The 72089-nt window shown below is 38.6% G+C and overlaps 4 protein-coding genes and 2 long non-coding RNA genes across 7 annotated transcripts; 5 read left to right on the top strand and 1 right to left on the bottom strand.

Annotated features, from left to right (window-relative positions):
* Nucleotides 1-27660: 27660 nt before the first annotated feature.
* On the top strand, nucleotides 27661-28749 carry LOC138882759 (uncharacterized). The gene has a single exon (XM_070163389.1). The coding sequence runs from the start codon at nucleotides 27661-27663 to the stop codon at nucleotides 28747-28749; it is 1089 nt and encodes a 362-aa protein (XP_070019490.1).
* A 3218-nt stretch (nucleotides 28750-31967) lies between these two features.
* Nucleotides 31968-33096, top strand: LOC138884311 (uncharacterized). The gene is made up of 2 exons (XR_011404477.1): nucleotides 31968-32639; nucleotides 32758-33096. It is a non-coding gene; the product is annotated as an uncharacterized lncRNA (long non-coding RNA).
* An 871-nt stretch (nucleotides 33097-33967) lies between these two features.
* Nucleotides 33968-39067, top strand: LOC138884229 (uncharacterized). The gene is made up of 2 exons (XR_011404408.1): nucleotides 33968-34864; nucleotides 38139-39067. It is a non-coding gene; the product is annotated as an uncharacterized lncRNA (long non-coding RNA).
* Nucleotides 39068-39691: 624 nt separating this feature from the next.
* On the top strand, nucleotides 39692-43164 carry LOC138882758 (uncharacterized). The gene is made up of 6 exons (XM_070163388.1): nucleotides 39692-39707; nucleotides 40039-40237; nucleotides 40359-40416; nucleotides 41251-41401; nucleotides 41798-42233; nucleotides 42447-43164. The coding sequence occupies exons 1-6, from the start codon at nucleotides 39692-39694 to the stop codon at nucleotides 43162-43164; spliced, it is 1578 nt and encodes a 525-aa protein (XP_070019489.1).
* Nucleotides 43165-54526: 11362 nt separating this feature from the next.
* LOC104239090 (putative late blight resistance protein homolog R1B-12) lies at nucleotides 54527-57865 on the bottom strand. Of its 2 annotated transcripts, XM_070165491.1 has the most exons (3): nucleotides 56659-57865; nucleotides 55077-55234; nucleotides 54527-54965 (listed from the first exon to the last, which is right to left on the bottom strand). In XM_070165491.1, the coding sequence occupies exons 1-3, from the start codon at nucleotides 57690-57692 to the stop codon at nucleotides 54949-54951; spliced, it is 1209 nt and encodes a 402-aa protein (XP_070021592.1). In that variant the 5' UTR covers nucleotides 57693-57865; the 3' UTR covers nucleotides 54527-54948. The 2 variants fall into 2 exon arrangements, with proteins under 2 accessions (XP_070021592.1, XP_009791923.1); XM_009793621.2 differs by having other exon boundaries at nucleotides 54528-56557.
* A 1870-nt stretch (nucleotides 57866-59735) lies between these two features.
* On the top strand, nucleotides 59736-60503 carry LOC138882757 (uncharacterized). Its single transcript, XM_070163387.1, has one exon. The coding sequence runs from the start codon at nucleotides 59736-59738 to the stop codon at nucleotides 60501-60503; it is 768 nt and encodes a 255-aa protein (XP_070019488.1).
* Nucleotides 60504-72089: the final 11586 nt, after the last annotated feature.

Genomic DNA, 72089 nt, shown 5'->3' with positions numbered 1-72089 from the left:
TCAAGTGAACTACACGGTGACCGAGAAAGAACTTTTGGCTATTTTGTTCGCAATGGAAAAATTTTGGTCGTATCTTATGGGTGCTAAGGTTATTATTCATACCAACTATACCGCACTCCGGTACTTGATGACGAAGAAGGATTCTAAAGCTAGACTGATGTGATGGGTCTTGTTACTTCAAGAGTTTGATTTGGAGATTGTGGACCGAAAGGGTAGTGAGAACCAAGTGGCAGACCACTTTTCCCGCTTGGAGGAGAAGGGGAGGCCTCGTGATTGCCTAGAGATCAATGATTCTTTTCCCGACGAACAACTCCTTTCGATGTCTATGAATGGTATGTCATAGTTTGCGGATGTTGCTAATTTCCTTATGGTTGGTATAATCTCGTGTGACCTCTCTTCTAATCAAAGAAAGAAGCTCAAGCGGGATAGTTTGGACTTCTATTGGGATGAGTCATACTTGTTCAATATTTGCACGGATGGTGTGATCCGAAGGTGTATCCCGGAGGAAGAGCTATTGAGTATCTTGGAGGCTTGTCATTCCTCTCCCAATGGTGGCCATCATGGCGGGGTGAGGACAGCTTCCAAAGTTCTTAGTTGTGGGTTTTATTGGCCAACTTTGTACAAAGATGCAAGCAAACTAGTGAAGAGGTGTGATGAATGTCAAAGAGCGGGTGAAATTTCGAAGAAATATGAGATACCTCTCAATACCATTCTTGAGGTTGATATTTTTGATGCATGGGGCATTTTATGGACCCGTTTGTTAGCTCGTGTGGGAATACATACATTCTTGTAGCGGTGGACTATCTTTCAAAGTAGGTCGAAGCCGTGGCTTTGCCCAACAATGAGGCCCAGAGTGCTGTTGCATTTCTCAAGAAGAGCATTTTTACAAGGTTTGGTACTCCTCATGCAATTATAAGTGATGGGGGGTCTCATTTTTGCAATAGAGCTTTTGACACTTTGCTTGCAAAGTATGGTGTCAATCACAAAGTTTCTACTCCCTATCATCCTCAAGTAAGCGGTCAATTTGAATTCTCCAACAGGGAAATCAAAAACATATTATCAAAGACGGTCAATGCAAATAGGACCGATTGGTCAAAGAAGGTAGATGATGCTTTATAGGCTTATAGGACTACTTACAAGACTCCAATTGGTATGTCTCCATATCGGTTGGTGTTTAGGAAAGCTTGCCATCTACTGGTTGAATTAGAGCACAAGTCCATGTAGGCTTTGAGGAAGCTAAATCTTGAATGGGATATTGCAGTAAATCTTCATGTGGAGTAGCTTAATGAACTTGATAAATTCTGATTCCATGCCTACTCCAGTTCGTCCTTGTACAAGGACAAGATGAAGTACCTTCATAATAAATATGCTCATAGCAAGGAGTTCAAGTTGGTGATTTTGTTCTCTTGTTCAACTCTCGATTACGTCTGTTTCCAGGAAAGCTTAAGTCAAAATGGAGTGGACCTTTTGAAGTGGTGTGTGTGACCCCGTTTGGTGCACTTGATTTAAAGAACAAAAATGGGGAAGTTTTCAGAGTGAATAGGCATATGGTCAAGCACTACTTGGGAAGAATTGATGACAGCCACATGGTGGCACTTCTTCACCTAAAATGATTTTATGGTAACCTGCGTCGTACCGCAACGTTAAATCAGGCGCTTCTTGGGAGGCAACCCATGTGTTTTTCTTCTTATTTTTCTTTGTTTTTCATTGTAGGATAGGATTTATTTTTAGACTGATAGGTTGTGAGATGTTACAGGTTTATGTTGATGCAGTACAAGACACAGTGAAAAAATTGTCAAGTCTCTGAAGTTTTCAATGTGGAACGCACTACATTGTGTGCGGCTGGAAAGAACTCAGTGTGGGGGCACAAAAATTAGTGCGGACCGCAATGATGGAGGTGAAAATATCAGCTCTCTGAAGTTTTCCACCGCGGCCGCATCACATTTTGTGCGGTCCGTGGTGGATCACTGCGGCTGTATTACATTTTGTGCGGACCGCAGTGGTTGCCTTCGCAAACTTTGAATTACACTAGGTGGTGCGGACCGCATTGCATTTTGTGCGGTCCGCATTGGGGTAGGTAAGCTGGGCCCCAGGTCCTTTTCTATAAATAGGGCCTGAAGCCCTCCATTTACACTTTTCGACCTTTACTCTCAAAACCGTAAAAAAAATCATTGTTCATCAAAACAATTGCACGATTTCATCTATAAAATCTCGATTAATCATCAGCATCTCACATCTGGTAAACTTTTACTTCTTGTTAGTTGTTTAAGTTTATTATTTTCATTTAATTTTGTCTTCTTAGCTTCCCTTATGTTATTCTCGTACTTCTTTTGATTTGGTAAAATTAGGTTAGTTAATTTCTTGATTAAAGTAGAATTAGGTAGTTAATAACACTGGGCAAACACATAGGGACCTTTCTTAGGTGTAAAATTGGACATAAAATCAAAATACATTAAACCCTAAGTTAGTGCTTCTTTTAGGCACTCAGTGTGGACCGCGGTCGATTCTGTGCGATTTGTGGTGCCCTTGTGCGGCCCGCAATGGAATTTTGTGCGGACCGCATTGCTGAAAGTCCCGAAACTTGATCTTCGAGGACCGCGGCCGCATTGCATTTTTGTGGTCTATGGTGCCTCAATGCGACCACGTTGCCATTTTGTGCGGTCCGCGGAGCAATTGTTCAGAGAGTGGGTAGTCTGAACCCCACCTCTGTGCGGACCTCATTGGCATTTTGTGCGGTCTGTACTGACCTTTGTGCGGCCGCACTACATTTTGTGCGGTCCGCACTGTGTAATATTTGCAACTGTTTGCAACCTTTTCTTTTCTGCAACTCTGATCTTAATTACTTCTACTGATAATAACAAGCCTAATGGATGTTATTTGCATACAATGTTGAAACAAAGAGGCAAGCGTTCTAAACAAGCTGGTCGAGGTGAATCCTCCCGGGAAGTGAAACAAAACATGATAAGACTGATTCCTCAAGCCTCGGAAAACATTTAAAACATGAGGAAAATGATTAAAGCTGCTGATAGGGCCATTGACCAGTCTGGGAGAGAATACGAGCCATCCCGGGATATATCTTTAGAATCAATCCCAGAGTATATCCCTGATTGGACGGAGAGAAAATGAATAAAGACACTCTTCCCACTTCCCTCGCTGCCCAAGCTTCAGTAAATGTATCTTCTGGGTCGTTTGAGGGCTCAGCTGAAGGCAGTGGGGGTGAATACTCCACCTCTCCCACATCTTCATTATTCGGAGAGGATGCAGTAGGAGAAGAAGAGGTAGTAGGAGAAGGGGGTGAGCCCCAGGTTGGCAGGGTAAAACGAACTAGAAACTCGGAGATGTGGCAAGACCGCTTTGTGAGCGAGGATCCTACCATAAATTCAGAGAATGGTGGCCTGTGAGGAAATTAATTCCGAAGAGAAGTTTTGTAGATACCTTTTGCCTCACAACCCCAATGTGAGAAGGCAGTTTAGAGAGAGTGGGCTGAGAGTATTTCTTAAACAATTGTAAGGATGCAAACGAGCACCTGCTCAAGGAATTCTACACCAACGTTGCCCATATCAAGAAGGGCACCAAAGTGACCAAGGTGCGCAATTTGAAAGTGTTGTTAAATGGGAAAACCATAAATGACTATTTGGGCTTTGATGAGGAGGATGAGTCGCTGTATTCGGCGCAGATGGAATTAGGTGAGGAGGTTTGTCCCTGGTCAGCACAATATCTGGCAATCCCATGTACCACCCCCGATTGGTTGAATGGGGGCGTAAAGATTTTGAGAAGAAGTTTGAACTTCGAGGCCAAGGGGTGGGAAAGATTTGTGTGCAACAGATTGGATTCCACTACTCATGACAACTCACTCTCCCTCTTCACTGGGCAGTATTGGTATCATCAACCATGGTGGGGTACCTGATTAACGTCGGGAAGGTGATGTCTCGGGTTATTACACAGGTAGGCAGTGAAGGTGACAGAAACTACCCCTTCCCTAGTTTCTTAACCATGTACTTCACAAACTTAAAGGTAGAAAATCGGCCGTTTGATGTCAAAGTGAAAGCAAAGGCCCCATTATTATGGTACAACATGCAGGGGGATGACAACCCAAAAAGCAAGAACTTCAAGGAACAGCTACTGCTCCAACTGGCCAGTCTGAAGAGCCAGTTATGGCAGTGGCTCCTACTCAGCTTGCCTCCACCTCAGCGGACATTCCCACTGGTCCATCCACTTCAGCAAATCTAGATATACCCTCTACCCGAGCCTACCCAGTAACAACATATCGACTAAGCAAGACTCTTCTTAGCATCAACAACTAGATGCAGTCAGCTTCATCCAAGTTGTCTGTCCTCACTACTACAGTGGAAGGTAAGTCAGCACCTCCACCTACACAAGTCCCATAGTCTATTGAGGACACCCTCAAGGATATTCTAGATAACTAGAAGAAAATCCTTGATAGGCGGAAGGTTCTTACGGACGTTGTGGAGTCCCATGTAAAAGTTGTCAAGGAGCTTGCGAAGGAGGCTAAGAAGATGAGAAAGATGCGAGCTTCCAAGGAGTCTGTAAAGGAGCTGAGGGTGGAGGTTGACAGGATGAAAGTAGATCATCTGCCTTTGGACTTATTGCTTAGGACCCGGTGCCAGCAGCTCATTCCCAGCCAGAGTAGTCCCAGAGGCCTCCCAAGAGGAAGAGGATGATTCCCCGAGCAGATGATGCAGTTATTTAGTTGGCAGACCCACCAGAGACCTCCTCCAATCAGCCACAGGATGCAGCCTAGGAGCCCGTCCAGGTCTAGGTCTGAGCAGCAGAGCAGCAGGCCATAGGGAACCAGTCTGAGGTTCCCAAGAATATTGAGGACCCAGGGACCACTCAAGATCCCATGCAGACAAACGGGCCATAGGAAGTCTCTATATCCTTTTCCCTTTTATTTTTGGTTCTTATTTGGTTTAGTTGGCATTGAAGACAATGCCAGCTTTCATTTGAGGGGGTAGGCCCTACAGTGATTTGTTGGATGATTGTATATATTTGACAGTTTTTATGCTTTCTTAATTTTTTTCATCTTTGGTATGTATATAATTTTAGTACTTCATTACATTTTTCGTACTTTTCATTTTGGGTCTATAAATAAAGTTTATGTTATATTGTATATATTCATCCCCTTTATTGTATATTCGATTAAATCCCCTCTTGAAAATATTCATTTCACTTTCTACATTTTCCTTTTCCGTAGCTTCTTAGTCATGTTCGTAGCTTCTTGTTTTGAACGTTTGCAATAAGCCTTTGGTGTTCTTAATGCCATGGTTCTTTACAAAGGCGGAGTTTGTATGAACCGAGTGGCTCTTCCCAATGATGGATGGCGTGACAACCTTCTTAAGGGTTTGAGTCCATTTTTATTTTTGTTTTTTAGTAGTTAGTGGTAAGGGTTCCTCAAGCAAAGCTTCACTTGTGCCTAGAACATTTGCCTTTGATCTCATGGTCAAAAACAAATTGATGTGTTTGGGATGGTGAAAGTCGTGACCTTGAGACTCTTGTGTTGACCGATAATCATCAAGTGGTTTTTCTGGACCATTGTGTGCTCAAATCTTATCTAAGGTCGTTGTGGGCCCCAGACTCTATGTCTTTAGTGATCCCATAGCTTGTGTGGTGAAAAATTGCATTGCAAGTCCAAGTCCCGAGCCATTGGTCTAGAACTTGCCCTGAATGTTTGTTGAGACAAAAGCCTAAGTGAGTTTTGACTTGAGACATGATTATATGCTCTGCTTGGTCCAAATGATAGCTTGAACACTTCCATAACCTACCAATGATAATATCCCTAGTCAACCCTTTTGAGCCTTAGACCGTTTTCCTTCAAAGAACTATGATACAAGCCTTTACCCGTTCTATAAGATACCCTCTCTTGGCACCCGATCTTTCCTTTAGCACTTGGCAAAAGTATAAGTTTGGGGGGAGAGACGAGGATGGAAACAAAGTGGTAAAAAGGTACAAAATGAAGAAAAGGAAAGGCAATGAAAAAGAAAGAAAAGCAAAAAACAAAAAGAATGTTCAAAGTAGAATTGAATAAAAAGGGATTCAAGAAAAATCAAAGAATGAAAGGTGTGGAAAGTTGAGAAAGGAGAAAATATTTGAAATGTATAAGAAAGAGTGACAATGTGTCTCTCTAACCCCTTAGAAAGAAATGAAAAGACTCAAAAAGTCAAATGAATTTGAGCCAAAATGAAATAAAAGAAGTGCTTAAGGGAAGATGGAACCTACTTAAACCAAACATTACCTACCCTAAACCAAAAGCCTTCACTATGTCTCCACAAAAGACCTATATGATCTTGAGTTGAATGAAACTTACATTAGTGGTGAATCACATAAGGGGCAAGCATATGGTACTTACAGCCGGACTTGTGACTTTTCCTTGAGATATGAGTGATTTTCTGTTAACCTCGCTCTGAGTGCTACTATTCTAAAGGTGAGGTTTGCTTAGGGAGAGCCGAGAATGTGTGAGTTTGGGTTTCACGATGACCAAAGTAATAGAAAGAGTTCTTTGACGTGTTGAGTCAACTCTTGATGCTCTTGTGTCGCACTTAATCCATGGTGTTTAAAAGAGTAAATGTTGTAAATGATTCATTTGTATTTAGGGCAACTGTTAGTCCCAATTGAGGCTAGATGAGGTCACTTTAGGACAGCTGAATTTTCTCTTAAGGGGTGGGTCTTATTTTGTTTGCTTGAGGACAAGCAAAAGCTTATGTTTGGGGGAGTTGATAACTAGGGATTTTGATACATTTTATACTCCTTCTTGCTTAAGTTTTGATTAGAAATGTGTACAAAATAGTCCCAAAGGCTCACAAATTGTGCTTGATTGCAGGTTTGATCAACAAGGTGACAAGATGTCAAAGATCAGCTCAAAGAGGAGTGAAACTTGCACAAGTATCAAGACAAGACAAAGCTAAGGAAAAACAGGTCCAGTACGGCCGCACACCATTCTGTGCAGTCCGCACAAGTGAGGTTCAGAGAGTATGCAACTCAGGCAAAACAGGCAATGCGGCTGCATGGGATTTACTGCGGTCCGCATTGGAGTCACTGCGGCTGCACTTGATTTAGTACGGTCCGCAGAGCCATGAATTATAGAAGTGCCAGTTTGGAGTTTGAAGCCCAATGCGGTCCGAGTTCCATTTCATGTGGACCGCACTAGAAGCCACCGCGACCGCACTCTATTCTGTGCGGTCCGTATTGCCGAGTTTAGAGAGCTGGATTTTTGTGTCAAGAGCCTTAGTGCAGCCGCACGTGATTTTGTGTGGTCCGCACTAGCCCGCAGGAGTATTTTTGTCTAGATTTTTCAGCTTAATATAAATAGCTTTTTTCCCATTTTTAGGTGATGAGATAGTTTCTGTGCTGAGCTGCGCTCGTGACTTCCGTTTCTTTAGTGATTTTGGGCAATTTTAGCTTCATTTCAACATTGAATCTTCTAGTTTATCTTAGCAATTAATTAATATGAGTTTTTCTTCATCTATTTCTTTGTTTTCTTCTCTAATTATGAGTATCTAGACCCATAAGCTACGGTTGTGGCTCAAGTAGTGTAGGGTTGGCTTCGATAAAGATGTTGAAAGGCACTTAGATAAAAAGATAGGATTGAAAGGCCCCCATTTATAGGGGATGATAATGTGTCCAACAACGCCATCAATGCCTCTGAAAGACGGATCGACAGGTGCAATCCATGCATTATTAGAAATCGAGTCGACGACGGTACTGTCACTATGAAGAATGGGAATCGACAGCGCATTGAATGATGCAGAAAAGACAAGTCCATGAGACGCGCCGGTTATCACAAAGGCTTACATCACAAGTTGATACATCAGTATGATGCCATCATAAGGAGCCCGAAGTGTCGGATGTAAAAATCGTTTCTTGTCGCTCCTCTCTAAGAAACGCGGGGACTATCTGTATACAGCAAAATAGTGGCCAATTTCTCATTGTTAAGGCATCTCGGAAGATCACCTCGAAGGCTCGAAACCACGGACCGAGTACCCTCCCTCGAGGGTCGTCGACACTCAGACTCAGGATAACAACAACCTTGGTAATAGTAGAAATGGGAAGCTCTCTAGGAACACGGCTAGGACTGACAGAGCCTAGTGGACTACTTTAAGACCCGCATCAAGGTGCCATATAGTTGTCACATCTCTGTATCTTTGTAATGAATTTTTTTTGTACTATATTGGGATTCCCCTCCTATATAAAAGGGATCCTTGTCATTTTGTAGAATCCTGTTGCTTCAGTTGCTCCACAAGAAATAGACAAGAACATTCTATTTGCACTCTAACATATTTTCTTGATATTATTGCTTTCATTTATTATCTTCATATTTGTTCATCATTTATTGCTTATTATTGGCCATAAAGAGCCTTCGTTAATTTTATTATAACTGTTAGCTACACTCCGACCCCTCCCCTCCCCCCCCTCAATAGCTCCTAGTCGAGCTCCGGAATCGATCTCGAGGGACTCGAATTGACAGTCTCGAGGCCCCGATAATCAGCCTAACGGTTTTTCTATCACTCTATTTCTTACTCTCATTTCATTTCTAAGTCTCACATACATAGCATCAACTGCATAACAACCAGCATAAAAATAGATCACGTATTTTTAGAGTCCCATAATTAAATTTAATTGTTATTACCATTTTCATGGTAACCAATTACATGATCTTTACAAATGATTGGGGTCCCCTTTATATAATAGGGGAACCCTAAATAAGTTACATTTCTATTTATAGTAAAGAACCTTATTGAGACAGCTATCTAACCGCCTAGTACGGATTCGTACAAATTTGTCCCAGGATTTATGCCATGATTTAAGGGACGTGGCAGGAATCTTGCTCATTTTGTTACAGACTCGTAATGGCATTATCTCAAGGCTGGTCACGTTCGGCCTTGATGCTCATTAGACACGTTGATCTTCAAAGACTCCCATCAGGCTCGCTCCTGATGTATTTTGATCTCGCTCTCGAAGTGACCCTCGAGCTCACGAAATCGGGTAGCCCCGATTTCTATTGTATACATATAGTCCCCATATTTCTTAGAGTATAATGACAAGAAACGAATTGAGTCCTTGATGTTTACCCCGATTTGCCATGACATCATCATTGTGATGCAAGCGACTGAGGAAACGAAAGCTTGGAAGCTGGCTTTTCCTGAGGAAAACTCCTAGAACTTTTAGCGAGTCTATCGGCGGGGAAGATTCTTAGGGCGAAGACACTTCTACCAATAAGGACGGTGCTGCTTAGGTTTCATGCTCTTAGTAATTTTTTGCTTTTGAGGTTGATCGGCACTTCGATCGTGACCTATAACTTCTTGTAAAAAGGTTTATACAAAGACCCTTTTCCCTCCATCGTTTTTTAATATGTTACCCTTTTGCGCGGGTTAAAGTGCCTTAGCATAAAATTCCTTTTGAATGTACAAATTTTGAGATGGTAATGACCGACAATAAGTTTTATCCTCGAACTTTTCTGATCAATGGTCCCCAAATGACTTTTCGAACTTTAATTTAAGTAGCTCTTAGGCTCAACAGTCGATAAGGTAAGTTAGCCCTTAGGCTTGATAGTTGAGTGAGTGTACACTTGAACATGAAATGAAAATGGCCCTTATGCCTTATGGCCAAGTGAGGATTTACTCAAACTCGAAGTAAAAGTTAGTCCATAGGCTTTATGGATAGTCTTCGAGTGAGGGTTTGCTCGAACTCGGGTTAAGATAGCCCATGGGCTTCTATAATCGAGTGAGGACTTCCTCGAACTCGAAATAGAGTTAGCCCTTAGGTTTCATAAATAGTCCGTGAGTGAGAATTTTCTCAAACTCGGGTAGCCCTTGGGCTTAGTAGTCGAGTGAGTACTTGCTCGACCTCTAAATAGCCTTTAGGCTTTATAGTCGTGTGAAGATTTGCTCGAACTCGAAGTAAAATTAGCCCTTAGGCTTTTTTTATATTGGCCCTTAGGCTCTTTTAGATTGGCCCTTAGGCTCTTTTTGATCCTCCCTTAGTCTCTTTAAGTTGGGCCGATTCGGCCTTTAAGACGGCTATAATTTTTCCTTCTTTTTGGCTAAAAGACTTAGTGAAAATTTATTTATGCCTTAGCATGTGTTTTTTGTACCCGTTAGGTTTTTTGAGGGATCAATCGATCAGAACTTGTTTGTGTTAATGCCTCTTGAGGCTTTTTCGAAGGCTGATGTTATTGAAGCCTTTAATTTATTTGAGGGCTGATTTTATCGAAGACCTTTTTGCTTTTTCCGAGGGTAGCCAAGTTTAACCGGTTTTTTGAAGTATATGAAGGCCCATAATTTATGGTGGAAGTCGGACGTCACCGATCCGCATTATTTCAGGCGTAGCCTTTTACATGACCGTAGTCTTTAATATGGTCGTAGCCTTTTAATATGGATGTAGCCTTCGAGTATGTCTCTTGGACTTGTTTCTCGATAGCCTCTCAAACTCGTCCGAAAGGTTAGCCCCCGAGTGTTCGAGCTATGCTCGCACTTGGGTTAAGATAGCCCTTGGGCTTTTATGATCGAGTGAGGATTTGCTCGAACTCGAAGTAAAGTTAGCCCTTAGGCTTCGTAGATAGTCCCTGAATGAGAGTTTGCTCGAACTCGGATTAAGATAGCCCTTGGGTATTTGTATTTGTTACGAATTTTGGTCGCCCCCGATCTGCGTTAACTTGGTCGTAGCCTTTTTAGTTCAAAACTTGCCTTTTGGGCTTATCTTCCATTTTACTTCGAGCTTGACCGAAGAGTCAGTCCCCAAGTGGGGTGACTGTGGCCCGTAAAATCGAGGATCGCCTTTAAGGTTTTATCGTCTCGAAATGTTAGTAGTTTCAACTTCTGTTATGATTGGCCCTTATGCTTCTCTCAATAGACGATTATACATGCATGCATGTTTGATGTTGAGGCCCGACTAACCTATATGGGCATGGCTCATCTGACCATTTGACCCTTACAACATTTTCCTATCAAGGCCTCGTTGTCATGAAGTAACTTTCTTGCAACAAAGTGGACATTCGAGGGTAATGCCTCCCAAATCTCAAGGCTTATCACAAGGAACCTCGGGTACTGTTGAACTGCCCTTTATTCGGATTTTGGATATTTAAAGTGATCTTCCTCGGCATCAGGCCCTCGTGCAATTTGACCTCGACCATTTCTCCTCATTTTGTGTGAAGGTTCGCCCAGACCCGTTGCCACTATGGTCTCCATTGTATGGTTGATATCAATCTCTATTCGACCTCGGCTCTCGATCGACGTCCCCTTTGATCCTTCCCATGGGCCTTCTAGGATAAATGGACCCCGAAGTATTCCCTAGTTGATCATCTTCGACTCTAATCTTCGATTGGTACTGATTATGTACATCGGCCCAAGTGACAGCCGGGTACTCGAGTAAATTTTGCATCAACTGATGTGAAGCTATAGAACTCTGAGTGTTGACACCTTGAGTGAAAGCTTGAACGGCCTAGTCATCGGTGACCGGAGGCAAATCCATTCTCTCTGCTTGGAGCCGAGATACGAATTCCCTAAGCATCTCGTTTTCTTTCTTCTTTACCTTAAAAAGATTCGGCTTCCTCGTTGCAATTTTAATGGCTCCGGCGTGTGCTTTTACAAAATAATCTGCAACTATAGCAAACGAATCAATAGAATTAGGGGGTAAGTTATGATACCATATCAAGGCACCCTTGGACAATTTCCTCGAACTTCTTTAGCAGTACGGATTCTATTTCGTCATCTTCCAAGTCATTTCCTTTGATGGCACATGTATACGAGGTGACGTGTTCATTCGGATAGGTCATCCCATTATAGTTGGGAATCTCGGGCATACAGAACTTCTTGGGAATTGGCTTTGGAGCCGCACTAAGGGGGAAGGGTCTTTGCATGAACTTTTAGAATCTAGTCCTTCTAAGATCGGGGTGCTCCCGGTATTCGATCAACACGGGAGTTATAAATCTCTACTTTTTTGTCAATATCCTCGATCTTCTTCTCCCCGGACTCGATTCTCTTGGTGAGTGCCTCGAGCATCCTTATAATTTTGGGGTCAGTCCCTGAGCCATTACCGTTTGATCCCTTCGGCACTGGCTTAGTACGTCGAGTGTTCCCTGGTTCGACCACACTTGCAGTTTTATTCTAACTTTGAGGTTAAGAGATGGCAATCTATTGAGCTTGTAGCATCTCGAATATTACTTGGAGGCTAATTCCCCCGTCTCTTATACCATGTGTTCCTTGGTCACCATATCTGACTTCCCTGAGTACACTTCTCCCGGGGTCTGCGACTAAATTCGCATTTACAGCAATGTGTGAACTAACATCGACTGGTTCCACATTTGGCATTTCCCCAGGGTTAATTGATGGTACATCGGCTCCTGGAGCAGTTATATTTCTGTTTTCCCCAAGAAATCCAAGACCGTCATCGCCGTGCATGGGAGCATTTTGCGAGTTTGACATGTTTTAACCTGAAAATCAAAGAATCTTTGACAAGAACAAGTGTAAAAATAATGTGTTTTATCAGAATCAGTACTGAAATAACCACTATTATCTTTAGCCCCACAATGGGAGCCAAACTGTTTACCTCAAAAATATGAGTAGCAAGTAAACTTGATTAGTGGTTTTAAAGATATGTGATTTAGTTCAATATCAATTGATAATCAAGTAATATGAAGTACAAATGAAAGAATTAAGTAAATCAAACCAATGTTTCTCAGCAGTAGTGACCTCGAGCTTAGTGACCTCGAGGTGGGCTTAGAACGATAAAAAAAATTAGGCAAGAAAAGTAAAGTAAGAACAATAGAGATAAAAGGACACTTTTGATGAACACTAGGTAAAAAGTAGAGAGTATATTCTTTGCTCAATGATTAGATGATCTTTACGAATGATTGGGGTCTCCTTTATATAATAGGGGAACTCTAAAATAAGGTACATTTCTATTTACAGTAAAGAATCTTATTGGGACAGTTGTCTAACCGCCTAGTACGGATTCGTACAAATTTGTCCTGAATTTATCCCATGATTAACGGGACATGGTAAGAATCTTGCTCATTCTGTTAAGAACTAGTAATGGCATTATCTCGAGGCCGGTAATGTTTGGCCTCGATGCTCATCGGACAATTTGATCTACGAAGCCTCCCATTGTGCTCTCTCCTGATGTATTTTGATCTCGCTCTCGAAGTGACCCTCGAGCTCACAAAATCGGGTAGCCTCAATTTCTACCGTATACACTAGTTTTATGGTTCTAAAATACTAAAAAAATGAAGAACGATCATGTCAAGACGATGACTAGTGTTCCTTAGGTCATTATTGATGGGCTGAAAATGTTTTAGGTGATACGGGTCTGAATTCCCGAACCATACAGATGGCGTAGGCTATCGCATATAGAAATCTAGGAATCGGGCGAAATTCCAATTTTATGGCCCTAAAACACCAAAGAGGTGGATTGTTCATGGCGAGGTGATCGCGATTGTTCTTTAGGTTGTTTTTTATGGTCCAAAAAAACTTTAGGCAATTCGGTCCCTAGACACCTGGACCCATACAGATGGCGTGGGCTAGCACACCAAAATCTTAGAATCGAGCGTAATTCTAGTTTTATCGCCCTATAATTTCAAAAAATGAGGAGCGATCATGGAGAGGCAATGAATAATGTTTCTTAGGTCATTTTTTATGGGCCGACAAAATTTTAGGCGATTCGGACCCAGTCACCATACCCATGTCGACGGCGTAGGCGCACACGAAAATCTTGGTATTAGTAGAAATCTAGTTTTATGGCCCTAAAATGCCAAAAAATGAGGAATAGTCATGGTGAGGCAATTAATAATGTTCCTTAGGTCATTTTTGATGGGCCGACAAAATTTTAGTCGATTCAGGTACGGACGCCCGGACTCATGCAAATGGCATGGGCTATAGCACACTAAAATCTGGAAATCGGGCGGAATTCTAGTTATATAGCCCTAAAAAGCAAAACAAAATGACTAACGGTCATGGCGAGGCAATTATTAATGTTGCTTAGGTCATTTTTTATAGGGCAGAAAATTTTTAGGCGATTCGGGTCCAGTCACCCAGACTTATGCGGATGGCATGGGCTATAGCTTACGAAAAACTAGGAATCGGGCAGAATTTCAGTTTTATGACCCTAAATTGCCAAAAATAAGGAACGGTCTTGGTGAGGCGATGGCTAATATTCCTTCGGTCATTTTAATGGGCTGGCAAAATTTTAGGCGATTCGGGTTTAGACGCCCCGACCTATCGAGATGAAGTGGGCTTTAGCATACGAAAATTTGGGAATCGGGCAGAATTCCAATTTTATAGCCCAAAAATGCAAAAAAAATAAGGATCGATTATGGCGAGGCAATGACTAATGTTTCTTAGGTCATTTTGATGGGCTGGCAAAATTTTTGGCTATTCAGGTCCGATCGTCGGACCCATGCAAATGGTGTATGTTGTAGCACACGAAAATCTAAAAATTGGGCGGAATTTTAGTTTTATGGCTCCATAACAATAAAAATGAGAAACGGTCATGGAAAATAAATTACTAATGTTCCTTAGATTATTTTTCTTGGGCCGGAAAAATTTTAGATCATCCGGGTCCGGTCTCCAGGACACATGCAAATGGTGTGTGCAATAACACATAAAATTCTGGGAATTGGGTGGTATTCCAGTTTGATGGCCTTAAAATAGTAAAAACAAAGAACGGTTATGGCGAGGTGTTGACTAATGTTCCTAAGGTCATTTTTGATAAGCTCGTAAAATTTTAGGCGATTCGGGTCCGGTCTCCCAGACCCATATAGATGTCGTGGACTATATAGCACACAAGAATCTGGGAATCAGGTATAATTCCGATTTTATGGCCCTAAAATGCGAAAAGTGAGGAACGGACATAGCGAGGTGATTACTAATTTTCTTTAGGTTATTTTTTATGGACCGACAAAATTCTAGATGATTCGGGTCCAATCGCTCGTACCCATGCAGATATCATGGACAATAGTACACAAAAATTTAGGAATCGGGAAAATTATAGTTTTATTGCTCTAAAACACAAAAGTAAGAAATGATCATGGTGAGGCAATGACTAGTGTTTATTAGATTGTTTTTTATGGCCAGCAAAATATTAGGCGATTCAGGTCCGAACACTCGGATCCATGCAGTTGGTGTGTGCTACAAAATATGAAAATCAGGGAATCAGACGGTGTTCTAGTTTTATGCCCCTAAAACACTAAAAAATGAATAACAGTCATGGCGAGGCCATGAATAATGTTACTTAAGTCATTTTTGATGGGCCAACCAAATTTTAGGCGATTTGGGTCCAGTCGCCCGGACCTATGCAAATGACATAGGCTATAGCATACGAAAATGTCACGCCCCGAACCTGGGCCTGGAAGAAACACGACACTCGGTACCTTACTACATATGACCGAGCGAACCAACTGGCTAGCTGAATCAACATGTGATATCATAACATACTAAATACGGAATACAAACTAACATATACTAATATACTGAAAGTCTAAATGATAAAAAAATCAATGTGTTGAAACACTATACAAGTCTGAAACATGCCTGTAGCCAACATGGCTTAACATAAAAAGCTTGTGACTCTGTCTAACTGTTACTCTAGTATATGAAGCCTCTAATGAAGTACTGAAAATACTGACTATATGTAAATACTAAAAGATTGTAAGGTAATGATAATGCTCTGAAAGAACTGGGGATCACCCAATAGCTGGTACGAGAATCCTAGCTCTCTGAATCATCAACCTGTAAATCATTACATGCATCGTGAGATGCAGGCCCCGGGCAAAAGGGACGTCAGTACATTTGAATTGCACTGGTATGTAAAGCAACTAAAAGAAAATTATAAATGCTAAAAACTAAAACTAAGTTGTAACTGAGATTTGATAACTGATAACTGAAATGATAACTATTGAAACTAAAACTGAAATGATAACTGAACTGATAACTAGCAACTGAAATGATAACTGATAATTGAACTGAACAAAGGAAGTAAGGATATGAATATTCCCTCTTCTGAATGATGAACAGCCTGTTTATCTGAATATTAAACTGCAGCCTCAGGCCCAATATATATGTGCACAAACTAGGGCCTCGGGCCCAAGTATACGTATACATAACTGCGACCTCAGGTCCAAAATGCATAAAGCATAAACTGCGGCCTTAGGCCCAAAGATGTATAAAGAATAAATTGTAGCCTCAGGCCCAAAGATGCATAAAACATAAACCGGCGGCCTCAGGCCCAAAGATGCATAAAGCATAAACTGCGGTCTCAGGCCCAAAGATGCATAAAGCATAAACCGCAGCCTTAGGCCCAAAGATGCATAAAGCATAAACTACGGCCTTAGGACCAAGTATGCATAAAGCAAATAGACTACAGCCTCAGGCCCAAATAAAAGTGTTCAGAATTCAGGAATTTAAAATCAGAAACTGAGAATCATATTGCAATACATGATAGTGAAATACTGAATCATATTGAGTTACATGATACTGGAATACTGGATCATACTGGGTTACATAATACTAGAATATTGAATGGGACTAGACTGACACATGTATTCTTGAACTGATTATGAACACTAAAATTTCAACTGTATATGGCATACTGAGTAATCTATACTAAGACTCGGGGGCATCAAACCCAAGTCTATATTGAATACGCATTGAGCTCACAATGTTTAGAATGAAATTCATGAGTGAGTTATGAAAATAGAGAATAGAAGCTCTACAACTATTCAAGGAACTGGGCTTAACTATATTTCTGAGGCAATTAGTAATGTCATAAAAGAAACTTAGTGTAGGGAGAATCATTAACATTCCCAAACATAGAGAGTTAGACTCGCATACCTCAATTTCTCCCCTTGTTGATACTACCATGATCCACAATACTAAGAACCTTCAATCTACAATAGCAACATCCAATGGAACCTAATATTAGTAACAAATTCCATAACTTAAGCCATTTAGGCATATTATCAAACACCTTGTAGGCATAAATCTCTACATCTCATCACCATATAAATAGTTCATCTAACTACCACCATTCATCAACGATTTATCCCACCATCATGATTAACTAATTTATAACTCCCAAAATCACATATATGACCATCTATCCACACCCAACCAACAAGGTTCTATTAAATAAACATCTTTCAATTTCTATAATAGTTGTGTAATCAAATTGGGAACTTATGGTTTCCAATCACCATACCAAGAGTTGAAATACTTATTCATACTCATATTCCCTTAATAAATCCATACATTAAAGTCTAAGGGTATAGGATTACCTTTTTGGAAGAAATCTTGCAAAACCCTCCTTTGAGTTCTTGAAGAAATCCCTTGAAGATCTAAGTATTTTATGTGTAGATTTCATCAATACTAGTGTATAAATAATGGAATTCACACCAAGATAATGGGGATTTTTTACCTTTAATATGGGAGGGTTTGGAGATCTTGAGAGAGTGTAGGAAAACCCTAAAATTCGTCCAAATGAAGTGGGGAAAATAACCCCCGAAGGTTTTATATCAAAGTAGGGTCGGGTTGACAAAAAAATGAAGATTTGCACAGCCGCGGTGCATGGGGTGGCATGTAATGAAAAATGTATTTAGAAACGAAATTTGGAGGTGCTCTATTAATTTACACAGCCGCGCCGCATGGGGCGGCGCGGTAGTGTAAAATTTTGCGCTGCTTTTGGTAAATTGATCATAACTTCTGGTAGGAGTGTCCAAATAACGAACGGTTTGAAGCGTTAGAAACTAGACTCGAAGATATTTCATTTTATAGGTTGTGAATCACATAAAACCTTATATAAATGTAGATATTCTAGTCCAAAGTATAGTCTTGTGTGTGCTCATTTAGAATTTTAGTCTATCATGAAATTTTCAAACCTGACTTAGACTTAGGCCTCTCCTTGGACCTAAAATCACTTATGATATGCCTCGTACACTTATTATCATAACCAATTGATAATCATCACATGAATACTCATTTATTGCATCATCAACCGATTCAAATTTACTGAATGTTACATTATCTCCCCCTTGGGATCATTCATCCTCGAATGATGGTCCTGGCTGCAACTACAGCTGTCTATGGACATTAAACGGGTGTTATGGAGATATGAGAATGTTGATTATCATGAATACATGTATATCAAACTGAACGAGCACGTGATCACTAAATACTAAGCTGAGTAAATACTGAAGGACATGGAAATTATAATATAAGACCTGAATGGAAAGGTTAATTACCTTCGATATTTCTCCAAAATACCTACCAGCTAACCGAGCATAACACTAGCTCCATAGGACATAATAATATGCATAACAAGATATATATACATGAACACTTGTCTGTTATGGATACGTGAATTCTGAACTAACGTGGATATATGAATACTGAACTGGCTTGAATAATCGAGTGCTGAACTGATGTTAATATCTGATCACTGAACTCACATCAATAGTATTAACATGGCATGAATATATGAGTACTGGACTGATATGAGTATCTGAGTACTGAACTGACTTGAATCTTCTAATTATGAGATCTGAATACTGGAAACACAAATATCGTGACATGAGATTTGAATACTGGAAACTTGAATGTTATAACATGACACATGAAATACTTGTGTACAACCACTAATTATGGTGGAAATTCTAACTCATAAGCTACTTACCCGATCCTTCATAGGATCCTCTATGGGCCGACGTATCTGGGGTTGAGCTTTCCTTTCTACCCAAATTTTATAACACCTTTCACATGCAAAATTTTTAGAAACACCCAATCATCAACTTGAAACTCTAGGTCTCTATGTTGCATGTTCTAATAGGACTTTTGGCGACTCTGAGCTGTCTTCAAATGCTCTTGAATCAACTTGACTTTCTCCATAGACTGATTGACCAAATTTGGTCCCAGCAACTCCGTTTTGCCATCTTTGAACCAACTAATTGGCAATCTATACCTTCGCCCATAAAAATCATGCTTCCAAAATGGGCGAGATAATCCTACTATAAGGTCCATATTTACCATCTCCGCTAAAGGATGTGTGTGTTCTAAGATAAACACTTGGTTTTCTGTTGATCGACTTTCACTTGCTGACAATTCAGACACTTGGCCACAAAGTCTACAACCTTTTTTTCATGTTGTTTTACCAATAAGTCTCCTTAAGATCGTAATACATCTTTGGAAAACCTATGTGGATAGAATACCTGGAATTATGGGCTTCTAACATCTTCCTCCCTCTCTAAGTCCATTTATGCTTGGAACACGCAATCTATCCTAGTACCTCAAAGTACCATCATCTCCCCCTTGTTCAAAAGCCATCGTCTTATGCATGTGAATCCCATCTTTCAGCTACACCAAGTAGGGATCATCAAACCGTTTCTCCTTCACTTTGGCTTCTAAGGAGTAACAGGTCTTGTTCTACACAACAACTACGCTATCTTTGGTGTCCGAAAGTCGAACTCTTACCTTGGCTAAGTAGTGAACTTCTTTCAACACAGTTCTCTTGTCTACCTCATTCATGAGCTATACTTCCCACACTTGATTATCTTCTTAAGCACTTCCTGAAAATACTTATTGTCTTGTTGTGAGCTAAGTTACTTACCACTACTCGAAATATTAGAGTCTCGTGCAATGGCACTACCCTCGTAATACATAAATAGGCATGATTTTATAGCTTTTCTGTGATCACTTTATCATCAATAACTAAGCTCGGTGATCATTCTACTCACTTTGTGTTTCTTACACATACTAGACATATTCCTTGTGGTACTACACAATTTTTCCTCATTACCGAACAGATTTTCTTTTTCATATCCCATGCTACTATTCGGGTTTTAAATCTCTAACTGGATTTACTGAAATTTTTCACATCACCCCTTAGACCAAAGGTCTTATACTTGTGGATCTTTGTCTTTTTGTTGGATCCAAATAACTTTCCTTATTTTCTGCAATTCTTTGCACTCTACGTCAATGACGACTCATCTTCCAACTTACTTCTGAGCTAGGAAAACTAAACTAATCACAAAACGGAAAACTAATGTATTCACTACTATCATACACAATCTTAATAATCTAAATCTGCTCACTCTGTCAAACTTGGGGAAACCTCTTTTCGATAATTCTTAAAGGCTATTCTTTTGTCGTTGATGTCTTACTGCTAGCTGATTTTTTTTTCCACTGTCACTATACTTCAGGTTTAACTTAAACTTCATGGGTTCTAACACATGTTCGATATTTCAAACTGTCATCCACTCACTAGAATTAACCTGGCTAAGTGAATCAAATCTTACCTCTACTAGCTCTGCCGAAATTGCTAATTCACTATATTTACTCAAAACTTATTTACTATTCTTTTACTAACCATTTGCTAGCATCATGTTTTCTTGCTCTGCTTTGAATAACTAAAGTGAAGTATAAGGTTTATCCTAACTTCCCTCATCATTTGACCATATTCTTTTGTGGTACACTATCATTCTTTTGAACTATACACATGGATCACGCTTAGGGAAATTTCATCTGTCTTAAACAAAATTGGAATATCTAACCCCAAACATTCTATAAACTTCAAAATCACTTCAGACTATAAACCTCCGGCCTAAACACATAGTCACATCATATGAAGGGGAACTGCCATATCTTTTATCTCACAATAATAGCCACTTCGTATACAAATTCACTAACATGGTACTTTCTAGTTCTGACTTGAATAAATCTAAACAACTTAAAATCATTCCTTAAAATTCAATGTTGCCTACTCTTGGTTCTCATTTCGTACATCATATTATTCTTAGCTATATTTCCCTTAGGCTCCTTTCTGTCCAAACTATAGTGATCAATTCAATGCCCGTTGCGGTTGAATTCTTAACCTGTTACACCATAGGGTCTGACATACGTATACACTACCATACACGTCTAATAAATCACTTCATGCACCATTTGGTGAGTCTTGGGTCTTAATCCCAAAAACATGCGGAGATTTTGCTATAATCTCTATTACTTACATTTTCTTTGAGCATCCATATACATCACTGTATACTCACAAATCTCCAAAAATATTAATACACTGAAAATTAGATATTTGGTAAAGATATAACTAAATACTGGCATACCAAATAATCATAAATTTGCTAACTGAAAGACTGTATAACTGGTCACTGAGGTAAACTGATAACTATAAGACATCATAGCTGCTTTTGTACCTTCTGATAAGGTTATTCTCTAATATGTACTACTATCCATTGCATCCTACTTTTAACATCCTCTTAAGTCTCATTTACCAACCTGTACTCCATAATTATATCCCAATAGGCAATTATCCTCTCTAGGACCTTAGGTTTCTCCTGCATGTCGCTTGGGCATCCAATACGTTTGGAACTCGATAGGAAGAGAAGGTTAACATTTGCTCTAAGCTTCATGGCACGATCTAGAGTAGAAAGAATGGAGGCAATCCTGGATGTCTTGGTAGTTAGACATTTATATGAGTGGCCGGCACACAGATATAAAGGAAACTCCACTGGACACGGCTTCATAGACTCCCTAGGACTCTTGAACCTAGGGCTCTGATACCATACTTTGTCATGCCCCAAACCTAGGCCTGGACGTAACACGGCACTCGGTGCCTGACTACATATGACCAAGCGAACCAACTTGTTGGCTGAATCAACATGTGATATCATAACATACTAAATGCGGAAGACAAACTAACATATACTGATATACTGAAAGTCTGAATGATAAAAAAAATCAAAGTGTTGAAACACTATACAAGTCTGAAACATGTCTGTAGCCAACATGGCTTAACATAAAAAGCTTGTGACTCTGTCTAATTGTTACTCTAGTCTATGAAGCCTCTAATAAAGTACTAAAAACACTGACTATCTGTAAATACTGAAAGACTGTAAGGTAATGATAATGCCCTGAAAAAACTAGGGATCACCCAATAGTTGGTACGAGAATCCTAGCACTCTGAATCGTCAACCTATAAATCATTATGTGCATCGTGAGATGCAGGCCCTGGGCAAAAGGGACGTCAGTACATTTGAATTGCACTGGTATGTAAAGCAACTGAAAGAAAATTATAAATGCTAAAAACTAAAACTAAGCTGATAACTGAGATTTGATAACTGATAACTGAAATGATAACTATTAAAACTAAAACTGAAATGATAATTGATAACTGAACTAATAACTGATAACTGGCAACTGAAATGATAATTGATAATTGAACTGAACAAAGGAAGTAAGGATATGAATACTCCCTTTTCTGAATGATGAACAGCCTATTTATCTGGATATTAAACTGCGGCCTCAGGCCCAATATATCTGTGCACAAACTACGGCCTCAGGCCCAAGTATACGTATACATAATTGCGATATCAGGTCCAAAATGCATAAACCATAAACTACGGCCTCAGGCTCAAAGATGCATAAAGCATAAACTGCGGCCTCAGGCCCAAAGATGCATAAAACATAAGATGTGGCCTCAGGCCCAAGTATGCATAAAGCATATAAACTATGACCTCAGGCCCAAATGCAAGTGTTCAACATTCAGGAATTTAAAATCAAAGACTGACAATCATACTGCAATGCATGATAGTGAAATACTGAATCACATTGAGTTATATGATACTGGAATACTGGATCATAATGGGTTACATAATACTAGAATACTGAATGGGACTAGATTGAGACATGTGTTCTTGAACTGATTATAAACACTGAAATTTCAACTGTATATGGCATACTGAGTAAACTATACTAAGACTCGGGGGCATCAAACCCAAGTTTATATTGAATACGCACTGAGCTCACAATGTTCAGAATGAAAGTTATGAGCGAGTTATGAAAATAGAGAATAAAAACTCTACAATTATTCAAGGAACTGGGCTTAACTATATTTCTGTGGCAATTAGTAATGTCATAAAAGAAATGTAGTGTAGGGAGAATCATTAATATTCCCAAACATAGAGAGTTAACCTCACATACCTCAGTTTCTCCCCTTAGTAATACTACAATGATCCACAATACTAAGAACCTTCAATCTACAATAGCAACATCCAATGGAACCCAATATTAGTAACAAATTCCATAACTTAAGCCATTTAGGCATATTATCAAACACCTTGTAGGCATAAGTCTCTACATCTCATCACCATATAATTAGTTCATCTAACTACCATCATTATTCAACAATTTATCCCACTAACATGATTAACTAATTTATAACTCCCAAAATCACATATATGACCATCCATCCACACCCAACCAACAAAGTTCCATTAAATTAACATCTTTCAATTTCTATAATAGTTGTGTAATCAAATTGGGAACTTATGGTTTCTAATCACTATACCGAGAGTTCCAATACTTATTCATACTCATATTCCCTTAATAAATCCATACATGAAAGTCTAAGGGTGTAGGATTACCTTTTTGGAAGAAATCTTGCAAAACCCTCCTTTGAGTTCTTGAAGAAATCCCTTGAAGATCTAAGTATTTTATGTGTAGATTTCATCAATACTAGTGTATAAATGATGGAATTCACACCAAAATAATGGCGATTATTTACCTTAAAGATGTTAGGGGTTGGAGGTCTTGAGAGAGTGGAGGAAAACCCTAAAATTCGTCCAAATAAAGTGGGAAAAATAACCCCCGAAGGTTTTATATCAAAGTAGGGTCGGGTTGACAAAAAAATAAAGATTTGCACAGCCGCGGTGCATGGGGTGGCGTGGTAATGAAAATGTGTTTAGAAACAAAATTTGGAGGTGCTCTGTTAATTTACACAGTCGCGCCGCATGGAGCAGCGCATGGGGCGGCGCAGTAGCTGCTTTTGGTAATTTGGTCATAACTTCTGGTAGGAGTGTCCAAATGACGAACAGTTTGAAGCGTTAGAAACTAGACTCAAAGATATTTCATTTTATAGGTTGTGCATCACATAAAAACTTATATAAATGTAGATATGCTAGTCCAAATTATAGTCTTGTGCGTGCTCATTTAGAATTTTATTCTATCATGAAATTTTCAAACTTGACTTAGACTTAGGCCTCTCCTTGGATCCCAAATAACTTATGATATGCCTAGTACAACTATTATCATAACCAATTGATAACCATCATGTGAATACTCATTTAGTGCATCCACAACTGATTCAAATTTACGGGGTGTTATAGAAAATTTGGAAATCTAGCAAAATTCTAATTTTATGGCCCTAAAATACCAAAAGACAAGGAAAGATAATGCCGAGCCGATGAATAATGTTTCTTAGGTCATTTTTTATGTGCCGGCAAACCTTTAGGCGATTTTGGTTTCGTCGCCTGGACCCATGTAGATGACGTGGGCAATAATACAACATGAAAATCTTTGAATCGGGCAGAATTCTATTTTTATTTTCCTAAAATACAAAAAAATGAGCAACGATCAATGGTGAGGCAATGACTAGTTTTCCTTAAGTCATTTTTAATGGGCCAGCAAAATTTTATATGATTCAGGTCCATACGCCCGGATCCATGCAAAAGACGTGGGCTACAATATATGAAAATCTGAGAATCGAGCGAAATTCTAGTTTTATGACCTTAAAACCCCCAATAAACGGGGAATGAACATGGCTAGGCAATGACTAATGTTCCTTAGGTCGTTATAAATGGGGCGGTAAACTTTTAGGTGATTCGGTTCGGGAGGCCCAGACTCATACAGATCGCATGGGCTATAGCACACAAAAATTTGAAAATCGAGCAAAATTCCGGTTTTATGGCCCTAATGGCGAGGTGATGACTAATGTTCCTTAGGTCTTTTTTATGGCCCGATAAAATTTTAGGCGATACGGGTTCGGACGCCCCGACCCATATAGATAGTGTGTGCTATAGCACCAAAACATCCGAGAATCTGGTAGAATTTTAGTTTTATATCCCGAAAATTCCTAAAAATAAGGAACGGTCATGGTAAGGCGACGACTAATGTTCCTTATGTCATTTTTGATGGGCCGATAAAATTTTAGGTGATTCGGGTCTGATCGCCCAGACTCATGGAGATGGCGTGGGCTATATATCACACAAAATTTAGAAATTGGGTGAAATTTCAGTTTTGTGGCCCTAAAATGCCAAAAAACGAGAAAAAATCTTGGTGAGGCAATGACTTATGTTCCTTCGGTCATTATTTATGGGCCGACAAAATTTTAGGCGGATCGGGTTCGGTCTTATGTTTTGGGAATAGTAGTCATTGTTGCATGTAATAGTCATTCGCATAAATGTTAGGCTCAGCCTATTAGACCTCTTCCAGTGCTTAAAATAGGACGTTTCTTCAGCAATGCTAGTTTTAAAAATAATAGTTGGCCTCTCAGTATAAACTGCAATATAAAGATCTAAAACTCCGAGATTTAATTTAATATATTTGCACCAATTTGAGAAGTTGAGTCTGTTAAAGGTCGTAATAGATGCAGAGTGTGAGTGAAGAACAAGTACTGCAATTAAACTAAGCTCATTCGTTAATGTTTTGAGTTATAAATTTGAATATCCTATCAGATTCAAAATGGTTTATGTACTATTAAATATATATTGATGTCCTCCTTTCGACGAATCATCAAAATACTACTTTAGACATTATGATGCTTAAATATTTTACTTATTCGATAAATGTTTAATGCACCAATTAGTAATGCTTACTATTTTTGGATATGTATAAATAATACTAATAGCACATCCAAATTATCGACTTAATGTTCAATGATTATTAGAGAAAACATTCAAACTTTGGGTGATCCATAAATATAAATATTATAATCAAGAACTTCAATTACCCATAAATTTATATTGATTATAAGCATCACAAATTATGGGTAATTGAATATAAATTTTATTATTTTTGAATTAGTTATTCATAAGGATACGATCACTTTGGTGATTAATGAATCATACTTATATAACTCCGAAGAAAATTACGATCATCTTAGATGCGTTAATGGTCATGAACTTGTAGACAATGATTAATGATTACTATTAATCTTTAGAATAGTCTTCCTTAATCTCATATATACTGGAATACAAGACTTTGGTAAGAATTAGGTGTGTTAACAACCGTAGGTTTATGTTATCAAATTATTGTGTGTGATATTTCAATCATCAGTGTATATGCTTATATATTAGAAGGACCACTATCAAGAAATTAAGCCGCATATAATAAACTAATGTCCTTGAACCTTTGATCTGAAAGCTTTAACATGAAAAAGATGCCTGAAGATTTAAGGCAATTATTCTACTGCCATGAACATAGTCAAGTAATGAATATTTTCTTTCTTTTAATATTTTATTGGAGGTTGTTCATGAATATTTACTTGACCATAAAATTTTAAAACAGTAAACCCATGTATTCTGTATCGATACCGTCAACTTTTGATTGTATCCTTTTTCTCTCAACACAGGAACCTTAATTTGTTGTCTAAATTAGTTTAGTTCGGCAATTAGACATTCCCAAATCACATAACGAGGGTTTACAAATTCAAAAGAAAACATTCATCCTAGCGGAAAATAATTTATTCCTAAACCTGGCTCTGGTACCACATGTAATGTTTTGTAATTCTAGATTATGATTCATAAATTATCTAACATAAAACATATCAATTATTCAAGATCATGGAACTATACGATTTTCACAATAACTCATAACTATAATAGTTTATTCAAGAAAAATATACTAGAATCCATGACGAGTTTTTCTTGAACTTGTGCAGAATTACTTTAATCTTGTATTTGATAGGATTGGTTTCTCTCTTTTCTTTAACTTACAAAAAACGTTTTATAGAAAACCAAATTGGCAGAGAAAGAAGACCTTTTATAAAAGAGAGCTTCCTTTGAGCATTTACTTTCACATTCCTTCTACGTGAAGGAGTTGAATAGTTTTAAAACCACTAGGTAACTACCCATATCTAATAAGATCTATCATATTATTATCATTAAATTTATTAAACCAAATAAAGGCACATGGGCCACAACTTACATTGAACTCCCCTGGAATAGAATCTTAACCATCGGCAGATCATCCAACCTTAAAGTACTGAAACTAGAAGGAAATGCCTTCAGAGGGAGTTGGTGGGACGTTAAGGATGGGGAGTTTTCTAACCATAAAGTTTTGAAATTAAAGGATCTACTGTGAGGCTCATTTTGAAGAAAAAATGAAAAGAAGAAAAATGGGATAGGAGGTGCCTAACTTTGTTGACAAATTTGTCGAAGAAAAAATGGGATGGGAGGGGCCTAACTTTGTTGAAAAATTGTATGACTAAATCCATCTTCTTTGGAGTAGTTGGATGGAAACTCTTACTATAAATAGAGGCATCCATTCTTCATGTTAAACACACTAAAATAAGAGAGAAACAATAGAAGTTAGAGAGAGTAATCCACAAATTGTAGTCTGTGAGATAAATAGTGAGTGTGAGTAATATTGTAGTGAGATATTTTAAATAAATAGTTTTATTTCTTTCGAAGTTGTAGTAGTCTCTTAACACTACTAAGTTGTACTATTATAGTGGTTATATTGCTCCACTCGGGTACTGTATTTTACCCCGATTAAGAGTTGGTGTCGTTGTTACTCTTTTGTATTATTATTATTTGCCGTGGATATTATTCCTGGGTGAGAGGATTATTTTTCCAAATAATGTGGTATCAAAGCCATGGAGAATAATGGTCCGTTGTCTTTTCAGTACCCCTATCTTACAAAAGTTAATTATAAGAAATGGTGTCTACGTATGAAAGTCATTCTTGGCTCTCATGATGTGTGGGAAATTTTAGATAGAGGGTATGCAAAACCCGATAATGAGGAAGCTCTGCCTCAAAATGAAAAAGAGGTCTTGGCAAAGACAAGGAAGAAGGATCAACAAGCCCTCATGTTCAACCACCAATATTTGGATGATGTCATGTTTGAAAAGGTGGCAGATGCTACCACCTCAAAAAAAGCTTGGGGGATATTACAAAATTCTCTTCAAGGAGTTGATAAAGTGAAAAAGGTAAAACTTCAAACTCTAAGGGCTGATTTTGAAGTTTCAGAAATGAAAGAATCCAAATGCATATCGGATTATTTTTCAAAAGTGAAGGTTGTTGTAAATCAACTAAGAAGATACGCGGAGGACATAAAAGATGTCTGTGTGGTAGAAAAGATCCTTCGCACTTTAACACCTAAATTTAATTTTGTGGTATGTGTTATTGAAGAGTCAAATGATTTAGACTCTATGACGGTGGAGCAATTGGAGGGTTCTTTACAGGCCTACGAGGAAAAGATCAATAGGACACAAGAAGTGCCATTGGAGCAACTTCTTAAAACTCAGGCATACTTCAAGGATTATGGAGGTGAAACAAGCTATCGAGCAAACGGACAAGGACTAGGCCATGGCGGTCATGGAAGAGGAAGAAGTAACGGTAACAACTTCAACAATGAAGTTAAAATCCACCAAACATTCAGAGGTCGTGGTCGTGGACATAAAGGAGGAAGAGGACATGGCTACTACCAAGAAAATAATGGACAAAGGTATGACAAATCAAAATTTGAGTGTTATAATTGTCATAAATTTGGCCATTACTATTGGAAATGTCGTAGCAATGTTGAAGAAAAAGCTAACCTTGTTGACGACAAGAAAGAAGAAGTTGAGTCAACGTTGTTGATGACACTCAAGGAAGAAGACAAAGATGATTGCAGCTCGTGGTATTTGGACAATGGAGAAAGCAATCCTATGTGTGGATGCAAGAAAAGTTTGTGGAGATCATAAAACGATGAGAGGTAATATGTCCTTTGGAGATACCTAAAAGATTCAAATCGAAGGGATAGGTACGATTCGGATCTCTTGTAAAAATGGTAGTCACAAGTTAACTCAAGATGTTTATTATGTGCCAAAATTAAAAAGTAATATTTTAAGTTTGGGACAACTTCTTGAAAAGGAATATGACATCCACATGAAAAATATGCATCTTTGGCTTAGAGATTCAAGTGGAATTTTAATTGCTAAAGTGGATATGGCTAAGAATAGGTTATTCTCTCTGAATCTTAAGACAATTGATGCAAAGTGTTTGAAGGCTAATGTGCAAGATGAATCATGGTGTTGGCATATGAAATTTGGGCACTTGAATTTTGAAGCGCTCAAATTAATGGGAGAAAAGAACATGGGACATAGGATACCATCAATCAACCATCCAAATCAATTGTGTGAAGCTTGTATTCTTAGGAAACATGCAAGGAGAAGTTTTCCAAAGGAGACCATGTCAAGATCAACTAAGCCACTCCAGCTTGTCCACATTGATGTGTGTGGACCAATCAATCCACCTTCTTTTGGTAAAAGAAAATACTTTCTGCTTTTCTTTGATAACTTTAGTAGAAAGACTTGGGTTTATTTCTTGAACCAAAAATCTGAAGCTTTTGCTGCTTTTGAAAATTTCAAAGTACTTGTGGAAACAGAAAGTGGCTATGAAATAAAAGCTTTAAGGTCTGATAGAGGAGGCGAATTCACTTCAAAAGAATTTAATGACTTCTGTCAGTCTCATGGAATTCGTCGCCCTCTAACAGTACCTTATTCACCTTAACAAAATGGAGTTGCAGAGAGAAAGAATCGAACGATTCTTAATATGGCTAGATGTATGTTGAAAGCTAAAAGTATGCCCAAGGAATTTTGTGGCCGAAGGTATTTCTTGTGCAGTTTATTTGAACAACAGGTCTCTAACAAGGAATGTTAGAGATCAACCCCTCAAGAAGCATGGAGTGGAAGAAAGCCAGGTATCAAGCACTTGAGAATCTTTGGGAGCATAGCCTATGCTCATGTGCCATAACAAGGGAGAGCGAAGCTTGACGATCAAAGTGTCAAGCATGTGTTTGTTGGCTATGATACGAGTTCAAAAGGATACAAGCTATATAACCCAAGCAGCGGCAAAGTGGTGGTAAGTCGTGATGTTGAATTTGATGAAGAATTGGTATGGAACTGGGAAGCTCAGGAAGAAACTTCATATGATTTTCTTCCATACTTTGGTGATGAAGAAGAACCAAAAATCGTGGAACCTGTGCAAGATACAACTCCACCTCCTTCTCCAACTAATGTTGCATCTCCCTCTTCTCAAGAAAGTTCAAATGAATAGCCGCAATGGACAAGGAGCATTCAAGAGCTCTATGACGACATAGAAGAAGTTACTAATTTTGATTTTTTATATTGTCTCTTTGTTGACAATGAACCAATGAACTTTGATGAATCTGTTTCAGACAAAAAGTGGAAACATGCCATGGAGGAGGAGATCAAGTCAATAGAGAAGAACAACAATTGGGAGTTAACAACTCTTCCCCAGGGTCATCGAGCAATTGGAGTTAAATGGGTATACAAAACAAAGAAGAATGCTGATGGAGATCTGAAGAAATACAAGGCACGACTTGTGGTTAAAGGCTACAAGCAAAGGTAAGGCATTGACTATGAAGAAGTCTATGCACTTGTTGCCCGCATGGAGACTATTCGTTTGTTGATCTCTTTGGCAGCGCAAATGAAGTGGAAGATTCATCAACTAGATATCAAGTCAGCTTTCTCGAATGGCTATCTTGAAGAAGAAGTCTATGTTGAACAACCATTGGGCTTCATGGTCAAAAACCATGAAGATAAATTGTTGCGGTTGAAGAAAGCTTTATAAGGATTAAAGCAAGCCCTGCGGTATGGAATAATTGCATCGACAAGTATTTTCAAGACAATTGGTTTACTCATTGTCTCCATGAATATGCTCTTTATCTTAAAGTTCATACTAATGGAGATATCTCGCTTGTTTGTCTTTATGTTGATGATCTTATTTTCACGGGTAATAACCCAAGTTTGTTTGAAGCTTTCAAGAAAGATATACTCGTGAGTTCGAGATGACAGACGTAGGGCCCATGTCATATTACCTAGGCCTAAAAGTGAAGCAGATGAAGGATGAAATTTTTATCTCTCAAGAAAGCTATAAAAAAGAGATATTGAAGAAGTTCAACATGCTCGATTGCAACCCCGTGAACTCATCGATGGAAAGTGGGACAAAATTATCCAAGTTTGATGAAGGCGAAAAAGTGGATCCCACATTTTTCAAAAGTCTTGTAGGAAGTTTGAGGTACTTGACTTGTACCAGGCCAGATATACTCTTTGCGGTTGGAGTAGTAAACCGGTTCATGGAAGCTCCTACCTCCACTTACTTGAAGGTCACTAGAAAAATTCTTCGTTACCTAAAAGGTACAATCGACTTTGGATTATTTTATTCTTCTTCTAATGATTTCAACCTTGTGAGATATTGTGATAGTGATTATGTGGGAGATATTGATAATAGAAAAAGTACAACTGGTTTTGTATTTTTCTTGGATGATTCTGTTATTTCTTGGAGTTCAAAGAAACAATCCATAGTTACACTCTCGACTTGTGAAGCAGAATATATATCAGCAACATCGTGTACCTGTCATGCTATTTGGCTAAGAAGATTATTAAAGGAGCTCAATTTGTCACAATTTGAGGCTACAGAGATTTGTATTGATAACAAATCTGCACAGGCACTTGCCAAGAATCCAGTTTATCACGATCGAAGCAAGCATATAGATACAAGGTATCATTTTATCGGAGAGTGCATTGCCAAGAAGGAAGTCGAGCTCAAATATGTGAAATCTCATGATCAAGTTGCAGACATTTTTACAAAGCCTCTCAAGTTTGAAGATTTTCAGAGATTGAGAACAAGACTTGGACTGAAGAATAAAAATCAAAATTAAGGGAGAAATTTGTGGGGCTCATTTTGAAGAAAAAATGAAAAGAAGAAAAATGGGATAGGAGGTGCCTAACTTTATTGACAAATTTGTTGAAGAAAAATGGGATAGGAGGTACTTAACTTTGTTGAAAAATTATATGACTAAATCCTTCTTCTTTGTAGTAGTTGGATGGAAACTCTTACTATAAATAGAGGCATCCATTCTTCATTTCAAACACACCAAAATAAGAGAGAAACAATAGAAGTTAGAGAGAGTAATCCACATATTTTAGTCTGTGAGATAAATAGTGCGTGTGAGTAATATTGTAGTGAGATATTTTAAATAAAAAGTGTTATTTCTTTCGAAGTTGGAGTAATCTCTTGACACTACTAAGTTGTACCATTATAGTGGTTATATTGCTCCGCTCGGGTATTGTATTTTACCCCGATTAAGAGTTGGTGTCACTGTTACTCTCTTGTATTATTATTATTTGTCGTGGATTTTATTCCTGGGTGAGAGTATTATTTTTCCAACATCTAGGAATCTCATAATGGAATACCGCTGATGACTCGTTTCCCAACCTACATAAAGTACTTGTGCAACGGTGTTGGAAGCTAGAGGAAATCCCTGATAGTTTTGTAAGCAAGTGTACGATGCAACTGGGTGACATAAGATCATGTCGCTACTCTGTTGACTGTTGTAAATGCTGGGCTCAAAATTAAGGGAACACAAATTAAGGAGATGGGGAATTCTGAATTCAAGGTCATCTTTTCTAAGTGTTAGTCAATAGTCTTGATCAGAAAAGTTGTTCAATTAGGTATGCAAGGCCTTCTTGTAATTGGCTTTATCTAGGAGTTTAATCCCTACCATTAGATTTGGCTAATAGAAAATTTTTCCTTATCAGACAACCTCCTCAAGCTCAGATGTATAGAGGTAAGGATCACTTCTTCTTTTTTTGTTTGTGAAATATTGTTCATTTGCTGCTATCATTTTCTTTTTTTTCTAGATTAGTAACATTTATGGTATTATTTTCATTCAATCGATTGGGCAGATGCTTTGTGAAAAAAAGGTACAGAAGAAGGGAAAGACTGGTCGTACGTGCTGAAAGAGGTAACATCTTGCCGCTTGTCTGCTGCACGTGCTGCCTACACAATTAAGAACAACAAAAGGAGGAGATGGGGAATTCTAAATTCAAGTTCATTTGCTGGCAGTGCAAGCCATGAGTCTTGGGCAGAAGGTGTTCAGGCGTATAGAAGAAATGCAACACTGGTCTTTTCTCTTTCCATTGGCTTTTTCTCGATTTTATTTGGTTCATTTGATGTTGTCTTTATTAATACTGCACTTTATATGCAGTTATTTGATTATAATCTAAATTAAAAGTTTGGTGTAATATTAGTTTCAACTAGAGGGTTTCGTGCCTCATATTTAGCTTCTCACCTTTTTAAACTGCAATTCTGCTACAATTGGCTTTTCTCCCAATCATAGAGTGTGAATTTATTCTCTATAAATCGAGAGATGAAAGGAAGGGAATGATGGCTTTGGGTGCTTGTCCACTACCTATAGGGCAGAGGAGTATCATCCAACACCACTTTGCCAAATAAAAAAAATCTTACATTTGTGTGTAAATAATAATTTTCTATAAAACAATGTATGTGTATACGATAAGCTATCGACACACTTGAGAATAATACAAAGTAAATAGTATCATTTCGGAAAAAATAGTAAAACATTAATACCACTAGTACTCTCAGACTAAATTTACCAAATGATACTAAAGTAAATAGAATTTTTTTCGAAATGATAATTTATTTGATTGAATTTTGTATTTCTTTGTAACATCCATGCTTTAATTTTTTGTAACATTCGTGCTTAATTTTTGTAAAAGCTCCATTTTAATTTCTATAGCTGATAGAAAAGGAAGAACAAATTGAGGAAATTTTCTCTGTTTTGTATTGATAATGTACATGTCTATATATACAGAATTATCCTATTTTAAATAACAAATAAAGAATATTCCTATACGCTCGTACTATTCCTATTATCTATTGTGTAACAGAAAAACTGAAAATATTATTTCCCATGTGTGCTCACGTCATGAGAAGCACGTGAGCTTAGCTTCTTAGAAGCTTCCTTATGTACAGGTGTTGTGATATAAATCAGATGGCTGAGAAAGAGGGATTGTGAGCCTCCATGATCTTTCCACGTGTAAGGCTCAGACAAAACAATACAAAATACTTAGGGTCTTTAACATAGAAAAGTCCGAAAAAGCTAAGTGTTTGTCTGAGAATTTCTTTCTTCTTTCTTCGATTCTTTCTCGTCTCTTCTCTTTTCTATGTGAGAATGATCAAAATCCCGCTTCTCTTCATCATCACCCCTTCAAGATGAAGGGGAGATATAAAACCCCCAGCTTACTCATGATGTTAGTGTGAGAAACCCCAGACAAGGGTTTGATAAATAGATCAACGATTTGGGATTTTGAGGGGACAAACGACTGTGAGATCAAGCCAGCGAGAAATTCTTGTCGAACAAAATGGCAATTCAGCTCTACATATTTAGTTCATTCATGGAAGATTAGATTGCGGGAAATATGAATTGTCGCCTGGCTGTCAGAGTGTAAAGGAACAAGCAAAGTTGGAGGAGTAGATAAATCAGCTAGGAGTCGAACAAGCCATGTGATTTTAGCAGTCACCCGTCTTATGGATCGATACTCAGATGCAGCGGATGACAAAGAGACGGAAAGCTGCTTCTTTGATTTCAATGAGATGGCAGCACCACCAAGTGTAATAAAAAAGCCACTGACGGATCAACGAGAGTTTTTACAAGCAGCACAGTCAGCATCACAAAAGGCGACTAAATCTAAAGAGAGAACAGGGGAAAGAAGGATGCCTTGGCCTGGATCTGAGCGGAGATACCGGAGTACCCTGAGGCCTGTAGAGAAGTGTGAAAGAGAGGGCCTTTGCATAAATTGACTAAGGCAAAGGACGGCAAAGCAAATATCTAGCCTGGTATTGGTGAGGTAATTAAGTTTACCCACCAATTGTTGATAGAGAGTGGGATGTGCCATGAGTGGTTCTAATTAAGCCTGCAATTTGGAGTATGGGTCAAGAGGAGATGTGACATCAGGGTCTGCACAATCAAATTCACTCAATAGTTTCAAGGTAAATTTACGTTGACTTACTATGTACCCTTGTGGTTCTCTGAGTATTTCCATGCCTAAGAAATAGTGAATGTTTCCTAAGTTTTTGAATTTAAACTCAAAATCCAGAAATTGAATGATATGTTGTATTTCTATGACATCATTGCATGTGATTAGAATGTCGTCAACATACACTGTTATGATGGATACCTGCTTGTTTGTGTATTTGTAGAACAATGAATAGTCATTCAAAGAACTAGAATAGCCTTTGTAACTTAGGGCACCTGCTAGTCGAGCATACCATTGTCTTGAGGCCTGTTTTAGGCCATAGAGTGATTTCTTCAATAGGCACACCTGATCAAGATGAGAGGGAGTGAGACCAGGTTGAAATTTCATATGCACCTCATCTTGTATATCTCAATGCAGAAATGCATTGTTAATATCTAGTTGTGAAACCTCCCATCCTTTCTTAACTGCAACAGTCAATAAACATCTGATAATGGTCATCTTGACCACTGGACTAAAGGTCTCAGAATAGTCAATGTCTTCCCTTTGATGTCCCCTCTTACAACCAATCTGGCCTTCAACCTTTTAATTGACCCATCTGACTTGTGTTTGACCTTGTAAACCCATTTACAAGATAAGGCCTTCTTGCCTGGGTGTAAAGGAACTACATCCCAAATGTGATTGAGCTGGAGAGCTTGAATTTCAGTCTCCATAACTTTTCTCCATCCAAGATCTTGAGAAGCATGTGTATAACTGGTAAGATAAAAAACTGTGGAGATAGACTTGAAAATAACCTGATTGTCAGGAGAAAGAGCTCCAAAAGAAAACATTTTAGGCTGAGAAATAGGTGGAAACATGAGGAGGTCAGATCAGAGAAAACAATGTTGTTACAAACATAGTCATTGAGGTAGGTAGGTTTTTGAGAAATCATCTCAGATTTTCTGAGAAGAGGTGGGCATATTAGGATTGTAGGTTGTGGACTAGAGAGAACAGTAGGAGATGAAGCAGGAGCAGGGGAAAGTGAGAGCATGGGAAGAGACATAGGAGTTCTAGGACTATGAGGAGAAATAGATATGTTATTCTCAATAGTATTTGGATAAGGAGTGAGAGGTGAGGGTGAGTGATGAGGGTGGTTGAGTTGGGAAATCCGAGAGTAAAGTATCAGTAGTGGTAGATGAGTGAGGAAAGAAAGGTGAGGTTGAAGGTGGAGGAGTGGAAGCAAAAGGAAAGTGTGCTTCATGGAACTTGGCATCTCTTAAAATAAAAACCTTTTTAGAATGTAATTCCAGCAATTTGTATCATTTTTTATGTTGTGTAGATCCTAAGAAAATACAAGCTTTTGGCCTGGGATCAAATTTGCTCCTATTGTGTGCTAGAGTAGAAGTATAGCATAGACATCCAAATGACATGAGTAGATCATACTGTGGACTTTTCTTAAAGAGAATCTCATAAGGTGTTTTCCCTTTAGAACTCTGGAAGAAAACCTATTAATTAGATAGGTAGCAGTCAAAACACACTCTCCCAGTATTGGATAAGAACTTGTGACTGCAAAATACAATTCTCTTTCCACCTCCAAAAGGTGCCTATGTTTTCTTTCAACTATCCTATTTTACTGGGGAGTTTCTACACATGCAGTCTCATGTAAAATACCTTGGGACTAGAGAAAATCAGACTGGAAAGACCCCTTTCCTAGTTCCACAGTATTATCAGATCTGATTCTCTTAACTTTCCTTGTAAATTGTCTCTCCACCATAAGTAAGAAAGATTGTAGTACTATAAAAACATTTATTTTGGAACTTAAAAGAAAAGTTCAAGTGCCTCTGCTAAAATCATCAACCGCGGTTAAAAAATATTTATATCCATTGTAAGTGGCACTTCTGAATGGTCTCCAAGCATCAATATAAATAAGATCAAAAATTTCATGAGTTCTGATTTGACTCAAAGGAAAAGGTAGTCTAGTTTGTTTAGCTTTTGGACAAATATCACACACATAATTGAAATTAGAAGGAAATTGATTGAAGTGTAGATTTTTCATTACTGAAAATGGTAAATGCCCCAATCTAGCATGTCATTGGAGTACATTAGAAATTTCAATACTAGAACTAGAAACAGAACAAGAAAGGTTACTAGGAACTAAAATGGAATGACTTCCTTGTGGAATTGAAAATACTTTAGTATTGAAATTAGATTTAGAATCTATCCTAGGTGTACTAGGCTCCAACAGATACAATCCTCCTTTTAATTCACCAAAAGTATGTCCCCTTCTCATTAAAGGGACCTGCATGATACATCCAGTAGAAGTTAGATTGAGTGACCAATGAAATTGGACACACAACTTATGAACTGAGAGTAAGTTATATTTGAAAGAAGGAACATAAAGGACATTTTCAAGAATCATATCAGATTGAATTGGAACACTATCTATGTGTGTGACATATGATTGAAAAGAATTAGGTAGGCTAATATGTATAGGAACAGGAAGTGGAACTAAAGTTAAGAAACAACTTGAATCAAAACAAATATGCTCAGAATCCCCCGAATAAATGATCCAGGTTTTGGTGTTGAATGCAGCCAAACAAGTTCTAAAATATTTAAGTATAGTACCAGCTACATCATTTGCATTGATGGCAGTTCCTTATGATGCTATACTTCCAAGTTGTGCTTGCTTAATTAGGTTCATCAGTTCAGACACATGTTCTTTGCTGAAAAACTGAGTTTGAGCAGTTCACTCATGGCTTTGAGTGCTCACATTATCATTTTCTTGTCCTTCAACTATATCATTAGCCTTGATCTATGTTGATCTCGTGAATTAAAAATCATCAAGGAAACCATTTAACCTGTAACAGTTTGCACTGGACATTCCAGTCCTCATGCAGTGTGTAAAGCTCACATTGGGATTGAATTTTGTTGTTCTTCCCTTAGGTTTCTGCTATGTGTTATTGACCTTTTGTGAGTTAGTCCATCCTTTTTGTTGTCCCTGATTGTTGTATCTCTGTGGTGCTTTTCCTTGAACTCCTACCATGAAGGAGGAAGCATCAGCATTGAACTGTGGTCTTGCATAGATTTTCCTTTGATTCTCATCTTGCATAGATTTAGTGCCATTAGAAACTAAATGATTCTTTGGTCTTCTAGGAACTTTATAACTTTTCTTTTTCCATCACAAACACGGTCACAATAACAGAATAGGTGAGAGTTGAGTGAGTCAAGCTCACCCATAATTTCTTAATAGTGGTAAAGTAACCAGCAATACTGTTATTTTCTTGAACTAATGTTGATATTTCCTTTTGCAGTTGGTACAACTTGGCTCCATTACACTGTACAAACCTGTGTTCAAGACTATTCCACGAGTCCTTTGCAGATTTTGAATAGATGACACTGTCACCTACCTCCTTGGACAAAGAGTTCAATAGCCAAGAAGTGACCATGAAGTTGCATCTGCTCCATTGAGTGTGCAAGTATGAATAAATTCAGACTGTGAAACTAAGAATGGCTCATTAAATCCGTTATAGTTTGTTTGATGTTATCTACTACTCGGATAACCGTAGTAATTCTATAGCTAATATGACCAACATGGAGAATTCAGCCTCGCAGTAATGTCATTATAATACTCGAGATATATTCAAATAGGAGTCGGGGTAGTTAAAGGTACACCATATGAGTGTTACAGGGATAAAAGAAAGTGCCACTGGGAAGGCAGCCAAAATATCAATTCAGAAGCAACCCTACAAGCACAAGGGCATCTTTGGCATTAGGATTAGTTTCATCACATAGACCATGTATAAAGCCTATCTTATTCTTGGTTGAAAGAGCTATAAGGATTGATCTCCTCCATCCTAAAAAGCTTCTACCATCAAAATGTATGGTAACAAAGCTCATACCAGGAGCATCAAAGGAATGAAGAAAAGTATGGATGATTAACATCCTGTGAGATTATTTGACTGGTGGAACCAGAGCCAACGGGAATAGATGGAGTTTTTGTCCCTGTCTTGGCGTAATACTAAATTTTGAGAGAAAATGGTGGATCGAGCTACTGCTGCCCTGATACCGTGATAGAAAAGGAAGAACAAATTGAGGAAATTTTCTCTGCTTTGTATTGATAATGTACATGTCTATATATACAGAATTATCCAATTGTAAATAACAAATGAAGAATACTCCTATACACTTGTACTACTCCTATTGTCTACAGTGTAACAGAAAAAGTGAAAATATTCTTTTCCATGTGTGCTCACGTGAGAAGCACGTGAACTTAGCTTCTTAGAAGCTTCCTTATGTATAGATGTTGTGATATAAATCACACGGCTGAGAAAGAGGGATTGTGAGCCTTCATGATCTTTCCACGTGTAAGGTTGAGACAAAACAATACAAAACACTTAAGGTCTTTAACATAAAGAAGTCCAAAAAAGCTAAGTGTTTGTCTGAGAATTTCTTTCTTCTTTCTTCGATTATTTCTTGTCTCTTCTCTTTTCTATGTGAGAATGATCAAAACCTCGCTTCTCTTCATCAATAATAGCTACAAACTAATTTCTACATCTGTAACTTTGCAACTTTTCCTACAAAAGGAAAACACCTTCATCTTCTCTTATTCTTCAACCGATTTCTAGGAAAAGTGCACGTTTTTGGAGGTACATTGGAACTTTGGGGAGCCCGGGCTTAACGATTTTTACCCAGTCGGGTTGAAATCGCTTTCAAGATAGTGCTTTGCCACGACACAATATTTTTCGATAAGTTATTCTTGTTTTCTTCTTTTTCTTGGTTAATATTATCTATTTTTTTCCTACAAACTCTTCTCCTCAAAGGCAAATTTTTAGTAGTTAATTCTCCACTATTTGCAACGGTTACCATGTTTGAATATAACGGTAAGAAAAAGAAACTATACTAAATTATATAGGGTCCATCCCATTTGATAGGCACGTAAAGAGAATAGGCTTGAGCCTATTAGCCAAAAAGAACTTGGCTGTGATGGAGGATTTTTTAGCGTTTCACATTTGCTTTAAAATTGAGCTTGGAGACCAAGTAATGCTCCATTATAAATAGAGCACCATTTCGTTCATTCCCACCATAAAAAATAAGAGTGATCATCATAAATAATGAATGAAAGAAAAATATCTGTGAGAAAAATAGAGTCTGAGCCATATTATAGTCAAGTAAGATTATAAAAAAAAGGATTATTTCTTTTGAGTATTATAGTGGTATTGGAGTATGACTCAGCCATTAGCAAATTGTCCAACACTGAAGTTCTGAAATTAGAAGAAAATGCCTTCAAAGGGAGACGATGGGACGTTAAGTATGGGGAGTTTCCTAACCTTAAAGTTTTGAAATTAAAGAATCTAGGATTCTCAGAATGGTCTGCCTCAGATGAACTGTATCCCAGCCTTCAGCAAGTGCGGTACAGAGTTGTTGAGAACTAAAAAGAATCCATTATTGTTTTGGGAGCAGTTGCTCAATGAAACTGATTGAGGTAAGATCTTGCCATTTATCTGTTGTATGTGTTGCCTTTCCAAATAAAGGAACAACAAACAAATGAGAGGGGATATTCTGATGAATTCAAGGCCATTTACTGTCAATGTAATCCAATTCTGAATGCAATTGGAAGGAAATGAGACAAATTATTGTATTGGGAAAAATCAAGTTAATGTATCGAATTAATTATGTGATGATATGTCATGACATGTGGACTGGTAAAAGAATAACAGTTGGCAAAGAATAGTTGAAGAGGCACGAGCTTTAGCAGGCACGGGCAAAGATCCACGAAAGCCAGAAGGGATAGGTGCTCGAACCTCTTGATATTCTAAAGAGGCATCGGAAGAATGAACCTAAATAGCAAAAGGGGTATAGATACGTATTATTGGTAATTAATAGGCATTAATTACGGAAAATATTATAGAATCTGTATTGAATCAATTACGATTACCAATTATAATGTTACATTAAATGTCATTAATTGTCCATAATGACACCATTATGAAAGGAGAAAAACGTATTACTTAGAAATAACTATAAAAGATGAGGAATGAACATTTGTAAGGACACGAGATACTATTGGAATATACTGATTTACTTTGCCTTCTATTCAGTTATTATTTATACCAATTATTTCTTTTTCTACTTGATTATCAGTAAGCCGAGTTCTTCTAAAAATAAGCTTTGACTGAAATTCTAATTTTTGGTTAAACAAATTGGTTCCGTTACCGGGAATCTGATAATCGTCTACATTCCAAATCGATTCTTTTATAAAAAACAATCATGTCGAATGTCAACGACAATAACCAACACAATACCACAACATTCTCAGCGATAATCACGGGAAGGGACTCCAGATAGATTTGAATCGAATGAAAATGACAGAGTTGCAAACGAACAAGCTATCAATGAAGCTCTCAAAAATTAATTGCTCAACAGGTCAACAACGCTCTCCATGCTTTTATCAGCCAGTTGTTGGTTGTGCCGCCAACTCCAACTCCAAATAACAACACACTGGAAAACCCTCGTTCTGGACTCGTTAATTTAGGCAATGGTGGAACTCCCAGCGAGTCTCATGATGGAGAATCAGGTAACACAGTTAATTCTGATTTATAAAATTTAGTATTAACTTTGGAGAAACAGCTCAAGGAGCAAAGCAACCACATAGAGCAAATACCTGGAGTACCACCTGTGATCAAGGGAATAGATTTGGACAAATATTCACAACAACCGTGGAAGCCAAGTGCTGCTCCTCTACCAATTCCGAAGAAATTTAATATGCCCGATATTCCAAAATACGATGGAACAACTGATCCATGAGACTACGTAACTGAATTCACAACCGGTGTAAAGGGCAACGACTTGACCAAACAAGAAATTGAATCAGTATTGGTCAAAAAATTCAGAGAAACACTCATTAAAGGAGCATTAACATGGTATTCTCTTTTACCCGAAAGTTTTATAAATTCTTTTGCTGAGCTTGCAGATTCGTTTATCAAAGCACACTCGGAAGCTCAAAAAGTCGAAAAAAGAATGGAAGTTATTTTCAAAATAAAGCAAGGAGATTCGGTGTTACTTAGAGAGTTCGTAGACAGATTCCAGCGTAAAAGGATGACGTTGCCACACGTACCTGATAACTGGGCGGCTATGGTATTTGCCAGCAATCTAAATGAGAAAAGTTCGGAAGCCACGAGAAGACTCAAGGAAAGTCTACGTGAATTTCCAGCAACAACTTGGAATGATATTTACAACAGATGCAGCACGAAGCTGCGGATAGAAGAAGATACCATCACTCGGTCTCAAAAAGAGGAGAGGGTAAGTTCAAGATGTGCTGAAACTGAAAAAAGGTCTGGTAAAAACAGGTACGAGCCCTACATGGGACCAGCAGGAAGAGACTCGCATTCAATGCAGGATAACTCAAGGTACGATCATAGATCGAGAGATAGAGAATCAGGCTCATCATCAAGGTTTGGAAAATAGCGAAACGCACAAGAGACGCGAGATGATGATAGAGGCTCGAAGGCGAAGTTTGGTGGGTACAATTTCAATGTTAGTACATAAGAGTTAGTAGCAGTATTAAGAAGCATGGGAGATAAGGTACGATGGCCAAAGAAAATGTGATCAAACTCGCACAGGAGAAATCCTGATTTTTGGTGCGAGTTTCATAATGATCATGGTCAAAAAACGGCGGATTGTATACTGCTTCAAGGTGAAGTTAACCATTTGTTAAAGCAAGGATATCTAACTGAATTGTATAGTGAAAAAGGTAAGCAAGCGTATATGAAAAACAAACAGGAGCCCCCTAAACCTCCTTCACCAAAAAGGACTGTTAATGTTATAAGCGGAGGAGAAGAAATTAATGGCGTAACATATACGACAGCCAAGAAAGTTTCAAAAATTACAGTCACACACGGGAAGCGAGTTCGACATGTTTTGGAAGAAGAAAGTATTACATTTGATGATGCAGATGCAAATGGCGTATTAATCCCACACAATGACGCACTGGTAATATCTTTACTTGTACATGACACTAATGTGAAACGAGTTTTGATTGATCCAGGTAGCTCCGTGAACATCATTTTGCTAAGAGTGATAAATGAAATGCAAGCTGAAGATAAGCTGATACCCAAGGCACATACTTTATCTGGTTTTGATAACTCGAGCGTCGTAACAAAAGGGGAGATAATACTCACCACATTTGCAGAGGGAGTTGTCAAAGACACGAAATTTCAGGTGGTAGAGATGGACATGGCTTACAATATGATTCTCGGTAGACTATGGATTCACAAAATGGATGTTGTGCCATCTACCCTGCATCAAGTTATTAAATTCCCTTCACAATGGGGAATATGACAAATCTGTGGTGATCAACAAACGTCTAGGAGCATCAACTCCGTAATAGATTCAATCCTAAAAAAAAGAAAAAAATAGCAATTATAGAATCCAGTTGAGGATGTTGCACCAAAACCTCAACTAAACACGAGCGAATAGATGTAGACTCGAGGCCCTCTTCCATCCAAGAACCATAGGAAAATGAAAACATCAAAATGACGATTGAAGAATTGGAAGCTGTAGAATTATTCGCACCTTGGCCTGAAAGGAAAGTCTACATTGGGGTCAACCTAAGCCACGAAATGAAAGGTAAGTTGACTGAATTTTTGAAAACTAACGTGGATTGTTTTGCTTGGTCCCATTCTGATATGATAGTAAAACCTCTGGAAGTAATAACTCACAAGTTAAATGAAGATCCATCATATCCACATGTCAAACAAAAGAAAAGAAAGCAAGGATCTTTCAAAAATCAGGTTATTCAAGATGAGGTACAAAAACGTTTAAAAATTGGGTCTATCCGCGAGGTAAAATATCCAAATTGGTTAGCTAATACTGTAGTAGTACCTAAAAAGAATGGTAAGTGGCGAGTTTGTGTAGATTATACTGACCTAAACAAAGCTTGTCCTAAAGATTCTTTTCCATTACCACATATAGATCAACTAATCGATGCTACTGCAGGGCATGAATTGTTAAGTTTTTTAGATGCATATTCAGGGTATAACCAAATCAAAATGGATCTCATAGATGAGGAAAAAACTTCATTTATAACAGACATGGGGACTTACTATTACAAAGTAATGCCATTTGGTCTCAAAAACGTTGAAGCCACATATCAAAGGTTGGTGACCAAAATGTTTCAAGAACATTTAGGGAAAACCATGGAAGTCTATATAGATGATACGCTGGTCAAGTCACAACAAGTAGGGGATCATATTCAACACTTGTCTGATACATTTCAGATTCTCCGTAAATTTAACATGAAGCTAAACCCCGAGAAATGTGCATTTGGCGTTTCGTCAGGTAAGTTTTTGGGATTTCTTATTTCTAACTGTGGCATTGAAGTAAATCTCGTGCAGATTAAAGCTATTGAGGAAATTCCTGATACACTTACAAGTAAAAAAGAGGTACAGAGACTGATGGGAAGAATAGCAGCCTTGGGAAGATTTATTTCCAAATCATCAGAAAAATGCTTTAGGTTCTTTTCATATCTAAACAAGCAGGATCAGTTCGAATGGTCTGAGAAATGTCAACAAGCGCTTAAAAATTTGAAAGTATACTTGTCTAATCCATTGTTGCTTGTGAAACTAAAAGATGGGGAGAAACTACTCATTTACCTTGCTGTTTTAGAAGTAGCAGTCAGTGTTGTTTTAGTTTGTGAAGACCAAGGTAAACAGTCTCCAATTTATTATATTAGCAAGTCATTATTAGATGTTGAGACTCGTTTTCCTCATCTTGAAAAACTTGCACTTGCATTAATCATGGAATCTAGGAAGTTAAGACCTTATTTTCAATGTCATCCCATCTCTGCATTAACTGTTTATCCCCTACGTAATATATTACATAAACACGAGTTATCAGGTAGGTTAGGCAAGTGGGCCATAGAGCTGAGTGAATATGACATTACGTATCAACCTAGAACTGCAATAAAGTCACAAGTATTAGCAGATTTTGTGGTGGATTTTAGCCAAGGGATACAACTAGAAGCAGAAAAGGAGCTACATGTATTCAATGAGTCTAATCTAGGGACTTGGACTTTATTTACTGATGGTTCATCGAATGTGAAAGGGGCAGGTCTAGGAATTGTCTTGGTACCACCTACGGGAGAAACCATCTGACAAGTCATAAAATGCCACCCTATTACTAACAATGAGGTAGAGTATGAAGCTGTGATTGCAGATTTAGAACTGGCACGCAAGCTTGGCATAGAATAGGTCGTAATCAAAAGCGATTCACAACTCATTGTTAACCAAATGCTGGGGACTTATACAGCCAGAGAAGCAAGAATGCAGCAATACCTGGAAAAGGCACGTGATCTGGTTAGGCAATTCCAAACCTGGCAAGTCGTGCAAATACCAAGAGAAGAAAATATCTAGGCAGACGCCCTAGCTAATCTTGCTTCTATGGCAGAAGTGACGAATGATGAAAATGCTTCTATAATTCATTTATTTCATTCAGTACTTGATCAAGACAAAAATGAGGTAAATTTCAATAATTTAACTTGGGATTGGAGGAACGAGATTGTCAATTTTTTGCAGTATGGAATTGTACCTGGAGATAAAAAAAGGGCTCAAGCACTCCGCAAAAAAGCTGCTCGGTACTGTTTAAAGCAAGGTAATCTTTATCGCAAAATGTTTGGTGGTACCCTAGCTAGATGCCTCAGACCTTCTCAAACAGAATATGTGATGAGAGAAATACACGAGGGACATTGTGGAAATCACGCGGGAGGAAGATCCTTAGTAAAAACCATGATTAGAGCCGGTTATTATTGGCCCAAAATGGAAGAAGACGCGGAAAATTTTGTTGCTAAATGTGATAAGTGCCAAAGATACGATAACAACATGCATAGACCTGCTGAATTATTGCATCCAGTCACTGCACCGTGACTTTTTATAAAGTGGGGGATGGATATCGTAGATCCTCTACCACAAGCCAAAGGCAAAGTAAATTTTTTACTAGTACCCACTGATTATTTTACTAAGTGGGTAGAAGCAGGTGCTTTTAAATAGGTACGAGAAAAAGAGGTCAGAGATTTTATTTGGTGAAACATCATATGCCTATTTGGTGTACCAAAAGAAATCGTATGTGATAACGGTCCACAATTTATAGGCACACAAATCACAGAATTTTTTTAGAGTTGGCAAATTAAGAGGATTACTTCAACGCCTTATCATCCGGTGGGTAATGGACAAGCTGAATCAACAAATAAAGTCATTATCAACAATTTAAAGAAAAGGTTGGAGGAATCTAAAGTCAATTGGCCAGAGGTGTTACCGGAGTCTTGTGGGCTTGTCGCACAACTGCAAAAACAAGTACGGGGGAAACACCAGTCTCACTTGTATACGGAGCTGAAGCCTTAATCCCAGTCGAGATAGGGGAGCCAAGCACGAGATATACACAAGCAACTGAGGAGTCAAATGAAGAAGAAATGCGAATAAACCTTGATTTACTTGAAGAGAGGAGGGAAGCTGCATTAATAAGGATGACAACACAAAAACAAGTTATGGAATGATACTATAACAGGAAAGCTCGTCTCAGATACTTCAAGATTAGGGACTTTGTACTCAAGAAATTTTTCCAATCAACGAGCACAGTTAATGCATGAAAGTTAAGCCCAACTTGGGAAGGGCCTTATAAAATTCACGGTATCGCAGGAAAAGGAGCATACAAACTGGAAACAATGGTTGGCAAGATTCTACCTTCACATTAGAATGTTGTTCATCTGAAGAGATACTATTTCTAAGGAAAGAAAATACTCACGGGCAGGTACCCTCATTTTAAACTTTTATTGTTGAATTGTTAAAAATTTACTAACGATTTTAGATGATAGGCAAAAATCTAGCCCGCACTAAATGATGAATTACGACCTGCAAGACACGTGGAAGAAATAAAATTCTCGATCTAGGGTTACAACTATTCTGATGGAAATTTACACGGGTTAAGCAGTCTTCATCTAAAATCATACCTCGGAGTCCCATATGTTTTTCCTTTTCAAGAAAAGAACCGCATGGAAAGAATAATCAAGTGCTCGAGATTTCATACTTCAAAGCTCAAATACTTGGGGGACTACATAATATACATATGATATATGTATAAAGAAGGCAAAGAAGACTAAATTCAAGTTAAATTCAAGTCAAGCCCAAAGTCTACTCATCAAATGTATCAAGTTCAGAGCAAAGTCACGAGCCAATAACACAAGCCAGTCAAAAAACCTTCATATAGATTTCAAGATCTTATGGTGTCTAGGTTAAAGGCAATGTTTAGCCATGGGTTTAAAAAAACTCTTGGATTTTATTTCCTTTTTTGCAAATCTATTGTTAAGAAAACAGTTACGAAAAAGTTATAGAAGATATTTAAATACATGTAAGATGTTACTTAAACTTGATAAAGTTTAGATGAAACCTTTATCAAAGTTATTTCAAAAACAATGTGTGTTCCTATTTCTTTTTTCGTATATTTACACCGTTATGAAGTTGAGACGTCTTCTTCATTAAGTGTCAAAAATAAAAGGGCCCTGTTTTATAAATTCATGTTTGATTCAGATATCCATGAAAATTAACAAGGATAAGACAAAAACCTACGAATTAACCAACAATACCTTGAGTATAAAGGCAAAAGAGAGCAAAACATAAGCTCAAGACAATTCAGTTAAACAAAAAATTTCATAATATTAAGTTTAGACTAAGTATGAACTTAGTCATAAACTGATTGTCATTTTTACAAAATACCCCGAAAAGGTTTGGGAACTTGTCATTTCCAAAAATTAAACCCCCAAAATGGGACCAGGGGTTAAAACCACCAAGAAAAGAAAAAAAGGAGTAACACTTCTTAAACTTTCACTAAGGGGCAGAAGAAGAATCTAAAGCGGTATCATTAGCAGCAAAAGGTTCGAATTGACTCGAAGAAACTGGGGCATTCACCGTAGCTATATCATCTTCAACATGCTCGAGAGTATCAGCCATGAGAGAAGGAAAATCTTGGCCTTGCTGAGTTTTTTCAATGGTCTCTTTTATCTTGGCTAACTCAGTATCCAAGTTAAAACCCTCTTGGCTAGCCTCCACAAGGGTATCATGGCGTGTATTTAGAATAGCCCAACTCACTTCAATGGCAGTCTTGTCCTCAAGAATCTCATAATCTCTCTCTCATTGGTCAATCACGTTTTTAAGCTTTTCTTTCTCAGCCAAAGCAGCATCATAAGAAGATTGCAGAGGGGCAAGTGAACCTTCTAAAAATCTGACCTTATCAGAAGACTAACGAAGATCTTTTTGGGTCCGGGTAATTGTTTGAACAAGTTCACCGCCATAAACCTCTTTCTCGTTTAGCAATGCCTTCTACCATCTAATATCTTCACTGGCTTTGGAGAGTTTCTCAGAAAATGATGTCTCGAGGAGATTTTTATCTTTGTCAGCTTGATTTGAGGAATCCTTCTCAACTGCTAACTCTGAAGTCAAAACCTTCAATTGCTGCTCTAAGATGCACTTGTTTTCTTCTAACATTTCCATATCAAGTTGAAGGCTTTCATATTGTTCTTTCCAGTTATCTGCTTCAATATGATAATCATGCATTAACTGCTCCGTATGAGAAACTCTCTTCATCATCTCTGTGCCAATAAGATTGATCTAAAAAAGAAGAAAAGTGTAACAACCTTAATAAAAGAAGGATGGAATAAGGTGAAAAAAGAAGCAAATACCTTTAATGATGATTGCACTATGTCATTCATCCAAGTCAAAGAGCTGTGACTCTCGAGCTTGGATTTCTCAACTGGACCGATCAGAGGTTTCAACAATACGTCAGCCCGACCTGACTTTTTCAAAAGATTACCATTGGCAGGGACCTCAATGGTAATCTGTTCATCTCACCATTTCCACTCGAAGAACCAACTTCAGTACGAGGAACGGTAGTAGGTAAGACTGTAGAGGAAGTCATAACAATTTGGGGCGGAGCAGCAATAATAGCAGTCACAACAGGCAAAGAACGTGCCAAATGAATAGGCATGGTAAAAGAGGTAAGGAGTAATTCATCGGAAACCAAATCCAAATTTTCACTATCAAACCCACGAGAAAAAAGCTAATCATCAGAGCCACGAGCTGCCGCAAGAGTATCATCATCAGAGCTCACCAAGGTGACTTCAACAGCCTCGGTTATGGAAACAAAACGGGGAGGAGTTGCTTCATCATCTGAGAAAACGCGTCTTCTGGCCCGCGGCCTTTTAATCAAGGAGCCTCCATCATGTTCCTCCTCTTCTTCAGAATCCTGAGTTGTATCAGCCTTCCTTTTCGATGAAGAACTCAAGATTATCTCTTGAGCTCTCTCCAAAGAAACTCTAGAGGCCATAACATCATCAACACTTACACCACGAATAGGAAATCTTGATAAAAAGAAGGGTCAAAATAAAATCTAAAGGAAAGGTGAATGAAAATGTAAAAAGAAGATGAGTAAAACATTTACCATGAGTTTTAACCTTCCAACCAAACCTACGCGAAAGGCTTTTCCAAGATCTACCTTCCATTGCAACTTTCAATAACTTTCCTACCCAACCACGGAAATTGGGAATCTCATCAATAGTTCCCATGGTTGTTGGAAAAGAGAAAGAGTTAAACAGTAGCGGGAAAAATAAAGGGAAAAGATAGAGAAAGTTGTAAAAGGAAAACTTACGTGTAAAATTCCACTTTTCAGGAAATGGAACATTTTCTTCGCACTAAACTAACAGTGGAGGCAGCAACAAACCTGGCATACCAGCCACAGTCCTTATCATCCTCTGGGCTAAATAACACTCTCTTACTTCTCGCCACTAAAGTGAAAATCTCATGACAGAAAAGTTTAGGGGAGTAGAGATGAATCAAATAAAAGAAAGTAAAAGGCAAATTAGCCAACCTTGTTAAATGTCTTAAACAAGCAATAGCCCTCCACACAATGGGGACAATCTATCCTAGACAAACGTCGAAAAAATGACAAAATTCAATAATAACAGGATCAATAGGGGGTTTAAAGTTCAGCGTAAAGGGGTATGTATACACAAAAGAAAACCCGGTCAAGTAGGATGTAATTCTTTGGTTCGCATTAGGAATTATAATAGGGAAATTAGGTCTCCAACGACAATCCCTACGAACAGCAGAGATCAGAGCTTCGGTAATTTGAGAAGGATAAATATCAGCACGATTTAAAGAAGACATAGAAGAAACTTGGTTTTTAATCGATTCTCTATTAGTGTAGAAAGATAGTTCAGTAGGGACAATTTCATCTACCAAAGGCTCACGAATGGGTTAATTAGAATCTTTACTTCTAGATGAAGGACTATGGGAAAGAGAACCCTTAGTTCTAGAAGAGGGAGTAGAACTCACTGGAGGTAAAGAAGTACCCCGTATAGATGAAGACCCTAAACTATGAAGTCTTCCTCCTCTTCTGCTTCTAACAGGAGCAAGAGGAAGATCATCAACAATGGGGACTCTTCGAGGATTAGGGTTTGAAGAAGACATGGCAATATGAGGAAGAAGAAAACAATAGTGAATATTCTAAGATATGAAACTTTTTATGAGAAAGACAAAGACAAAAGCTATATCTATACTCAGAAGCAACCGTCAAAGAAAAAGGTGTAATGCTGGAAACGTCATGATGGAAACTGTCGCTTCGTAATTGATGAAACCACAAAAAAGCCCTAAAAGACGCTGAAAAGTTGCAAAACCAGTCAGAAGATGCCACACATCACGAGCATTAAATGGAAGTGACATGTGAAGCATCAGTTCCAGGGAAGGTATAATGGCGGCAAGAATTTACGCTTTAATGAGATCCACTTCCCAAATATTCTATTGATGAATAAATGGCAAGTGAGGGGACTATCTGTATTGGAAAAAATCAAGTTAATGTATCGAATTAATTATGTGGTGACATGTCATGACACGTGGACTGGTAAATGAATGACAGTTGGCAAAGAATAGTTGAAGAGGCACGAGCTTTAACAAGCACGGGCAAAGATCCAAGAAAGCCAGAAGGGATAGGTGCTCGAACCTCTTGATATTCTGAAGAGGCATCAGAAGAATGAACCTAAATAGCAAAAGGGGTATAGATACGTATTATTGGTAATTAATAGGCATTAATTACGGAAAACGTTATAGAATCTGTATTCAATCAGTTACGATTGCCAATTATAACGTTACATTAAGTGTCATTAATTGTCCATAATGACACCATTATGAAAGGAAAAAAACGTATTACTTAGAAATAGCTATAAAAGGTGAGGAATGAACATTTGTAAGGACATGAGATACTATTGGAATATACTGATTTACTTTGCTTTCTATTCAGTTATTATTTACACCAATTATTTCTTTTTCTACTTGATTATCAGTAATCTGAGTTCTTCTAAAAATAAGCTTTGACCGAAATTCTAATTTTTGGTTAAACAAATTGGTTTTGTTACCGGGAATCTGATAATCGTCTGCATTCCAAATCGATTCTTTTATCAAAAACAATCATGTCGAATGTCAACGACAATAACCAACACAATTTATCACTCCAAGATTCACAACATCAAATGAACGAACAAGATGACAGAACCCCACCTCCTTCGCCACAACATTCTCAGCAACAATCACGGGAGGGGACTCCAGACAGATCTGAATCGAATGAAAATGACAGAGTTGCAAACGAACAAGCTATCGATGAAGCTCTCAAAAAATTAATTGCTCAACAGGTCAACAACGGTCTCCAGTCTCTTACCAGCCAGTTGCCGGTTGTGCCGCCAACACCAATTCCAAATAACAACACATTGGAAAACCCTCGTTCTGGACTCGTTAATTCAGGCAGTGGTGGAACTCCCAGCGAGTCTCGTGATGGAGAACCAGTCAACACAGTTAATTCTGATTTACAAAATTTAGTATTAACTTTACAGAAACAGGTCAAGGAGCAAAGCGATCGCATAGAGCAAATACCTGGAGTACCACCTGTGATCAAGGGAATAGATATGGACAAATATTCACAACAACATTGGAAGCCAAGTGTTGCTCCTCTACCAATTTCGAAAAAATTCAAGATGCCCGATATTTCAAAATACGATGGAAGAACTGATCCACGAGACCATGTAACTGCATTCACAACCAGTGTAAAGGGCAACGACTTGACCAAACAACAAATTGAATCAGTATTGGTCAAAAAATTCGGAGAAACACTCACTAAGGGAGCATTAACATGGTATTCTTTTTTACCCGAAAATTCAATAAATTCTATTGTTGAGCTTGCAGATTCGTTTATCAAAGCACACTCGGGACTTCAAAAAGTCGAAAAAAAATGGAGGATATTTTTAAAATAAAGCAAGGAGATTCGGAGTTACTTAGAGAATTCGTAGACAAATTCCAGCGTGAAAGGATGACGTTGCCACGCGTACCTGATAACTGTGCGGGTATGGTGTTTGCCAGTAATCTAAATGAGAAAAGCTCAGAAGCCACGAGACGACTCAAGGAAAGTCTATGTAAAACAACTTGGAATGATGTTTACAACAGATACAACACGAAGTTACAAATAGAAGAAGATACCATCACTCGGTCTCAAAAAGAGGAGAGGGTAAGTTCCAGATGTGTTGAAACTGAAAAAAAATCTGGTAAAAACAGGTACGAGCCCTACATGGGACCAACAAGAAGAGACTCGCGTTAAACAATTACGAATGTGGTAAAATGTAGGAACTTAGGATATTGAAAAGAAAACTACTAAAATCAAATACAGAGTTTAAAGACAAACTGGAAGTTATTTATTGTCTGATAAGAAACACTCTTCTATTAAACTCTTAGATCAAGCAATTATAGGATGGCCTTACATACCATGCATAGCATTTCATTTAAGATTTAATTAAATAATATGACAAAGAAACCTAATGAAACAATCCTTATAAAGAAGACTTGTGACTCACTTACAAATAATAACCTTGAATTCAGAATTTCCCATTTCCTCAATTTGTGTTTCTTTAATTTTGAGGGCAGCATTTACAGTAGAGTCAGAACATGATCTTACCTCAATATGTTGCAATGAGCAACTACTCCCAAAACTATAAGGAATTTCCTCTAGTTTCCAACACCCGTGCACCAGTACTTGCTGTAGGTTGGGATACGAGTCATCAGAGGTAGTCCATTCTCAGAGTCCTGATTTCTTTAATTTCAAAACTTTAAGGTTAGAAAACTCCTCGTCCTTAACGTCCCATTGTCTCCTTTGAAACCACTTCCTTCTAATTTAAGAACTTCAAGGTTGGACAAACTGCCAATGTAGGAAATTTTACTCCAAGGGAGCTCAAGATATGCCAGATTATTTCTTGAGGCTTGAGGGGTATGTAAAGTCTTCAAAACCATAGGGATATGTCAACAACCTAGAGACATCAATTTTGAGAGATTTGAGTTGACCAAGAGACGCGAAAGCAGGAAAGTATTTGTAAAAATGGTTTCCTGAACCACGTAATTGACAATTGAGCTTTTCAAGATTGGGTAATCTTTTCATAAAATTTTGGTAATACACCCAAGCATCAATAACCAGATTGGAGCATGTTTTTAAGTTGTCAAGATTCTCTAATAGTTGAGAGGTATATAGAGTACTTATATGCAGATGCCTCAAACTTGTCATACCCCAAATAAAAGTTGGAATGCAAGCTTTATGATAGATTCCGGTCGCTATAAATGTCTCTAGCTCCTTCAGGTTGCATATTCTATATAAGGAGTGTAATCAGAAGACAACTGCAGCTCCAAATACTTCAAATGAATCAGAAATTGTAATGCATTTACATGAGTCGTATGCAGCTTTACGAAACTAAAATCTAATACTCCAATTTGTTTCTTGTTTTGGTTGGAAAAGTCTAACCGGGAACCTTTTGCTTGGAAACTAGAAGGAAAAGCATGGGTTGTAAAGAAGAAAGTAAAGATAAGTTACGCGTGAGATATTCAATAGATACACTCTCCGGTATAATATGTAACAGAAAGAACGACATTTTTTTTTAGAAACAATTTAACGTTAAACATCATATTTTCATGATTTTATAGTCACACCAATGTCTATTCCTTATTTTAGATCACAAGTTACGAATGTGTTTTGATAATAATTGGCCACCAATAGCTCTCATGCCCATGGGCGAAGCCAGGGGCGGATCTAGAGTATAATATATGGGTTCCCGGGAACCCAGTAACTTTTGCGTAGACCTTGTATTTTTGTTAAAAAAATTATTAAATCTATAAATATCTATTTGTGAACTCAGCTATTATTGTATATTAATTTGAGATTGCGACAGGAACCATAAACTTAAAATCTTGGATCCACCTCTGGGCGAAGCCACCTTTAGCAAAGGGTGGTCAACTGATCACCCTTCGCCGAAAAATACACTGTGTATATAAGTAAAATATTGATTTTAGATATATAAAACCTATATTCAACACCCTTTGTCGGAATGTTTTTTTATTTCTTTCAAGTTTGAACACTCTTGGAAACATTTCTGGCTTCGCCACTGCTCATGCGAGCCAGACGACTTGCTTGACCTGTTGAAATGTCAGCGTAGACTTCTTGCACGTTATCTGCTAGCTATAAATTGATTTAAGTTCTAGGCAAAGGTATTCTACAAGAGCTTGTATCTGCCAAAATATTCTTCTTGATTTTTATTTATTACCAAGTTGAAATTTTGATGGAACCAAAAAGACAAAATTATCAATATCTTCAGCAATTTCATTTATATTTCTTCTTTTATTCCTCGATAAATATCTTTCTCAATCATGGAAACAGTTTGTTGCACTGCTAGCAAATTGATAATCACATCTAATACATCTGAACAACCCTTCTGACCAAAACTCATGACTTGCACCGCCTGCTAATGATCTCAGAAATCACCATCTCTTCAGTTTGTTGTTTCTTAATTTTGAAAGCAGCACGTACGGCATACAGGGAAAATTACTCTAGTTGTTGCTCCTACTATAATAGTCTGGTAGAACAAGAAAATGCTAGCAGAAAATAAACAATATCTTGGGGCACTAAACTCCCGCTATGCTCGGGGTCTTGAGAAAGGCCGGACCACAAGGGTCTTTTGTAGGCAATCTTACCCTGTATTTCTGTAAGAGGCTGTTTCCGCGGCTAGAACATGTGACTTCCTGGTCACATGACATCAACTTTACTAATTACGCCAAGGTTTCCCTTAAAATAAACAATATCTCACGAACGAAAAAAAAAGCTACTTAAAAGAGAAAAGACCAGTTATCTACCTCTGTATGTCTGAACTCTAAGATCAAGCCAATTACAAGAGGGCCTTTCATTTACATATAATTCAAGAACCTGACCCTTCAGATCAAATCTCATGACTTCCACAAATCCAAATATTGACCTTGAATTCAGAGTTTCCCATCTCCTCAATTTGCATTTCCTTAATTTTCAAAGCAGCATTTACAGCTTAATCAAGATTACAATCAAATAATAGCAACAAGTGTAATATATTTTAAAAAAGAAAAAAGAAGAGCCAATTGAAAGAGAAGATATCAGTGCTCCATAAATTATATATCTGAACTTGAGGAGGTTCTGATAGGGATTGAACTCTTAGATCAAGCAAATAACAGGAGGTCCTTGCATACCATGTGTAGCATCCGCTTTAAAATCCAGAACATAAAACTGAACGACCATCAAGACTGTCAACTTTCACTTACAAATAATGACCTTGAATTGAGAATTCCCCATCTCCTCAGTTTGTATTTCCTTAATTTTGAGGGCAGCATTTACAACAGAGTAGCGACATGATCTTACCTCAATCATTTGCATCGTACACTTGCTTCCAAAACTTTCAGGGATTTCCTCTAGGTTCCAACACCACCGCACAAGTACTTTCTCTAGGTTGGGAAACGAGTCATCAGAGGCAGTCCATTCTGATATTGGTAGATCCTTTAATTTCAAAACTTTAAGGTTAGGAAACTCCCCATCCTTAACGTCCCATTGTTTCCCTCTGAAGGCATTTCCTTCTAGTTTCAGAACTTCAAGGTTGGATAATCTGCCGATGGTTAAGATTCTATTCCAGGGGAGTTCAAGACATGCTAAAGTTAATTTCTTGAGGTTTGATGGATATGTAAAATCTTCAAAACCATAGGGATCTACCAATTCCCCAGAGAAATCAATCTTGAGAGAGTTTAGTTGACTGAGAGAGTCAAAACTAGGAAAGAAATTGCTAGATGACTTTCCTGAACCATATAATTGACAACTGAGCTTTTCAAGATTGGGTAATCTTTTCATAAAATTCTGGTAATGCATCCCAGGAAAAATAACCAGATCGGAACATGTTCTCATGTTGTTAAGATCCTCTAATAGTTGAGAGGTACATAGACAACTTATATGCAGATGTCTCAAGCTTGTCATATCCCAAATGGATTTTGGGATGCAGGCTTTACGATAGATTCCGGTCACTATAAATGTCTCCAGCTCCTTCAGGTTACATATTGTATTCGGAATGTAATTAGAATACAGCCGCAGCTCCAAATACTTCAAATGAATCAGAAATTGTAATGCACCTACATGAGTCTCATGCAGCTTTACGAAACTCAAATCTAATACTCTCAGGTGTTTCCAGGACTTGGTCAAATCTAAATCAACCCAAGGAGAATTTACACTGGGAAGGAATCGCAAGGTGTTAATATTTTGTTCAGAAGTTGCTAAGATATCCAGACGTCCAGAACGACCTTTAGAAGATGGAAATATATAAATACTGGTTCGAGAAGGAGAACATGTGTTAGAGCCACAAGCCATTAATTAATTATCATGATAATAGAAACAAGCTGGAAACATAATTAAATTGATTTCACTTACAGCTGATCATTTATCCTCAGCAAAAAGTTTCCAATTCGAGCTTTCATCAAGCTAAATTCGTGTATTAGATCATGAATATGTACGGCTTTAAGCTCCCCTGAAGAATTTATTTTAGCCACCATCACTAGGTTGCTCCTAAGTAAATCCATCAAGTAATCCATTGCAACCATCTCTAAGCTCTTCGATATAGTACTGGCTTCAACAAAGTTTTCAGCAATCCATAGCCGTATCAGCTTTTGAACGGGAACTTTTTTACCCTCTAGAAATGAAGCAAAGTAGAGAAAACAATTTTGCAAATGAACGGGTAAGTGCTGGTAACTCGATTCAACTATATCCATACAACCTTGCATTTTTGACTTCAAACTTTCCCCTACTTTTTGCCAGTGAACTACTTCCTTATCATTTTTTGCAAGAAGACCAGCTACCAATACAATTGCAAGGGGTAATCCTCCACACTTTATCGCTATTTGCTTACCTATATCCTCGAGTTCTTGAGGACAATAATTGTCTTCTTTGAATACTTTCTCCTTCATTAGCATCCAACTTTCTTCTTCCGTGAACAAGCGAAGGTGATGAGGACTCGAATCGATAATGGCATATGTGGCGATTGATTCAAGTCTAGTTGTCAAAATAATCCTACTTCGTTTATCATCATCTGGAAATGGTCTCTTTATATCATCCCATGCACTAGAACTCCACACATCATCCACAACAATAAGGTACCGCTTTCCCTTCAGATATCTGTATAGCTTCTCAGCTAGCTCATCGTCACTTTTTTCTTTGGTAATATCATCAAGCTCACAAATATGACCCAATAATTCAAACAAGAGAGCTCTCTTATCATAAGATTGGGAAGAACAACACCATAAGCGAATATAGAAGCGATTTGAAATAGCTTCATGATCATACAATCTCTTAGCCAAAGTTGTTTTTCCTAGTCCTGGCATTCCAAAAATTGAGATCACATCTAATTGCCGATGTCCTGTCACAAGTTTCTCTATAAGCATTTCAGTCTCTTCACTAAAACCAACCATTACGTCCGTTGCTTTGTTGAAGTTGATGTGCTTTCTAATGGTGGAAGGAGGAACAATGGAAGGTAGAATGAAAAGTCAGGAATTTGTTTCTTGTTTTGGTTGGAAAAGTCTAACAGGGAATCTGTTGCTTGGAAACTAGAAGGAAAAGCATGGGTTGCAGAGAAGAAAGTAAAGATAAGTCACGGGTGAGATACTCAATATATACACTCTCCTTTATAATATGTAACAAAAAAAATGAATTTTTTTTATAATCAGTGGCGGACGCACGTGGTGGCAAGCGGGTTCAATTGAACCCGCTTCATCAAAAATAATATTGTGTATATGTATAAATTACGATTAAAACTGCGTAAATTTTGTATAAATATTTTATTTAAACCACTTGACAACTACTATTTTACGACTTAAGTTATGTACTTCTAAGATTGAACCCACTTGCACAAATTCCTAAGTCTGCCACTAACAATAATTGGCCACCAATTGCTCGCATGCCAGCGCGACTTGCTTGACCTATTGAAGTGTATAAACTTCTTGCACATTGTCTGCTAGCTATAAATTGGTTTCGGTTCTAAGCATTAGATATGTTAAAAGGGCTTCTACCAACCACAATATTCTTCTTCTTTTTTAATTATTACCAAGTTGAAATTTTGATAGAATCAAAAGGACAAAATTATCAATATCTTCAGAAATTTCGTTTATATTTCTTCTGTTATTTCTCAATAAATCTCTTTCTCAACCATCCCATGCCAGAGAGCAGTACCATAATCAAATACAGAATTTAAATGGAGAAGAGAAACTAAATAACCTTCATTGTAAGGTTCATTTAGTACTGAAGTTTTCAGTGGTCCACATTGCTAAATGAGCCAACGAGACAAGTGGCCATTCTTTTGTTCAATGCTCTGTACAACTAGTTCATTCTTATACTATACTATTTTGTCTTTGTTCTTTTTTCTTCCTTTTTTTTTCAATGATTGGCCTGTGAATAACTTCTTCTACTTTTGGTTTGACTTATGAACAAAATAAATCCAAGATAAAATACCAAGGATTGAAGGTTCTGTAGCATAAGGCAACGTGTACAACTTCTATGAATTGTGGACTAATTTAGGTGGATTTACTTTTTCTTCCCCTTCTATTAAAAGTTTTGTAACAGCTACAAACAGTGAGAAATAACTTTTGAAAATATCTGCCTTTCTTTCATAAAACGTCTGCTCAATACAATGGGTAATTAAAGAAAATAACATGGATGTTACTAGTCTTTTGGAAAGATAAAGACAGCATCAGATGAACTAAATAAGATAAAATATAAAAAAAAGAGCCAAAACAACAACAAACCACTGTAATATTATAAGTGGGGTTTGAGGAGGGTAATGTGTACGCAAACCTTACATTGAGACGATAAAAAGGTTATTTCTGTGGGACCCATTTAAATAAAAAGAAATAAAAAAAAAAGAAAATGAAGAAAACAAGTTGAATGGACATTGACAAAATTGTGCAATTTGCAAATGCAAGTTGCAAATGAGCAAATCTGATTTTGGTAACCAAATCGATGGCATAACCAAAACAGATTGCAAGTTGCAAAACCAACCATTGTGATTGGTTTGAATTGGTGCAAGAACTTTTATAAATAGCACCCTTCGACTTCTCATTTAGTACACCAAAAATGAGAGAGAGTGCAATAGAGTGTAGAGAGAGTAATCCACATATTATAGTTGGTGAGATAAATAGTGAGTGTGAGTAATATTGTAGTGAGGTGTTTAACATAAAGAGTACTATTTCTTTCGAAGTTGTAGTAGTCTCTTGACACTACTAAGTTGTAATATTATAGTGGTAATATTGCTCCGCTCGGGTATTATATTTTACCTCGTTAAAAGATTTGGTGTCCTTGTTACTCTCTTGTGTTATTGTTGTTTTACCGTGGATATTATTCCTGGGCGGGATTATTATTTTTCCCAACAACGTGGTATCAGAGCCATGGCGAATAACGGCCCGATGTCCTTTTAGTACCCCCGACTCAAAAAAGATAATTATGAGAAATGGTGTCTACGCATGAGAGCCATTCTTGGCTCCCAGGATGTGTGGGAAATCGTAGACACAGGGTATGCAAAACCCGATAATGAGGAAGCTCTGCCTCAAAATGAAAAAGATGTCTTGGCAAAGACAAGGAAGAAGGATCAACAAGCCCTCACGCTCATCCACCAATATTTGGATGATGCCATGTTTGAGAAGGTGGCCGATGCTACCACCTCAAAGGAAGCTTGGGAGATTTTACAAAATTTTCTCCAAAGAGTTGACAAGGTGAGGAAGGTAAAACTTCAAACTCTAAGGGTTGATTTTGAAGTTTTAAAAATGAAAGAATCCGAATGCATTTCTGATTATTGTTCAAAAGTGAAGGCTGTTGTAAATCAACTAAGAAGATACGGGGATGACATAGAAGATGTCCGTGTGGTAGAGAAAATCCTTCACACTTTAACACCTAAATTTGATTTTGTGGTGTGTGCTATTGAGGAGTCTAAAGATTTAGACTATATGACGGTGAAGCAATTGGAGGGTTCTTTGCAGGCCCACGAAGCAAAGATCAAAAGGAGACAAGAAGTGACACTGGAGCAACTTCTTAAAACTCATGCATCCTTCAAGGATTATGGAGGTGAAAAGATCTATCAAGGAAACACACGAGGCCGAGGCAGTCATGGAAGAGGAAGAAGTAACAGTAATAACTTCAACAATGAAGTTAAAATTCACCAAACATTCAGAGATCGTGGTAGTGGACAAAGAGGAGGAAGAGGACGTGGCTACTACCAAGAAAATAATGGATAAAAGTATGACAAACAAAAATTGAGTGTTATAATTTTCATAAATTTGGCCACTACTTTTGGGAATGTCGTAGCAATGTTGAAGAAAAAGCTAACCTTGTTGACGACAAGAAAGAAGAAGTTGAGTCAACGTTGTTGATGACACTCAAGGAAGAAGACAGAGATGATTGCAGCTCGTTGTATTTGGACAATGGGCAAGCAATCATATGTGTGGATGCAAAGAAAAATTTGTGGAGATCAATAAACGGTGAGAGCTAATGTATCCTTTGGAGATACCTCAAAGATTCAAATCGAAAGGATATATATGATTCTGATCTCCTGTAAATATGGTAGTCACAAGCTAATTCAAGATGTTTATTATGTGCCAAAATTAAAAAGTAATATCTTGAGTTTGGGTCAACTTCTTAAAAATGAACATGACATCCACATGAAAAATATGCATCTTTGGCTTAGAGATTCAAGTGGAATTCTAATTGCTAAAGTGCATATGGCAAAGAATAGATTATTTTCTCTGAATCTTACAATTGATGCAAAGTGTTTGAAGGCTAATATGCAAGATGAATCATGGTGTTGGCACATGCGATTTGGGCACTTGAATTTTGAAGCACTCAAAATAATGGGAGAAAAGAACATGGTGCATGGGATACCATCAATCAGTCATCCCAATCAATTGTGTGAAGATTGTCTTCTTGGAAAACATGCAAGGAGGAGTTTACCAAAGGAGGCCATGTCAAGATCAACCAAACTGCTTCAGCTTGTCTACACTGATGTGTGTGGACCAATCAATACACCTTCCTTTGGTAAAAGTAAATACTTTATGCTCTTTATTGATGACTTTAGTAGAAAGACTTGGGTTTATTTCTTGAACAAAAAATCTGAAGCTTTTGCTGCTTTTAAAAATTTTAAAGTACTTGTGGATAAAGAAAGTGGTATGAAATTAAAGCTCTAAGGTCCGATACAGGAGGTGAATTCACTTCAAACGAATTTAATGACTTCTGTCAATCTCATAGAATTCGTATCCCTCTAACGGTACCTTATTCACCCCAACAAAATGGAGTTGCAGAGAGAAAGAATCGAACGATTCTTAATATAGCTAGATGTATGTTGAAAGCTAAAAGTATGCCCAAGGAATTTTGGGTCGAAGCTGTTTCTTGTGAAGTTTATTTAAACAACAGGTCTCCAACAAGGAATGTTAGAGATCAAACCCCTCAAGAAGCATGGAGTGGAAGAAAGCCAAGTGTCAAGCACTTGAGAATCTTTGGGAGCATAGCCTATGCTCATGTACCACATTAAGGGAGAGCGAAGCTTGACGATCGAAGTGTCAAGCATGTGTTTGTTGGCTATGATACGATTTCAAAAGGCTACAAGTTATACAACCTAAGTAGCGGTAAGGTGGTGGTGAGTCGTGATGTTGAATTTGATGAAGAATTGGCATGGAATTGGGAAGCTCGGGATGACACTTCATATGATTTTCTTCCATACTTTGGTGATGAAGAAGAATCAGAAACCATGGAACCTGTGCAGGATACAATTCCACCTCCTTCTCCAACCAATGTTGCATCTCCCCCTTCTCAAGAAAGTTCAAATGAACAGCCGCAAAGGACACGGAGTATTCAAGAGCTCTATAAGGACATAGAAGAAGTTACTAATTTTTATTTTTTATGTTGTCTCTTTGCTGATAGTGAACCAATGAACTTTGATGAAGCTGTTACAAACAAAAAGTGGAGACAAGCCATGGAGGAGGAGATTGAGTTAATAGAGAAGAACAACACTTGGGAGTTAACAACTCTTCCCAAGGGTCATCGAGGATTTGGAGTGAAATGGGTATACAAGATAAAGAAGAATGATGATGGAGATGTGGAGAGATACAAGGCACGACTTATGGCTAAAGGCTACAAGCAAAGTCAAGGCATTGAATATGAAGAAGTCTATGCACTTGTTGCCTGCATAGAGACCATTCGTTTGTTGATCTCTTTGGCAGCACAAATGAAATGGAAGATCCATCAACTAGATGTTAAGTCAGCCTTCTTGAATGGCTATCTTGAAGAAGAAGTCTATGTTGAACAACCGTTGGGCTTCGTAGTCAAAAACCAGGAAGATAAAGTGTTGCGGTTGAAGAAAGTTTTATATGGATTAAAGCAAGCCCCACGAGCATGGAATAGTTGCATCGACAAGTATTTTCAAGACAATGGGTTTACTCGTTGTCTCCATGAATATGATTTTTACCTTAAAGTTCATATTAATAAGGATATCTTGCTTGTTTGTCTTTATGTTGATGATCTTATTTTCACAGGTAATAACCCAAGTTTGTTTGAAGCTTTTAAGAAAGATATGTTTCGTGAGTTCGACATGATGGACGTAGGGATCATGTCATACCACTTGGGCCTAGAAGTGAAGCAGATGGAGGATGAAATTTTTATCTCTCAAGAAAGCTATACAAAAGAGATATTGAAGAAGTTCAACATGCTCGATTACAACCCCATGAACACGCCGATGGAGAGTAGGACAAAATTATCCAAGTTTGATGAAGGAGAAAAAGTGGATCCCATATTTTTCAAAAGTCTTGTGGGAAGTTTGAGGTACTTGACTTGTACCAGGCTAGATATAATCTTTGCAGTTGGAGTAGGAAGCCGCTTCATGAAAGCTCCTACGTCCACTCATTTGAAAGTCACTAGAAGAATTCTTCGTTACCTAAAAGGTACGATTAACTTTGAATTATTTTATTCTTTTTCTAATGAATTCAACCTTATGGGATTTTGTGATAGTGATTATGCGGGAGATATTGATGATAGAAAAAGTACAACTAGTTTTGTATTTTTCTTGGGTGATTCTGTTATTTCTTGGAGTTTAAAGAAATATTCCATTGTTACACTCTCGACCTGTGAAGCCGAATATGTAGCAGCAACATCTTGTACCTGTCATGCTATTTGGTTGAGAAGATTATTGAAGGAGCTCAATTTGCCACAAATTGAAGCTACGGAGATTTGTATTGACAATAAATTCGCACAGGCACTCGCGAAGAATCTAGTGTATCATGATTGAAGCAAGCATATAGATACAAGGTATCACTTTATCAAAGAAAGCATTGCCAAGAAGGAAGTCTAGCTCAAAAATATGAAATCTCGTGATCAAGTTGCAGATATCTTCACAAAGCCTCTCAAGTTTGAAGATTTCCAGGGATTGAGATCAATACTTGGAATGAAGAAGAAAAATCAAAATTAAGGGAGAGATTTGTGGGACCCATTTAAATAAAAAGAAATAAAAAAAGAGAAAATAAAGAAAACAAGTTGAACGGACGTCTGACAAAATTGTGTAATTTGCAAATGCAAGTTGCAAATGAGCAAATATGATTTTGGTAACCAAATCGATGGCATAACCAAAACAGACTTGCAAACAGATTTGAAAGTTGCAAAACCAACCATTGTAATTGATTTGAATTGCTGCAAGAACTTCTATAAATAGCACCCTTCGGCTTCTCATTTAGTACACCAAAAATCAGAGAGAGCGTAATAGAGCGTAGAGAGAGTAATTCACAGATTGTAGTCTGTGAGATAAATAGTGAGTGTGAATAATATTGTAGTGAGGTGTTTAAAATAAAGAGTATTATTTCTTTCGAAGTTGTAGTAGTCTTTTGACACTACTAAGTTGTAATATTATAGTGGTAATATTGCTCCGCTCATGTATTATATTTTACCTCGTTAAAAGATTTGGTGTCCTTGTTACTCTCTTGTGTTATTGTTGTTTTACCGTGGATATTATTCCTGGGCGGGATTATTATTTTTCCCAACAATTTTTTATAGATCGTCGACTCAAGAAAAGATGTGTGACATCCTCGGGTCCACTTCCTCTTCATGAGTCACACTATTAAACATGCACTTCAAGTATTATGTCTTGGTCCTATTCAACTTGAATCGTTTAAACACTAGGGTCTATCTCCAAACATCTAGTCTCGTGTTACTACCATCTCACGTCTCGTCAATCAGTCTATGTCATCATTAAATAATCGAAGAAGAGCCAAAGAGAAGATAAAAGACAGTTTCCCAAGAAAAAAAAGACCAATTTGTTGCACCGCCGGCAATTGATATTATATACGGTAAAACCGGACCCATAAGACGGCCTGTTTTTTTGATAAAATAAATCGAGTAAGGGACGTGATGACAAGGAGCCAGAATCGAGGTAAGGGACTCATCGAGACAATTCTCGGGGGGCACGACGCCCACCCTTGAGAATATCGGGGCCACGACTCTGAGATCGGTCCAAACCCTAAAAGACTTTAGAGAGCACTATGAGGAAATCGAACACGATTAATGGAAAATTGTAATATCCATGACCGGATGGGTAACACGGCCTGGATCTCGGCATGTACCGACGGGAATCTAGTGATTAGTTAAACGGAAGATTTTTACCTTTTATCGAATTATATCTAGAGTAGGACTCCTTTACTATATAAAGGGGTCTGATTATTTATTAAAAATATTGTAACACGCATACCAAAGCAATATACTATTATATTTCTGTTATTCAAAGCTCTTACGTTGTCAATCAGTGTTTCTTTATTATAAGCTCGGGATCGAAGACGAATACCTCATTGAGGCTGTCCTCGAGTCCAGAATCATCCCCCCTTATTTTCAAGTGGTTTGATATTTATTGCATCTCTTGTCTGTTTATTCTAGCAATATTTACCATTTGTATTGAATAAATCCATGCATTTTTAAAACCACTTACAAATATACTTGTTATCCATTTTGGGGGGTAAACAATTTGGGACCCACCGTGGGGCTAAGGATAATAGTGGCAATTTGATACAGATTTCTATAACACACCCTATTTTATACTTGTTCTTTGAAGCGTCTCTAATTTCAGGTCAAAGTTTAAAATGTCAAACTCCCAATCTGCCCCTCTAAACGTGGATGCTAAGTCCGGTCACTATGGAGAGAACAACAACATGGTAGCTAGTAACGAGGTGCCCTTTGTCGATCCCAACGTAGTTATGGTCGCTGACCCGATCGACGCTAACTCAAATGTGGCCATCAATGCGAATTTGCCTACCGACAACATCCGTTGGAGAGTCCAATCGGTAGCCCAAAATACACACGACGGTGAAGGAGATGGGATTAACTTGCAAGTGATCTTTGAAATTCTACGTGCTCAATAGGCAGTGATAGCCCAGCTGCAGAACCAATCCTAACCGAACGGGAGAAGCAGGGGACTGGTGAGGACGACGACTGTGGAGTTCCCAGCTCTTTCATAGTCCCCGGCCATTTCGACGCCACCAAATCAACAGTCGAAGAACTGGAGCAAGTCATATTGATCGAGCACCTAACCGATCGTAAGGTATTAAATTCCTTATAGCTAACATAGATTGTTTAGCTTGGTCCCACCTCGACATGACAGGGATCTTGCCGGAAATAATTACTTACAAGCTGATCTTGGATCCAAAGTTCCACCCGGTCAAACAGAAAAGAAGGCCTCAGTCCGAAGTCAAGCATGCATCAAAGACGAGGTATCCAAACTCCTTAAAATAGGGTCTATTCGAGAGGTTAAGTACCTGGATTGGTTAGCAAACGTAGCGATAGTCCCGAAAAAGGGGAATAAATTAATAATGTGTGTGGACTACAAAGACTTGAATAAGTCATGCACCAAGGACTCTTTCCATCTGCCCAACATCGGTCGCATGATCGATGGGATAGCCAGCCACGAGATCCTCATCTTCTCAATGCCTACTCCGAGTACAACCAAATTCGGATGTACCCGGGCGAGCAGGGAAAAACGTCCTTCATCACTAAGTACAACACATGTTGCTATAACATAATGCCATTCAGACTAAAAATGTCGGTGCCACTTACCAACGCCTAGTAAATCGGATGTTCGAAGAACAAATAGGAAAATCAATGGAGGTTTACATTGACGATATGTTAGTTAAGTCCCTACGAGTAGAGGGCCATTTGAAATATTTGTATGAAACCTTTAACATATTGAAGAAATACAATATGAAGCTGAACCCGGAGAAATGCGCATTCCGAGTTGGGTTCGGGACATTTCTCGGATTCATGGTGTCTAACTGGAGAATCGAGATCAATCCTAATAAAATCAAGGCCATAAAGGACATTACCGTGGTGGAAAATGTCAAGGCCATTCAAAGGTTAACCGGGTGCATAGCCACTTTGGGCCGGTTTATTTCAAGGTCCTCCGACAAGAGCCATCAATTCTTCTCGTTATTGAAGAAGAAGAAGAATAATTTCTCATGGACCCTGGAGTGTCAACAAGTCTTAGAAGAACTCAAGCGGTACCTTTTGAGACCGCCTTTGCTTCATACTCCGAAGGCAGATGAACAGTTGTACCTATACTTAGTGGTATCTGAGATAGCGGTAAGTGGAGTCCTATTCCGGGAAGAGGAAGGTACGGAATTTCCTATCTACTATGTTTGCAGGACTTTAGGCGAGGCCGAAACTAGGTATCCTCACCTAGAAAAATTGGCGCTCACTTTGCTAAGTGCCTCTAGGAAGTTAAAACCGCATTTTCAATGCCATCCCGTATGTGTCGTTACTACTTACTCATTTAGGAACATAATGCAGAAGCCCGAGCTCTCGGACAATTGGCCAAATGGGCCGTGGAAATCAGCGGGTACGATATCGAATATTGACCTCGAACCGCCATCAAATCTCAAATTTTGGCATAATTTATTGTCGACTTCACGCCGGACCTAATACCTAAGGTCGAGAAGGAGTTGTTGTTGAACTCGGGGACCTCTTCTAAAATCTGGACCCTCTTTACGGACGGTGTCTCGAACGCAAAGGGGTTCGGACATGGCATCATGTTGAAGCCACCGACGGGTAATGTAGTTAGGAAATCTATTAGAACTATAAAATTGACTAACAATGAGGTCGAGTATGAGTCCAGAATTGCAAGTCTCGAACTGGTTAAAAGCCTGGGGACTGAGGTGATTGAAGCTAAGTGTGATTCCCTTCTTGTGGTGAACCAAGTCAATGGAACATTTGCAGTCAAAGAGGAACGAATGCGAAGGTTCCTGGATAAACTACAGGTGACGTTACATCGGTTCAAGGAATGGACTTTGAAACATGTGTCTCGGGATCAAAACAACGGAGCTGGTGCTCGTGCTAACTTAGGATCATCGGTGGATGACGATGAATTCAAATTGGTACGGTCGTACAACTCATGAAATCGATAGTGAAAGAAGGCCACGCCGAGATAAACTCGACAAGCTTAACATGGGACTGGAGAAACAAGTATATAGATTACCTAAAGACCGGAAAACTGCCCTCAAATCCTAAAGAATCAAGAGCTCTACGCACAAAGGTGACCAGGTTCATCTTGTTTGAAGAAAACACCTTATTCAGGAGAATGTTCGATGGTCTACTCGCCATATGTCTGGGACCGGGAGATATCAAATATATTTTAAGGGATGTTCACGAAGGCACCTGTGGGAACCATTTGGGTGCCAAATCATTGGTTTGTAAGATAATCAAAGCCGGCTACTACTAGATCGACATGGATAAAGACGTAAAAGAGTTCGTGCGAAAATGCGACGAATATCAGAGGCATGCACTGATGATTCATCAGCCCGAGGAGCTACTAAATTCGGTCTTGTCACCCTAGCCATTCATGAAATAGGGAATGGACATTGTTGGCCCTCTGCCATGGGCACCCGGTAAGGCTCAATTTATATTATTTATGACTAACTATTTTTCTAAATGGGTGGAAGCCAAGGCATTTAAGGAAGTCAGGGAGAAAGAAGTTATTAACTTCATTTGGGACCACATAATATGACGGTTCAAAATGCCGGCCGAGATCGTGTGCGACAATGGGAAGCAGTTCGTCAGTAGTAAATTGAGTAAAGTTTTTGAGGACCATAAGATCAAAAGGATCCTATCGACACCCTATGACCCTAACTGGAACGGATAGGCAGATTCTACGAACAAAACCATACTCCAAAATCTTAATAAGAGGTTGACCGACGCCAAAGGAAAATGAAAAGAAATTTTTCCTGAGTCTTGTGGGCATATCGAATGACCTCAAAATCTATCGGGGCCACCCCGTTCTCGTTGGTCTATATGCCGAAGCGCTAATACCAGTCAAAGCATGAGAACCAAGTATTAGGTCCCTATACGCGACCAAAAAGTCAAACGATGAGGCCATGAGCACGAGCCTAGAACTGTTGGACAAAAGGAGTGAGATCGCCCTCGTTAGACTGGCCTCCCAAAAACAACGGATCAAAAGGTATTACACCCGGAGAGCTAACCTCCGACACTTTAATATCGGGGACTTAGTGTTAAGAAAAGTGATACTAAACAGCCGTAACCCGAAAGAAGGTAAGATGGGACCGAATTAGGAAGGTCCATATCAAATTATCGAGATCACCGGTAAAGGATCATACAAACTCGAAGCAGGGAACGGTGAGCGACTGTCGAACAATTAGAACGTGACCTATTTAAAATGGTATTATTGCTAAGTTACGAACACATTCATTCCTTTCTTTACATATATTATGAATTGAACTAACACTTGCGGGCAACGGCCAAAGAATGATGCAGTTATTAGGCATGAAAACACGTGTTGCACTCTTTTTCTCTTGAACCAGTTTTGTCCCAAATGGGTTTTCCGGCAAGTTTTTTAACGAGGCAATAGTAGATCGTGCTAACTTAGAATTAAAGACCGGATATAAACCGGAGTCGAGGGTCATATCAATAGTATCCTAGCCCTCTCTACGATCGGCCTCGAATATTGAGGGCGTCACCCTCAGATAATGATTTTAGCAAGGAAAGAAACTTTTTGCTTGAACAGTCTGGGCTCGGTGGATAGGATTTATTGTAAGGAAAAATGGTCAAATGAACCGTTCCCACATAGACCACTCGAACCATAACACGAAGCTTGTACACATTTGCAATCTTGTATGTTGCGCAAAAAATTGAAAGAAAAGTTTCTACTTTGCAAATACATATTTTGTCTCTTAAAAACTACTACATTTTGTTCCTTAAGGACATCGAGCCCAAGGGTCACATTTATTCGGATCCAAGAGATCACCCCACTCGGGGACTGTCGTCCAAGGCAAACTTGGACTGCTCGGGCTGTCAAAAGCCCGGGGCACAAAAAACTATTTGGCAGAGTAAGTTTACGGCCACCCCCATTCGGGGACTGTCGTCTTGTGCAAGCTCGGACAGCTCAGGCATCGAAACCCCGAGTAATAATCCTATTGGGCAATACCCAAACTTAAAAGACTACGGCCATCCTAGAAACAGCTCGGAGATGTCCGAAACCCGTAACCAAAACATAAAGCTTTCAAAAATTCCAGACCGGTTCAACGGCTACCTCGACAAAATTATAATCTAAAAACTTCTAAGTAAGCACTTTAGGGAAAGCTTCCGGTCATACCAAGACCCCACGAGTTTTAAGCAAAATTACATCGAGAACAAGACTTGTTCGAACCTCCGAATAAGACCTTATTACTACATGCTAAGGCATTTGAAATCTTTGTAATCGTAAAGAAAAAGCCAAAAGAAACAAACTTGAAAATTCCCAAAGGAAAAAAGAAAAGCCTTGTATATATATAAAGATCTTTTACAAAGGCCAAACGGCCTCAACAAATATACAAAAACACAAAAACAAAGAAAATCTACAAAGCACCTAAGCCTGATCTTTGCCAGAGCCTCGTCAATGGGACCATCGGGGTCTTCTTTACCCTCGGATTAGCCGGAACCCTCAGAGCCTTCCTCGTCCTCGGGGTATGCTAATTTCTTGGCCTTTCCTCGAGCCTCTTAGCATTTTCGATCTCGGCCGATAAATCGAAACCTCGGGCATGAACCTCTTTGAGAGCCTCTCATCGGGACTGCCACTTCACATATTCAACAATGACTTTCAGGCGATCCTGGGCTACCTCAGCATCAGCTCTGTACTTGGCCACCATCTCTTCAGCATCGGCCCTGGTTATTTCCGCCACTGACTTGGCTGCTTTTAACTCTTTGCAAAGGGTATCCCATTCAACAACGACCGAACCTAGTTGAGACTGGAGGTCTTCGATTTTCTGAGACCAGACCTCAGCTTTCTCCCTTGCCGCTCGAAGTTCGACCTTTGTCGAGGCCAGCTGTTCCCGGGTAGTCTCTTTTTTCGAAGCCAATCAGTCCATTTTGCCCTTCCACTCTTCGACCATAGCCTTGACCTCATCCATCTCAGCTCGAAGCTGGTCGACCCAATCAACCTTTTGCTGGACCTGCGGCTTTTGACCGTTAGTCACTATGCATAACTCGTCGTCACTAACCTCAAATATCTTTACATGTTCCACCAGGTAGGCATGTTCTTTCTAAGCTGCGTCTAACTTATCCTGGAGATTCTTGACTTCTCCTTCACATTGCTCACTGAGAAGCTTATACATGTCTCTCTTCTCAACAAGCTCTTTGACCTCGGCCTCAAGTTAGCTAAGCTCATACCTGTACCATAGAAAGGTTTCATGGTGAATCACTGAGGCCTCCAATATGTGAAAAAGGCATTAGAGTCATCAAAAACTAAATTCGAAGATAAAAGACTGTAATAACACCTTACCCAGTTTAGCACCTGTTGTGCTTCGTTGAACAAGCATAGCGCGTCTATCTCGTTCATTTTTGCTTGGTCTTCTTTGATCAACAGTCACCGGAGGTATCTAGCTACCCCAACAGGGGTAGAAATAACCCGAGCATCATCTTGTATGGTGATAACAACTGATCACTTCCGGCCAGGACCCGTGTTCAGAGAGGGGAACTGGTTGATCAACCTCAGGCGCGAGTTCGGCCCGCCGACCTCTGAGGATGGACTTTTCCTCGGCACATCTAAGTCACCCAACCCGGTGAAGTCTTCCAGGGTGGTTGAGTCTACGCCATCAAAAAAGCATCGGAGGGGATCGCCCGCTCCATGAACCCCTTCATTGGATCATTCCTTCATTGCACAGGCTTCATTGAAAATGGAATCTGTGAACGAGGGCGATCCTGAAATATATATAACACCAAGAGAAGCGAAGCCAGTGTCTCAAGAGCTCTCGACCCTCCCTCTGTACTAGCCTCGTGAACTTGAAGGGGATTAGCCTTTGTCGTTTCCCCCTAGGCTATCACTTGTTCCTCTGGGACGGATGGCTCGCGGGCCATAAAAAGTTCGTCCCCCTCAGGTTCATCCCTAAGCCGAAAGAGTGAGTCCGAGTCAGGCACTCAGGACCTGGAGCTTTCCTTTAGCTTACGAGCTAACCTTCTCCTCATTTCTTTTTCTCAGAGCTCGGGGAACACGGGACCCTCCTTCTTTTCTTCTCTCGTGTCGTGGCTCCGGAATGCCCCGAAGCAGAAGGATCAGCAGGCAGATCCTCACCCCCTACCAAGGGCCTAAGCTCGATAGTCTTAGGCAAGTTTACAAAAAAAAAGAGAAGAGAAGCAATGAGGACATAGTGTTGAAAAGGCAAGTCTAGTGCTACTTATTCAGAAAAAGTAATCTTACCATGAGACTGGGCCTCCCAGCGCCCCTTCGAAAGCTCGTGCCACGAGCGCTCGGCATAAGGCATCTGCGAACAAATGCCTCCGATCCACTCCTTGAGCCGAGGAATGACTTTTAGGACTCG

Source organism: Nicotiana sylvestris, chromosome 12, assembly GCF_000393655.2.
Source record: "Nicotiana sylvestris chromosome 12, ASM39365v2, whole genome shotgun sequence".
Classification (NCBI taxonomy): domain Eukaryota; kingdom Viridiplantae; phylum Streptophyta; class Magnoliopsida; order Solanales; family Solanaceae; genus Nicotiana; species Nicotiana sylvestris.
This window is presented reverse-complemented; position numbering and strand designations above follow the sequence as displayed.

Excerpts from the sequence above, each read along its gene's own strand:
- LOC104239090 (XM_009793621.2), bottom strand. The coding sequence starts at position 57,692 with ATGGTTGGTTTTAGTGAAGAGACTGAAATGCTTATAGAGAAACTTGTG. Across the intron at positions 56,558-56,658 it reads CTGAGGATAAATGATCAGCT|TATTTATATATTTCCATCTT; the intron begins GTAAGTGAAATC and ends TTCTCGAACCAG.
- LOC138882757 (XM_070163387.1), top strand. The coding sequence starts at position 59,736 with ATGAGAGCCATTCTTGGCTCCCAGGATGTGTGGGAAATCGTAGACACA.
- LOC138882759 (XM_070163389.1), top strand. The coding sequence starts at position 27,661 with ATGGAGAATAATGGTCCGTTGTCTTTTCAGTACCCCTATCTTACAAAA.
- LOC138882758 (XM_070163388.1), top strand. Across the intron at positions 40,417-41,250 it reads CAAGGCCATTTACTGTCAAT|GTCAACAACGCTCTCCATGC; the intron begins GTAATCCAATTC and ends ATTGCTCAACAG. Across the intron at positions 42,234-42,446 it reads TCAATGCAGGATAACTCAAG|GAGAAATCCTGATTTTTGGT; the intron begins GTACGATCATAG and ends AAACTCGCACAG.